Source organism: Camellia sinensis, chromosome 1 (assembly GCF_055761805.1).
Source record: "Camellia sinensis isolate YWXY chromosome 1, ASM5576180v1, whole genome shotgun sequence".
Taxonomy (NCBI): domain Eukaryota; kingdom Viridiplantae; phylum Streptophyta; class Magnoliopsida; order Ericales; family Theaceae; genus Camellia; species Camellia sinensis.
In genome coordinates, this window is record NC_138961.1 from 208,921,971 (window position 1) to 208,994,059 (window position 72,089).

A 72,089-nucleotide genomic window follows, 5' to 3' on the forward strand; every position below is an offset into this window, starting at 1 on the left:
TTAGAAACTTTCCTGACCATGTTTGATTCTAGGGTAAGTGGTGAGATTAGTTTTGAATTAAATTTCAGACTTTGTGATTTTTTAGTGTCAAGTTTAGTTTCTGAAAAAATAGAATAGTGAAATTTTGTTGTGATTTTTTATAAATGGCTTCAAGAGGTGACAACAGAAAATGTTGTTCTATCTGACAGCCTTAAGTCTCGCGAGATTCTTAAAGGAAGATCTAGAGAGATCAAGTGTGATTAGAGAAAATCATAAGATTGCATGGTAATATTTTTGAATAAATCAGAGGCAATTAGTATGTTATCCTTGTGTCAATTATAGCACGTATGATTGTTATGTAACTTTGTTTAAAAGCAAAGATGAGATAACCTGTTAGGGTGGGTAAACATATTTTTAAATTTTCAAATTCCAAATATATTCTTAAATTGGTGGCTCCTAGTGAATACAAGATCACTAATCACAGAGATAGAAAACTGGTGATTCCTAAAGGGTGTTAGACCACTAGCTACTCAGTTATGAGATTGTGGTTCCTAGTAGTAAATAGATTACTGATCATATGTTAAGACATAATGGTTTCTAGTATAGTAAAAGAGTCTACTGATTATTTTTCAAGACACGATGATTCCTAGTAATGAAATGGTCCACTGATCCATGTCAAGACATTGTGATTCCTAGTAGTAGAGTGACTATTGATCACATGTCAAAACATTGTGATTCCTAGTAGTAGAGAGTCTACTGACCACATGATGAGAAATTAGTGATTCCTAGTGATAAGACTACTAGCCATGTTATGAAGTTCCGAATAGTATACTATTAATCACTAGGTTTGTGATTCCAAATAGTAAGGCTATTGATTTCATAGTGACATGTTGGGCCAAACTTGTTTTGGTGCCTTGAATTCGAGAAAGACCTAATTTGGTTAATGACGGTCTGGGAATATGTTTTCTGTGATATGATTTTTGAGAGTTTCATAATCATTGTGACACAATGAATTGTTTAAAGCCCATGTATAAACTTTTGGAGAGGCCAGGAGGCTTTGTATAAATTCTACAAATGTGGGGGTGTCATGCAAAATGTGTCAAATGTAGGGGTGTCATGCAGAATGTGGCAATACCTAAACCTAAGCGGGTAGGATAGGCCAAAAATCCATTGACTGTATGTTCAATTGTTATGCACAATAAAGTAGTGCATATTGATTTTTTGTGTGGACAATTCTGATATTCAGATTTACACAAGAATATTATCAGGAAATTGAGGAAATGGTTTTCATGAGAAAGAGATAAGCCTAGTAGATGTTAACATGCTAGGACTTTAAAGTTCTTCTATCTAAATCTTCTTAAATCTATATGGTGGCTAGTGAGGCTAAAAGCTTCTTTGAAGCTGTGATTTCTGTAGAAAATTTAGCTTTATCTTGCATAGGTGTAGACGTCCCCGAACGTCCCGGGAGGGAATCCCGTTTCGTTCATTTGGGCTTACTACAGTTCAGGACTCAATGTCACGGTCCTGTATCTAATCTCGCAGAGTGCAATGCAAGACCGATGAATCATCAAAGAGTCCAAATCCGGCAAATCGTTTTGAAAAACAGATTTTTAGAAAGAAGTGCCAAATATGGACTGCTTTGCTAGATACAGAGTCGCCACCTAAATGTTTTACTTTTGGAAAATTTAGGAAACCCTGACTCGTTGCCTAAGGCCACATGTCCGTCATCACCAAAGTTGCCTCGGCTCGGGAACTTGGGTACGATTGGGGAAGGTTAGCTATGAGCACCCCCGCTCGCCCGATCAAAGATCGGCCACTACTAAACATGATATCTCGTTTTGAAAACATATGTGTTGTTATTCTGGTTAATTAACTAGAATTTACTATGTGATGCGCACAACACACAAGTATAGACTAGATCGCCTAATTTGGAACAAAGCATCGCATGTCTGTTTATTTTGAAAAATGGTTTGGGGTTTGCTACTCTCGAGCAGGCTAAAACACGAATTTCAATGAATTGATACAATTCAAGTAATCCAACCTTCACCCACAGGCATTCAGGCAGTTATATCACATACTCATGGTAAGCATGCTGTCATGTTAACACCTACACACATGCAAGATGCTAAAGCATAAATACTCACAGTGTACTCCGAGCCAAGACAAGGAACATGTTAGTAATCAAATGTATGATCCAAGTCCATGTTAAGATGGCTAATGTATCGCATACAAAATGCAACTAGAATAAGCTCGACTAATCTAAGGATGACATGTGAAATGCAACAACTCGATACACGTATTCAACTTGGAATTTGAAATACTATGTAGTTAGTATGATGCGCCGAGCCCGGTGCATGCAATACAGATGAATGATGCAAACATGCATAGCATAAGGATGTTGATTGAAATGTGCCCTAGAACTAACCATCATAAGCAGTTAAGTAAAAGGGAGAAAGAAATGGTGGTTGGAAGACATGCATCACACACACGCACGCTTATTACAAAATTGCCCTCTCTCGGAGGGTCCGAATAAATAATACAAATTAATTAACTAACAAGCTAATTAAATATTACAGACCCTTAATTAATTAAACAAATTAATTAAATTACTGAAAGCAGTAAAAACAGCCTCGAGAAGAGAGACGAATGCAGGCACGCTTGGCTCCGCTCGGAAATCCACCGCCATGCTCATGTTGCCTCTGTTTACATTGCTCTGTACCTCTGAGGATTGCATAAGTCTCAAGGTTACTTCTAGACTACTCCCTGAGCACTGTGGGAGGTCACCGACCAAGAAGAAACACCACCGACCAAGGAATCATGGTCATCGACCAAAAAATAGATCACCGACACTATTTTGGTAGTCGGCCGGCACTGAAAGTTGCCGACCGGCCATCTCCTCCTGCAGAACTCTGGTTGACAGCAGCAGAGGACAGACAGAGCATGGCAAAGCATTTACAATGCAATATATGCACAAACACCCTCCTTATCATGTTATGAACTCAAAGGAGTGTGGTCCTCGACCCTCGAGCCATCAATCACGCATTTCGATGCATGATGGCCGAAGAGGCCAAGTGTGCAATTTCAATGTCAAATGCAATGCACACAAACACACAATATAAGACCCTAACCTCTATCATAATTGGTCAAGAGGCAAGGGATGCAAACATGCTTAATGTTATGCAACCTAAGCATGCAATATGGGCATGTGAACAAGCACGCAAACATGCAAGTATGTAACAAGTATGCAAGCTAACAAGCATGCAAGATGCAATTTAAACATGCAAACATGCAAGACATGTAACAACATGTTAAGCAACTTAATCAAAGATGCATGCCAAATGCAATATCACTTAAATATGAAACAACATGTTAATAGTCCTATCATCTAGACATACAAACATACATAGCATACAACAACATGCAAAGGGGCCAAGTATGGGACAACAAGCAAGGCAAGCATGTAATAACATGCAAAGGATGGTCTTAAACCAATATGGGCAGCTCTCAAATAGGCCTAAATCAGCGGCCAAGATGATGTAAACAAGGCACCGAAACTCATGCAAACATGCACAATGCAATGGCCCCGAGCCTAAAGCACAAGATGCAACTCCCCAAAAGCATGGCAAAGATGAAACATGGCATACAATGGCATACATTCCAACTCTGAAATCATGTTAGAAATAGTGCCAAACCAGCTAAACAAATCAAGCAAAGCATGCAACCAAGCCCAAAACTTGAAACTAGCCAAAGGACTCAAACCAAGGCTACATGAAGCAAGCCCCAAAGGGCCAATAGGACCTAAAACAGTCCTAAGGCAAGTCCAAATGAGCCTAAAACATGCGAGGAAAGAGGCCAAAACATGCTAGAACACAACTCCCAAAACATGAGGCATGCAACCCTAACTCTTTAAAGCATTAAAGGAGTTACAAATGCAAGCATACAAGCATAACATTGAAATAGCATTACTAATGGTGCCAAACCACTGAAATGATGCAAATAGAGCATGGTAGAGGAGCCAATACTCAAAGCATACAAGCTAGGTTGCATGGAAGCTATACAAAGCAAGTCATGGATGACCCAAACAACCAAAATTAGACCTAAATCATGCCAAAACATGCATAAAAACTTCATGGAGTTAGGCCAAAACAAGTAAGCATAGTGGTCTAAATGCTAGGTGCATGTTAAGGCAAAATCAAGGGATTACAAGACAAGTATACATAGCATGTATGGAACATCTAAACCAACTTTGGACAGAGGTAAATCATGACAAAATAACACCAAATATCAACTAAGACATGGCCAACATGAACTTAAACAAGGTGCTCATACATGAGGCAAATATGACAAGTATTGAAGACAATAAGGAGAGGGGATGTCCCTCGCCTTCTTAGGACCTCAAAACACCACCCCCACCACTGAAATTCTCTTGGATTTCAGTAGTGAGAAGGCCAATACAAGGTGGTCCCGGAGCTCACAACAAAGGCACAAAAATGAGGCCAAACAAGGCCTAAGAGGGGGTAAACAACCCCAAATACCAAAGTGATCTTAAACAACTATTTTAAGCACTTAAAAATAGAACTTTTATCAGTTATAACTTAAGCTTAAAAACAGATGCAAGGTAGGTTAAAATCTTGTGCAAAAATAGGGAATAAAAGGGTAAGTTTCTCACCCTTGTAGACTTTCCTCAAGAACACCACTCCAGCACTTTTTCTGAGTTTAAAACAACCCAAGAACTCCAAAACCAACTCCTTACCACCTTAACAACTCAAGGATGGTGTAATACTAAGTGTCTTGGTGCAAAAATGTGAACAAAACACACTTTTGGTCACAAATACACACACAAATATATATAGAGAGAGATATATAGAGAGAGAGAGATATATGAACTCTAACCCTAAATTCCAGAACCCCTGAGAAGGGAGGAGGGCCTCCCCTCTTATAGAAATCCAATTTCAAAGGCTTCCAAGAGAAACTAAACAAGAGGTAAATCCCTCCATACACGTGTATGGAGGGGGGTAATTGTGGATGCCAGCTGTTCCAGCTGGCATAAAAACATTTGTAAAAGCAGATGAACAGGGTTCGGCTAGAAAAAATGGCCAATTAACCAACAAAGGTGGCCGGCCGGCTAAAAACAGTGCCGACCAACCAAATATTTGGCCGGTGGCAATAAAAGGGGGCCGATGGCTTTAAGCCTTGGCCGGTGAGGTGTGGGGATGACCAACAAGCCATTCTCTGCCCTCAGAAGCAAAAACACAAGTGTTTGGTCCATGACCAAGCACAAAACAGCCAAGTTGAGAGATCTTGAGGCAAGGCGTGCAGCCGAGACCTCCGAGAACTCAAAACGAACATGAACATGGATGATCACCGAGTGTTCAAACGGTGACGTCCAAGTCTTGAGGACGGTCAAAAATAGGGTGTCTACAATAGGTAGTAAGTCTTGGGATACAAGTGAATGAAAGCCAATGAGATAGGCTTGTTATCAAAGGTTACTCGTAAAGAGAAGGAATGGATTGCTTTGATACGTGATCACCAGTATGGTGAGTGTGATCGCAATTATGCAAAGTCTGGAGATACATCAAGATGGATGTTTAGATAACTTTCCTATATGACGATTTAGTTGAATAAATCTTTATGGAACAACCTGAAGGGTTTGTCAATTCCAGGAAGAAAGATTATAAGCTTGAGAATCATTTAATAATTTGAAATAAAAACCGAAATAATGGCATGAGAAATTTGACTACATTATGTTGTCAAGTGGGTATTGACAAATATGTTTATGTCAAAGACATTGACAATAGTATATGTTGTGGTGTGTCTGTGTGTAGGTGACATGCTCATTATTGGTAATTATGAGAAAATATTCAATACTACTAAGTGGATGCTGTACACTAAGTTTGATATGAAAGATATGGGCCTGACAGATGTGATTCTGGGTATGAAGATTACTAGAACATCTGGTAGTATTGTACTTTCTCAGTCTTATTGTGTTGATAAGATACTTGCGAAATTTAATAAATTAGATTCAAGTATGTTGAGGACACTTAGACTTGAGTTTACATTTGGCTGAGAATAATGGTGAAAGTGTATTTCAACTAGAATATTCTTGGGTCATTGGAAGTTTAAAGTATATATGAGTTATACAAGGCTAGGTATAGCCTACTCAGTTAGCAGACTTAGTAGATACACGAGTAATCCTAATGCTACTCATTAGAAGGGCATTATGCGGGTGTTAGATTATTTACACTATACCCGGGATTTTAGGTTGCATAACACTTGATATCCAGTTGTACTAGAAGGGTATAAAGGCTCCTACTGGATATCTGATACAAAGACTACGAATTCATTAGTGGATATGTTTTCTAATTAGAGTTGCAACCGTGTCTTGGAGATCTTCCAAGCAAATGTGTATCACGAGATCAATGATGGAATCAGAATTTAGTGCTTTAGATAAAGCTACTAAAGTAACTGAATGGCTTTGTCGTTTTCTTGAGGATATTCCATGTTGATCAAAACTTGTGCTAGCAATTTCGTATACTTTGTGACAACCAATCATGTATTGGTAGGGCACAGATAAAAGGTCTAGACATTTTCGTCGAAGACATAGTTCCATACGACGACTACTCTGGTGTGCTGTCACTATAGACTATATACAGTCTAAGGACGATATTACGGATCTGTTAATGAAAGGGTTAAATCAAGAGTTAGTAGAAAAATCATCAAAATGAATAAGGTTAAGACCTTTAGCGAATTTTACCGGAATGGAAAACCCAACCTAGCTGATTGGAGATCCCAAGATCTAGGTTCAAAGGAACAACCTAATTGCCTGTAATGAATGAGTCACTGTGGAGATAAATCCTTCTACCCATTCCTTTATACAGGGATACCCTATGGAGTGAAAGGTTAAGCTGATGTTTTTAACGACCTAAGTGTTGAGAATAGTCAACCGTGGTATAGTGAGCTACCTTATATAGGTTACCTATGTGAGTATGAATGGAGCCGCTTCTTTAAGAATTGACAAGGCTGAATTCTTTAAAAACACTCATTGAACCAGGCTAGTGTTCTAGAGCCAAACCAGACACACCAGTGAGAACAAGAACAATGGGTGGAGTAACTACTATGTGAGGTATGTTGTCTCGATTTACACAAATAGCAAAAAAGTTCAAGACATCACGTTTACTGGTCAGCTAGTAAATCCGATAGGCTTTTACTATGAAAGATTCAAGGCTAACAACTACCTTTTCTGATGCAGGGTTATTATATGTTCTCTCTCTTCAAGGCTTTGTTGTTCAAACATTGTCCGTTTTTCTTTATTCAGCCAATTTTATTGATGTGGGGGATTGCTGGAAAATAATAATTTTTTGACAACTTTAATTCGAAATTAAAGTGGGACTCAACCGCGGTTGAGGTGGGTCTGAGTGGTTTTGTATTCTCTTAAATGAGAAGATTGTAATACAAAAATAATGAACTGAAACCATTAAATTTTGAATAAAAATTATCTCATAAAGTGGGCATCAATAAAGTTGAGTTTAGATTTGAACTTAGTCTTGGTTTGGACTGGGTTTAAACTTGTACTTGTGTATGTGCTAGGTTTAGTCTTAGACTTGGAGTTAGACCTAGTTTTGAGCTTTGGACTGAGCTGTGCTGGCCTTAGTTTTGCATATGTTTGAGATTGGGCTTGGATCAGGTTGTGACCTAACACCCATATCCATTTTGTAACCCATCTAGCTTAATTCTCAAAACTTATGCATTATATACACATTATGATTTATATAATGGTTTTGAATTTTGAACCTTTGTAACTCTAGTCGTAATGGCTAGAGTTGATGACATTTCATGATCCCATTGATGTTAACCTTCATGGCTAAAGCTCTCCCCTACTAGTATAAATAGAGCATTTCTCTCCTAACTTAGTAGGTTGTTTTTAGAGAGGATTTGTGATGGAAAATGAGATGGTGTTTTGAGATAAAAAGTTAGAGATGATTTTTTGCACCAAAGAAAAATTTTCCTATCTTCTTTTATTAGCCTTTTCTTTGGTTCTTGTTAGAGAGAGTGCATCCATTGTCAAGTTCGCCGAAGCTATTCAGAAGGTGCTTCTGCATAAGTTGGTTTCGACCGTCGTATCCTGGGAGACAGACGCCAACTTACCTCCAGCATCGATCGGGAGGCGGTGAATCTATTTTAAAGAAACTATCTAGTGCATGCTTCGGTTTACTTCTTTTCTTATTATTTGTTCTTTTTTTTTTCAAAAATATAGTTCACAAAGATGAGTTCTAATCTTTAGTTATTTATGTTAATAATTTGTTCTATTAGTAATGTAATGTAATCTAATTCATTTATGTATTTTTAGTTATGTATTTTATTTTGTATTTCACTCTTTTAATATAAAATTATTTTGTCATTTCTATTTAATTTATTATATATATATATTTTTTATGTATTATTATAAAAAAATACCAACAGGTATAAATTTTGCTATCAGTTTAACAGTAAAGTAAGAGTTTTAGTAATTGTTGTTGGAAATTTGGTTTTTATAGGTTTATTTTGAGCCAACTTTGAGCCAAAATTTGAGTGGGGTCCACACCTCTTTTGAGGTGAGTCCAAAGAGGTGACGTGTTCCTTGCCGCATGGCAAGTCACATGGTGAAGACGGTTCGTCAAAACCATTTATGAGTGACTAGGAACTTGATGTCATTTTCAGGTTCATGGAATGGACAATTAAAGTATTAAATGTGGGTTTCCTTGTAAGGCTTGTCCCACATTGGAAACTTAAGAGAACTAATGTGTGTATATACGTTCTAGGTGGCAACACTTGGGTTGAGCCCCAAGGGGCACCCCAAGTTTGTAGAAGGGAGGAGTTATGGACAAATGGAACCTTAGCCCAAACCACCACACACTCGCACGTGCGCCGCCGTCTGTCCGTCTGACCGGCTGAGCCGTGCTGAGCACGGGTGTGGGTCAGGTCGATTCTAATGTTAATTTTTGAACAAAATTCATTTGAATTTTTTCAAAATATTCTTGCGGGAAATTAATTCAAAATTTGCACTAATTTAAATCCAAATTTTCTGTCCATAATTGTGCCTCTTCTAGTCCGAAATTCCAACAGATAAATTGCTAGAAACTGCACAGTAGTTACAGGTTCAAAACTGCTGCAGATTTGTCCAACTTTCAAATTGTATCTGTTCAAATCTGTTTTGCACATGTTCATTCAAAATCAGACCTGTTCGGGTCTGTTTAATCGCCTATAAATAGAGACCCAACAACAGTTTTAGAGATTTGAAAACATCCTGAAACACTCCAGAAAAATCTGTCCCCCTTCCCGGTTTTGCTCTTTTTTTGCATTATTCTACATTCTAGTTTTATAGGAAAAATTTCAAAGAGTTTAGAACATAGGTTTTGTTCGCCGTACAAATTGTTTGGAGTGCTACTACAATTTGTGAAGATCATTGTATCCTGGGAGATAGATGCCTTTTATCCGTAAGCACCGTAGCGGGGCGAATCTGTCTTAAGGACAGAGTGTCACACTCAACTTGATCTTTTTGTACTTTTACATTTCGGTAAAATAAATTCTGTAAGTAATTTATTTTTATTTGTTTGATTTGTTTCAAGTTATTTATTTTACACAGAAGATTGGTCCAATAATCTTAAGACAAAATCGAATAGTTACGTTTATACAAAAAATTTCGTTTGTTTCCTTTTCTCTTTCTTCTTTTTACAGAAATTATTTTCTGTGGTTTTACACAATAATATTTTGGTTGAAAAAACAAATAGTAGTAATATACTGTTTGACATATAGTAGTAATATGCTGTCTATTTTCTTTGACAGCTAGTAGTAATATATTGGTGTCATTAACAATTCAGAATATTTTTTTGTGAAATTTGTCAGAAATTAATTTTGGTTTTCAGAAATAATTTATGAGTGTTCATTAATTAAAATTTTGTTTTCAATATTTTAATTTTTGAAGTGTTATAGAAATATTTTTCTATGTGGAATTAATTTGTTTAAATAAAATTCTATTTTATTTTCAAATTAATTGGAAATAAAAGTTACAATTATTGTTTCTTTTATTTTTTACAGAATTTAATTCTGTGGTTTTGGTTTAATTTTTTTGTGTAGTATACAATTCTAATTCTAATTTTGTTTTATAATTTAGAATTTATGGCTACTGAAACTAATACTCAAACAAGTACTGGTGTGGTGGCTGCCATTGCTCCAACTCCTTCTCCAGTTATAACTGTACTAGTTAATCACGGTGAAAAGCCAGAGAAGTTCTCAAGAACTGATTTTAAAAGATGACAGTAGAAAATGTTGTTCTATCTTACTACTCTCAACCTGGCACGTTTTCTCTGTGAAAATGCTCCTACTCTAAAAGAGGATGAAACCGACCGGCAAGTGGTTGCTACTATCGATGCTTGGAAACATGTTGATTTCCTTTGCCGGAACTACATCTTGAACGGACTTGACAACACATTATACAACATCTACACTCCTATCAAAATGATAAAGGAACTTTGGGAGTCTTTGGAGAAAAAGTACAAAACAGAAGATGCTGGCTGAAAGAAATTTGTGGTTGGCAAATTCTTGGACTTTGTGATGGTTGATTCTAAGACTGTGATCAACTAAGTTCAAGATCTCCAACTCATTGTGCATGACATTCATGCATAATGCATGTCTCTCAGTGAATCCTTCCAAGTTGTTGCCTTAATTGAAAAATTACCACAATACTGGAAGAAATTCAAAAACTACCTCAAACACAAGCGCAAAAAAATGTCTTTAGAAGAATTGATTGTGTATTTGAGGATTGAAGAGGACAACCGCAATTTTGAAAAGCGGGTTGGTAAGCATCCAATGGAGTTTAAGGCAAATGTGGTAGAACATGCTCCAAAAGCAAAGAAACTGAAATTTTCTGGAAAAAGTTCCTCACAAGGCTCTAAAGGAGGAGAAACTAAGAAGTACAAATTTAATGGCAAATGCTACATCTGTGATAAAAAGGGACATCGGGCCAAAGATTGCCGAAGCAAATGCAAAGGCAAAGGAAGATCAGGCAAGAAGTCTGTTCAAGCCAATATAATCGAAGTGGACAAAATTTCCAATAGTGTAGATGACATAAATCTTTCTACAGTTGTTTCCGAAGCAAACCTTGTCAGAAATCCTAAAGAATGGTGGGTGGACACTGGTGCTACTCGTCATATCTGTGCCGACAAAAGGATGTTCACATCTTATTCGATAGTGGACAATGATGAACAACTTTTTATAGGCAACTCCTCAACTTCTAAAGTTGAAGGACAAGGAAAGATTAATCTGAAAATGACATCTGGAAAGTAACTCACTTTCAATAATGTGCTGCATGTACCGAACATTCGCAAGAACCTTGTTTCCGGATCTTTGTTGAGTAAAAATGGATTTATGCTAGTTTTTGAAAGTGACAAGTTTGTACTTATCAAAAATGGGATGTATATAGAAAAATGTTACATGTCTGATGGCCTTTTCAAAATGAATGTAATAACTGTTGTACACTCTGTTATTAATAAAAATACATATTCTTCTTACTTACTTGAGTCTTCAATTTTACAGCATGGTAAATTAGGACATGTTAATTATGGATTTTTGCGTAGATTAATTAATATAGAATGTTTACCTAAATTTGACATTGATTTAAATCATAAATGTGAAATTTACGTTGAGGCAAAATTAACTAAAACTCCTTTCCATTCAATTGAAAGAAGTAGAGAACCACTTGAATTAATTTAAAGTGACATTTGTGATTTTAAATCAATTCAAACTAGAGGTGGAAAAAAGTATTTTTTATCACTTTTATAGATGACTATACTAGATATAGTTATGTTTATTTAATTCGAACTAAGGATGAAGCTTTGAAAACTTTCATTCAATATAAGAATGAAGTTGATAATCAACTTGGTAAGGAAATTAAGAAACTTAGAAGTGATAGAGGTGCTGAATATGAATCACCTTTTGGTGAATTTTGTAAAGAACGTAGAATAATTCATCAAACCACCGCTCCTTACTCATCTTATCAAAATGGAATTGCTGAAAGGAAAAATAAGACTTTAAAAGAAATGATGAATGCCATATTAATAAGTTATGGATTACCTCAGAACTTATGGGGGGAAGCAATACTTTCTGCTAATTATATACTTAATAAAGTATCCCGAAAGAAAGTGAATCAAACACCTTATGAAATGTGACATGGGAGATTACCATCCTACAAATACTTAGAAGTGTAGGGGTGTTTGGCTAAAGTGGCTATTCCTAGTCCTAAAAAGACTAAGATAGGTCCTAAAACTATTGGTTACATTTTCATTGATTATGCCATGAATAGTAGTGCATATCGATTTTTGATTCATAAGTCAGAACATTCCGAAATGCATGTAAATACTATTATTGAATCTCGGAATGCGTCTTTCTTTGAACATTTGTTTCCAAATAAAACTAGACAATAGACTAGTACTAATAAAAGTTCTTATGATGCTATTACTAGTTATGATCAAGAACAAAAGTAAGAGATAGATCCAAATGAGGAAGAGGAATTTAGGCGTAGTAAACGTGTCAGAACCTCAATATCTTTTGGTTCCGATTTTCTAACATTTTTATTAGGAAATGAACCCTTAACTTTTAAAGAAGTTATGTCCAGTCCTGAGGCTCCTTTATGGAAAGAAGCTGTGAATAGCGAAGTTGAATCCATCCTGCAAAATCACACTTGGAAATTGACGGATCTACCACCACGTTGTAAACCTCTTAGGTACAAGTGGATTTTCAAAAGAAAAATGAAAATGGATAGATCAATCGACAAACACAAGGCAAGACTTGTGGTCAAAGGATATAGACAAAAAGAAGATCGTGATTACTTTGACACGTATTCACTAGTTACTAGAATAACATCCATTAGAATGCTAATTGCCATTGTATCTTTGTACAATCTAAAAATTCATCAAATAGATGTGAAAACCGCTTTCTTAAATGGTGAGTTAGATGAAGAAATTTACATGCAACAACCAGAAGAATTTTCTGTTCCAGGAAAAGAAAAAAAAAGTGTGTAAATTGGTTAAATCATTATATGGTTTAAAACAAGCGTCAAAACAATGGCATGAGAAATTTGACAAGGCAATGATATCAAATGGATTTAACATTAATGAGTGTGACAAATGTGTTTATATTAAAAACATGGACAAAGGTTATGTTATAGTATGTCTTTATGTGAATGATATGCTCATCATAGGTAGTAATAATGACATAATTAAAACTATCAAGAAAATGTTGAATTGAAGGACATGTGCATTGCTGATGTGATTCTTGGTATGGAAATTACCAAAACATCAGAAGGTTATGTTTTGTCACAATCTCATTACATTGAGAAAATACTTGACAAATTCAGCAAAGATGATGATCATCTTGCTAGAACACCTGTGGATGTTAATTTGTTTCTTTCTAAGAATGTACAGGAAAGTATTTCTCAATTAGAGTATGCCCAAATTATTGGAAGCTTAATGTACTTGATGGACTGCACTCGCCCAGATATAGCTTATGCAGTAAGTAAATTAAGTAGATATACAAGTAATCCAGGAGTAGAACACAGGAAAGCAATTATAAAGGTTCTAAGATATCTTTGATTTACTCATAACATTGGGCTTAATTATACTAGATATCCAGCTGTACTTGAAGGATATCATGATGCAAACTGGATATCGGATACTAGAGATTCAAAGTCCACTAATAGATATGTCTTTACTCTTGGTGGGGCGGCTGTATCTTGGAAATCTTCCAACCAGACTTGCATTGCTAGGTCTACTATAGAATTAGAATTTATAGCTTTAGATAAAGCTAGGGAACAAGTAGAATGGCTTTGATACTTCCTTGAAGATATTCCAATGTGGCCAAAATTGGTGCCTATTATGTGCATACATTGTGATCGTCAATCAGCAATAGATAGAGCACAGAATCATATGTATAACGGTAAGTCATGACACATTCGTCGTCGACATAACACCGTGAGACAACTACTCTCTAATGGAATTATTTCCATTGAATATGTGAAGTCTAAAGACAATATAACGAATCCACTAACCAAAGGGTTAGCAAGGGAGTTAGTTGAAAATTTATCGAGGGGAATGAGACTTAAGCCTATTAAATAAGAGTTACCACAATGGCAACCCAACCTAGTCAACTGGAAATCCCAAGATCTAGGTTCAAAGGGACAACTGAGTTGTGTATGACTCATAAGGATCATTGGAGAGTCAAACTCTTATCCGTTTCTATGATGAAATAGTGAAGTCCGCAGTGTTTTAGGTTAAGTAATACTTTTAATGATCCTTATATCTAGGAATACCTAGTGGAGTATGGCAGGATACTCGTCATAAGAATCACCTATGTGAGTGTGAACTGGGCTGGTTCTATGAGATTTGTAAAGGGCTAATATTCTCTAGAGCACTCATGAAAGACCAAGTTGTTCAGGGTCAAAATAAACACAATAGTAAGAACTAAACTGTGTCTGGTGATATACTGTGTGAGTTTTATTGTCATGGTTACACAAACATCTGAACAGTTTAAGACATCGTGTTCACTAGTTAGCTAGTAAATTCGATAATGTCTCACAAGGGAAGGTTCAAAACCAAAAGCTACCTATCCTTTGCAGAATGTGACAACCCTTACCACTGATTAGTGCTAATCTATGATTAAGCATGTTAAGTGATTGATTGACTGAAATTCTGACTGATTGATTGAGTGTATTAGTTTGAATGCATGTCTATCTGTTTGACTGTTAATTGATCTGTTCATGTTTTATGTCTCGAACTGTAAATTGAAGGCCTTATCGACGGCCGAATTTGAAATCGATTAGTGCGTTATGCAAAATAGAATTTATGTGATTTTATGGTATATTTAATTGAAATGTGATTTGGTATGATTAAATTAGATTTAATAATGTTAAATTACATAAGTTGGCTTATTTACCTAATTGCTATTGAGTGGGTTATGCTAGGCCACTACTTCTCTCACCTTTAGCATTGTTTAGCACCATTTCTTTAGCCTTATTCCTAGAGCAAACCGACTAGAGAGAGAGGGAGAGTAGGAGAATTGATTTCAACCAAAATTTGGCTTGGAAGCTTAGGAGATTGAAGGATTCCTTGCATATTGAGCTTCTACATTTGAAATTGGAGAGTTAAAGTTGAGAATTTACCTTCTTGTTCATATTTTGAGTTGGTTCTTGCATGGTTTAGAGGATTGTTGGAGTTTAGAGCCAAGTTATGGCTTAAATTGTTGAATTGAAGCTTGAATCATGCATGTATGTACATATTCTTGCATTTTGAAGTTGATTTTCATGAAATCTTGCATGCAAGTTTACATTTTTGTTCTAGTCCATGAGTTCATCATGGTTTTGAGTTTAATCTTGCTTTGGATCATGTTTTGAGGCATTAGAATTCACTAGAATTCATGCATGTCATATGTTCTTCATGTTCATGAAAACTTCTTTGAAATTGTGTTTAATTGAACTACCTTTGGGCTTTGATTTCTCAAATTAATCTTTGAAACATGTCATATTATGAGTTTTGAAGTGTTTTCCAGAAAATTAGTACAAAAGGATTGAATTTGTTGCTTCAAATGTTGATTTTGAGCTTGGAGGTTCAATTTGAAAATTCCAGAATTTGGACCCACGCTCGAGCGAGGAACTCCACGCTCAAGCGTACGCTTTATGTTCATGCAGTCCGCTTAAGCGAGGAAAGTGACGCTCGAGCATGAAATGCGTGTATCCAGTACCTTGCATGTGTTTACAGTCTGCTCGAGCGAGGGAATGCACACTCGAGCGAGGACTTGCGTCTCACGTTCGAGCGAGGGTCGAACGGCCGTCGAGCGTGAATTTCTTACATATAGCACTTTTGCAGTCCGCTCAAGCGTAGCTCTTTTGTCTGCATGTCCGCTCGAGCGTAGAAAGCCACACTCGAGCGAGACCCCTGTTTTTTGAAAATTCTGAAAAGTGTTTTAAAGTGCATTTTTGCATCCTTATTCCATCCTAGGCATTCCTAGGCCTAGTTTAAGGCATCTTAATGAGGATAATGCTGTAGAACCACACCGAGGCAAATTAGGGATTAAGTTATTATTTCTCAACTGTGTAGCTTAGTGTGTGTTCGTTCTGTAACTGTGTAGGGTTGGCATTCGAGGACGCTCTAGCGGCTTATAGCCCAGTGTTCTGTGAGTAACAATGTTGTAAAGATATGTTCAATCATGAATATTTTCTGAATGAACAACTGTACTGTTTTCTGAAATGATATTTCTTACTGAATGAATGTTTGTCCTATTTGTGAACTGTATTCGTGACATCCATAGCAATTTACTGTTACTGTACTGTACAAGAGATCTCTGTCGGTTTCCATGTTTGGAACCACTACTGTTTACTGATATGATGGCCATCAACTGACTGTTCAGTCTGTTAAGACCTACTGTACTGTTTTGCTGTTGGATATACCACATATGACTATTATAGTTTCTGAATGACTGTTATGGCATGAAATATGAGCCACAAACTGATTGACTGATATATTGATAAATAACTGTTTTCAATACTGAAAGGACATTCATTCTTAACCTCTTTACGCACATGTTATTCACTGGGCTTTAGCTCACTACTCATATATATATGTAGGTGTTCAGGCATCGGGCCGTTGCTAGAAGCGTCAAGTTAGGCCCTTATTTTGTCAAGCCAACCTTTGTGCCTCACTTCGAGGTTCTAGATCTGTTCAAGCTAAGGCTGCTTTTGGGGGTCTCAGATTCACCCTATCTGTCTCTGTTATGTATAGACGGAATGATATTTGTACTGTACTGTTATGGTGGGGATTTGGTCCCTAACCTGAATGCCTGTAAATGATGTATGTATATACTATTTTTGTTCTGAATGTGAATATGTATAGGAAAGTCTTTTTGCATACAGACTGTCATAGCTCATTGGACATCTTTTATTACTATTTTGGCTTCTGCCAGCCCCTATACTCTGTATTACTGTTATTACTGTTAAGCAGGCCTTCGGTAATCACGAATTACTGGCCGGTTACGGTGCTGAACCCATAGGGGCAGGTTTGGATCATGACAGAGTGGTATCAGAGCGATATTAAACCACGAGTTATACCGCACACACGTGTCCAAATGAGCTATAGGATGTCCTAGAAAAGTGAATAGGGCATTACGTGAGCATTGAAAAAGTGTGTGTGGCCATGACATGAATATACGTGTTAATGTGTTTAAGTATGCAACTACCTATGTTTATTATTGTCATAATTGCCTATAGTGAAATGGATAACGCAAGAACTGCCAATGAAATTGAATCATCTGACACCAGAATGGCAAGATTAGAAAGAACAGTGGAACTGTTGACTGAAGCCTTAAGGCAACAGCAACAATAGAACTAACAGCCCCCATCTCCTCCGGTACAGCCGAAACAGAATGTGAATGATGACATCATTGCTCTAACACAGAAGTTCAGTAAAATGAAACCACCGTCATTCCAAGGAGGCCTTGAACCATTGAAGGCTGAAGCATGGTTGCTAGAAAATGAAAAATTATTTGAAGTGTTTTCGTGTTCTGAAGCACACAAAGTGCTACTGGCTACCTTCACCTTACAATAAGAGGCCAGAAGGTGGTGGATGCTGGTCCGCGACACCAATAATGCTATGAATTGGGCTCAGTTTAAGGGAGCCTTCTTTGAGAAATACTTCCCACAGTGTGTCAGAGACCGCAAGGTAACCGAGTTTGAACAGTTGAGACAAGGTACCATGTCCGTGGCTGAGTATGAGTTAAAGTTTACTGAACTCACCAGATATGCACCGCACATGGTTGACACTGATTACAAAAAAGCCAGGAAGTTTGAAGGCGGCCTTAATGTGGAGATTCTTGACAGATCAACGTTTTGAAATTACTGAAATATGTAGATGTTCTTGATCTAGCAATAATTGCTACGTCGAACATCGAAGCATTGAAACAGACTGAAACACCAGCGTCTGAATGGCATGGTAAGAGACGGGGTTTTAAATTTAAGAAAGGCCGGAACAGTTCGTTGAACAAAAAGCAGAACACATGGTCAACAAACAGTTCTAGTCAAGGAAACCGTTCTATACCGCTCTGCTCCGAATGTGGTAAGAATCATAAGGGGTTTGTTATAAACTTTTAGGTGCTTGTTACAGGTGTGGCAAGGTGGGCCACATGGTCAAAGATTGCCCTTCTGCTCCTTAGGGCAATAGTAAAGCTGCACCAAGTGCAGCAGCATCAACTACTCCACCGAAACCCAATCCCAAAGCTACCGGAAAAGAGCCTATGAGGCAAGGCTGAGTGTTCGCACTTGTACCGGGAAATGTACAGAATACCGAGACCGTTGTGTCAGGTATACTCTCAATTTGTGCTCAAAATGCATATGTTCTGATTGATTTGGGGTCTACACATTCATATGTATTGCATGCTTTTTCGCGAAAATTAAATAGACCACTGGAACCTATGAACTATTTGTTAGCTGTATCTTCACCTGTTGGAGGATCTATGACTTGTGCTTATATGTACCCTGCATGTGAGATTATTGTTGGAGATGCGCATTTGTATATTGATTTACTGCCATTGAATATTGATCATTTTGATGTAATATTGGAAATGGACTGGTTAACAAAATGTCATGCTACCATAGACTGTGTAACAAAATAAGTTGTTTTCCGTCCACCTGGATTGCCTGAATTTGTGTTTAATGGAGTTGGAGTAGTACCTCCCCCGTATCTGATTTCATCCATGAAAGGTTTCAAACTAATTAGGAAGGGATGTAAAAGGTATCTATGTTCTGTATTGACTGTACCTACTGATGATAAAACTAATGTGGACAATATTTCTATAGTCAGAGAATTTCCAGATATTTTTCCAGATGATCTGCCAGGAGATTTGATTGATAGGGAGATTGAGTTCACCATTGATATGATTTTGGGTACATAACCAGTATTTAAAGCTCCTTACAGAATGGCACCAACTGAATTGAAAGAGTTGAAAGTTCAGCTGCAAGAACTGCTAGATAAGAAGTTCATCAGGCCCAGTACTTCACCGTGGGGCGCGCCAGTCTTATTTGTGAAAAAGAAAGACGGCTCACTAAGACTCTGCATTGACTACCGTGAACTGAACAAGGTAACAGTGAAAAATAAATATCTATTGCCTCGCATTGATGATTTATTTGACTAGTTACAGGGTGCCTAAGTGTTCTTCAAAATTGACCATAGATCTGGATACCACCAATTGAAGTCAAGATAGGAGACATTGAAAAGACTGCCTTTCGAACGAGGTATGGACATTATGAATTCTTAGTTATGCCTTTCAGAATTACTAATGCACATGCTGCATTTATGGACCTTATGAACAGAATTTTCAAATCGTACCTTGATGAATTTGTAGTTGTTTTCATAGATGACATTTTGATTTCTTCCAAAAGCACGGAAGAACATGAACGTCATTTGAACATTGCCTTACAGACCCTAAGAGAACAGAAACTCTATGCAAAACTAACTAAATGTGAATTTTGGCTAGACAGTGTGATGTTTTTGGGACATGTGATCAGTAAAGAAGGTATTACAGTTGACCCACAGAAAATTGAAGCAGTAGTGAACTGGCTTAGACTGACAAATGTTACCGAAGTCCGAAGTTTTCTAGGCTTAGCCGGGTATTACAGAAGGTTTGTCAAATATTTCTCCAAAATTGCCCTACCACTGACATAGCTGACTCAGAAGGGGACATCATTTGACTGGACCGATCAGAGGGAATCAGCTTTTCAATAGTTGAAAACCCGACTAGTGACTGCACCGATTCTCACCTTACCCTTAGGTACAGATGGTTATACTGTATATAGCGATGCTTCTTATAAGGGTTTGGGATGTGTTTTAATGCAGAATGGTAAAGTTATTGCATATGCTTCCCGACAACTGAGACCGCATGAAAAGAATTACCCGACCCATGATTTAGAACTTGCTGCAGTAGTGTTTGCACTGAAAATTTGGCATCATTACCTTTATGGGGCAACATGTGAGGTGTATACAGACCACAAGAGTTTGAAATACTTCGCCACACAAAAAGAACTGAACATGAGGCAGCGGAGATGGTTAGAACTGATAAAAGACTATGACCTACAAATTTTGTACCATCCAGGAAAAGCTAACACCGTTGCTGATGCACTGAGTCGGAAATCGATTGGAAACTTAGCCTGTTTACTCACCGAACAAAAAGAGTTACTGTGTGACCTTGAAAAATTTGAAGTTAAGATTGTTTTGCATGAACAAGGTGGAACAATAGTCACTATTTCTTCTTAACTGGCACTTATTGAAGAAATTAAAGAGAAACAGCAACATGATGACTTCTTGAAGAAGATCATCGATGAACGGGAATCTAAACTGAGGTCGGGTTTTAAATTTGAAAATAATGTACTGAAATTTCAAGGAAAGTTATGTATACTGAGTGATTCTGAACTGAAAAGAAGAATTCTCCAAGAGGGCCACAATTCAAAATTGTCTATCCATCCAGGAAATACAAAAATGTATCAAGACTTGAAACTGAATTTCTGGTGGCCGGGAATGAAGAAAGAAATTGCTGACTTTGTATCGAAATGTCTTCATTGCCAACAAGTCAAAGCCGAACATCAATGACCCATAGGTTTACTGCAACCCTTACCGATACCGGAGTGGAAATGGGAACATATTACTATGTGTTTCATTGTTGGTTTACCTCGTTCCAGTAAAGGTATGGATTCAATTTGGGTTATTGTTGATAGACTGACTAAATCTGCTCACTTCTTACCTGTCAAAACAATTTATAATGCGGACAAATTGGCTATACTCTATATTGATGAGATTGTTAGATTGCATGGAGTGCTTGTGTCTATTGTTTCTGATAGGGACTCGAAGTTTACATTGAAATTTTGGCAATGCCTACAGACAGCATTGGGTACTGAACTGAGACTGAGTAGTGCATACCATCCTCAGACAGATGGACAGTCAGAAAGAACCATCCAAACTCTGGAGAATTTACTGAGAATGTGTGTCCTTGATTTTCAGGGAAATTGGGAAAGCTACTTACCATTGGCTGAATTCGCCTACAACAACAGTTTTCATTCAAGCATTGGTATAGCGCCTTTCGAGGCTTTATATGGCAGGAAATGTCGATCTCCTATCTGCTGGGCAGAAGTTGGAGATGGGCCTTTGCTTGGGCCCAAGATTGTACAGGAAACCACATAAAAAGTGAAATTGATTCAATAGAGATTGAAAACCGCACAAAACCGACAGAAAAGTTATGCGGATGTCCGAAGGCGAGACAGAGAATATGAAGTAGGTGATCACGTTTTTGTTAAGGTAACACCAATGAAAGGGCAGACCCGTTTTGGGGTTAAAGGCAAGTTAGCGTCAAGATATGTCGGATCGTACGAGATTATTGAAAAGATTAATCCGGTAGCATATCAAGTAGTGCTTCCTCCTAAAATGGAGCATATGCATAACGTGTTCTATATTTCAATGTTGAGGGATTACCTCCGGGATCCCTTCCATGTAATTGAGCCTACCCGTGTAGTGCTAAGTGATGACTACACTTATGAGGAATGGCCTATTCATATTATAAATAGATGGATCAAGAAGTTGAGGAATAAAGAGATTCCGTTAGTGAAAGTTGATTGGCAAAAATATGGTGGCGTATATGCCACTTGGGAAAGGGAAGACGATATGATCAAGAGATATCCTGAACTGTTCCCACTGAATCCTGTTTTCTTCCAGAATGAAGGTAACTCGAGTTTGGAGGACTAAACTCTTTATAAGGAGGGGAAACTATAACAACCTTCACCACTGATTAGTGCTAATCTATGATTTAGCATGTTAAGTGATTGATTGACTGAAATTCTAACTGATTGATTGAGTGTATTAGTTTGAATGCATGTCTATCTGTTTGACTGTTAATTGATCTGTTCATGTTTTATGTTTCGAACTGTAAATTAAAGGCCTTATCGGCGGCCGAATTTGAAATCGATTAGTGCTTTATGCTAAATAGAATTTATGTGATTTTATGGTATATTTAATTGAAATGTGATTTGGTATGATTAAATTAGATTTAATAATGTTAAATTACATAAGTTGGCTTATTTACCTAATTGCCATTGAGTGGGTTATGCTAGGCCACTACTTCTCTCACCTTTAGCATTGTTTAGCACCATTTCTTCAGCCTTATTCCTAGAGCAAACCGACTAGAGAGAGAGGGAGAGTAGAAGAATTGATTTCAACCAAAATTTGGCTTGGAGGCTTAGGAGATTGAAGGATTCTTGCATATTGAGCTTCTACATTTGAAATTGGAGACTTAAGGTTGAGAATTTACCTTCTTGTTCATATTTTGAGTTGGTTCTTGCATGGTTTAGAGGATTGTTGGAGTTTAGAGCCAAGTTATGGCTTAAATTGCTGAATTGAAGCTTGAATCATGCATGCATGTACATATTCTTGCATTTTGAAGTTGATTTTCATGAAATCTTGCATGCAAGTTTACATTTTTGTTCTAGTCCACGAGTTCATCATGGTTTTGAGTTTAATCTTGCTTTGGATCATGTTTTGAGGCATTAGAATTCACTAGAATTCATGCATGTCATATGTTCTTCATGTTCATGAAAACTTCTTTGAAATTGTGTTTAATTGAACTACCTTTGGGCTTTGATTTCTCAAATTGATCTTCGAAACATGTCATATTATGAGTTTTGAAGTGTTTTCCAAAAAATTAGCGCAAAAGGATCGAATTTGTTGCTTCAAATGTTGATTTTGAGTTTAGAGGTTCAATTTGGAAATTTCAGAATTTGAACCCACGCTCGAGCGAGGAACTCTACGCTCGAGCATACGCTTTGTGTTCATGTTGTCTGCTCGAGCGAGGAAAGTGACGCTCGAGCGTGAAATGCGTGTATCCAGTACCTTGCATGTGTTTACAGTCCGCTTAAGCGAGGGAATGCACGCTCGAGCGAGGACTTGTGTCTCACGCTCGAGCGAGGGTCGAGCGCCCGTCAAGCGTGAATTTCTTACATCCAATACTTTTGCAGTTTGCTCGAGCGAGGAAAGTCACGCTCGAGCGTAGCTCTTTTGTCTGCATGTCTGCTCGAGCGTAGAAAGCCACGCTCGAGCGAGACCTCTGTTTTCTGAAAATTCTGAAAAGTGTTTTAAAGTGCATTTTTGCATCCTCATTCCATTCTAGGCATTCCTAGGCCTAGTTTAAGGCATCTTAATGAGGATAATGCTGTAAAACCACACTGAGGCAAATTAGGGATTAAGTTATTATTTCCCAACTGTGTAGCTTAGTGTGTGTTCGTTCTGTAACTGTGTAGGGTTGGCATTCGAGGACGCTCTAGCTGTTTATAGCCCAGTGCTCTGTGAGTAACAATGTTGTAAAGATATGTTCAATCATGAATATTTTTTGAATGAACAACTACACTGCTTTCTGAAATGATATTTCTTACTGAATGAATGTTTGTCCTATTTGTGAACTGTATTCGTGGCATCCATAGCAATTTACTGTTACTGTACTGTACAAGAGATCTCTGTCGGTTCCCATGTTTGGAACCACTACTGTTTACTGATATGATGGCCATCAACTGACTGTTCGGTTTGTTAAGGCCTACTGTACTATTTTGCTATTGGATGTACCACATATGAATAATATAGTTTCTGAATGACTGTTATGGCATGAAATATGAGCCACAAACTGATTGGCTGATATATTGATAAATGACTGTTTTCAATACTGAAAGGACATTCATTCTTAACCTCTTTACGCATATGTTATTCACTGGGCTTTAGCTCACTGCTCATATATATATGTAGGTGTTCAAGCACCGGACCGTTGCTAGAAGCGTTAGGCTAGGCCCTTATTTTGTCAAGCCAACCTTTGTGCCTCACTTCGAGGTTCCAGATCTGTTCAAGCTAAGGCTGCTTTTGGGGGTCTCAGATTCACCCTATCTGTCTTTGTTATGTATAGACGGAATGATATTTGTACTGTATTGTTATGGTGGGGATTTGGTCCCTAACCCGAATGCTTGTAAATGATGTATATATATACTGTTTTTGGTCTGAATGTGAATATGTATAGGAAAGTCTTTTTGCATACAGACTGCCACAGCTCATTGGACATCTTTTATTACTGTTTTGGCTTCCGCCAGCCCCTGTAATCTGTATTACTATTATTACTGTTAAGCAGGCCTTCGGTAATCACGAATTACTGGCCGGTTACGGTGCTGAACCCATAGGAGAAGGTTTGGGTCGTGACACAGAATATTTCTAATTTTTGTACTCTCTGTAATTAGATCATGTTGTTACATTTTCTCTTAGTCAAATTTCATTCATGTGGGGGATTGTTGGAAATTTGGTTTTTATAGGCTTATTTTGGGCCAACTTTGAGCCCAAATTTGAGTGGGATCCACACGTTTTTTGAGGTGGGTCCAAAGAGATGACGTGTTCCTTGCCGCATGACAAGTCACACGATGAAGATGGTTCGTCAAAACCATTTATGAGTGAATAGGAACTTGAAGTCGTTTTCGGGTTCATGGAATGGACAATTAAAGTATTAAATGTGGATTTTCTTGTAAGGCTTGTCCCTCATTGGAAACTTAAGAGAACTTATGTGTGTATATACGTTCTAGGTGGCAACACTTGGGTTAAGCCCCAATGGGCACCACAAGTTTGTAGAAGAGAGGAGTTATGCACAAATGGAACCTTAGCCCAAACCACCACACACGCGCGCGCGTGCGCGCCGTCGTCGCAGTCCGTCTGACCTGTCGAGCCATACTGGGCGTGTGTGTGGGTCGGGTCGGTTCTAATGATAATTTTTGAACAAAATTCATTTGAATTTTTTCAAAATATTCTTGCGGGAAATTAATTCAAAATTTGCACCAACTTTGAATCCAAATTTTCTGTCCATAATTGTGCCTTTTCCAGTCCGAAATTTCAACAGATAAACTGCCAGAAACTGCCCAGCAGTTACAGGTTCAAAATTGCTGCAGATCTGTTTAGTTTTTAAACTGTATCTGTTCAAATCTATTTTGCACCCATTCGTTCAAAATCAGACCTGTTCGTGTCTGTCTAATTGTCTATAAATATAAACCCAATTCCAACAGTTTTAGAGATCTGAAAACATCCTGAAAAACTCCAGAAAATCTGTCCCCTTCCTAGTTTTGCTCTTTCTTTACATTATTTTACATACTAGTTTTATAGAAAAAATTTCAAAGAGTTTAGAACACAAATTTTGTTCGCCGTACAAATTGTTTGGAGTGCTACTATAATTTGTGAAGATCATTGTATCTTGGAAGATAGATGCCTTTTATCTGTAAACATTGTAGCGGGGTGAATCTGTCTTAAGGATAGAGTGTCACACTCGATTTGATCTTTTCGTACTTTTACATTTCGGTATAATAAATTCTGTAAATAATTTATTTTTATTTGTTTAATTTGTTTCGAGTTATTTATTTTACACGGAAGATTGATCCAACAATTGTGTACCACAGAGTTGGATTTTCATTTATTTTCGCTTAAGTTAGCATTTTAAGTTTTGCGCAACTACTAGCACGCGTTGCTCCATAAGTAGGATTGTACTTCTTGTCGAGCAACTCTCAACAAAAATTGATAAGTATTATCTCCCTAATTGTGTGCATTTCCTTTACTTTGGCTTGGTTTGGCATCTCATGAAAAAGATAAAAAGTCAAAAAGTTACTTAAAAAGTTAAAAAGTTATTACTATTTACAAAAAAAATAAAAATAAATAAACAAAATAAAATAAATCTACACATAGAAAAATACAACTTAACTTTTTGCTGAAGTGATGGGCTGTCCGCGTGCTGTACTAGTCTAGAAATGATTACCTCCTATGCGGGTAATCATTTAGACTGTGCTATTCGGCCCGTGGGGGCCACCACAGGTCACATTTTGATAATTTGAATCGTTGAATATGTAGAACTCGTTGAGTACTATATGCTTGTAAAAATCACGTTGATCGGATATCGCTAATTATATGATCAAATCAATTTTGTATAAAAAAAGGATGATGTTATAGTTAACTGGTGAACAAAAACTAATCTGATCAATGTGATTTCGATATCTGATCAATGTGATTTTTTATAGGCATATAATTCTCGACGAGTTCTACATATTAAACGATTCAGATTATCAAAATGGGACTCGTGGTGGGCCTTCCTGGCCGAACAGCACAGTCCAAATGGTTGCTTGCGAATGAGGCAATCATTTTCTTATCACCTACACTCTGCCCAGAAAAAGTGTCGTAGAGCCTATTACATTTTATTTCTTTTATAAACTTATTTATACAATTTTTTATTACACATTTTTTTATAAAAAGACAAAAAATTAACCCAAATATCCATATTTTTTCCTAATTTTTTAATTTAAAAAGACAAAAAATACATTTATATAATACATTTGAAACAAATACTGAGGGGTTGTTTAAGATGATCTAAATAAGTATACTTTTTGACTTTTTATATAATATGAGTTAGATTTGAGTTGAGTTTGAAGTTATATGTTAAAGAGATAATATAAATTAAATAAGATAATATACTTAAATAAGGTAATGACTTTTTAATTTTTTTTAAAATTTGTCAAATCAGCCCTTAATTCACAATGTGCCCCGGCCGTGGCCCCAAAACACCGTACTTGGCCTGCCATGACTGTTGGATTGGAATTTCCACTCCATCATAATTATTACAAATCGACAGTTTTGCAAGACAACAATATATGATTGTGGTGACTGCTTTTGTTTTTGTTTTTTTATTTTTTTTTAACTTTTGCCTTTAAGTCATGTTCGGAGCACAAAATCCTTGCTTTAATTGATAGCTTTTTACTTTGTAGGAAAATGTTTGGTAGTTCAAAATTTTGTGATCTAAATGGCTTAAAATTATCAAAACAACATCGTTTTACACTCAAAATCTATCAAAACGACGTCGTTTTACACTCAAAATCTGTTAAAACGACATCGTTTTAAGTGATTTGAGGCACAAAATCTTGAGTTACCTAGCATTGTTGTACTTTGTAATAGCATTTTGGAAGAGATAATAAGTTGACAATCTTAGCCTTATTATTATTATTATTTTAGAACATTATATTTAAATCATATATTTGAATAAATATTTTGAAAAAAAAAGTTAATTAAAAAAAAAAAACTTATATTTCATTAAAAAAAACTTCCCTTACTTTCTTTTTCTTTTAAAATTAGTATTAAATTTATAATTTAAACACAAATGCTCTGCCAACTAAAATTCATGCCACAATAATACAAAAGAGTATCACTTTGTCATTGAGTGGGGATTGCATTATTAATGTAAATATACAGTAACCATGGTTCATTATGAGAGCTTTTCAAATCTTGAGTGAGACTAGCAATTATTTTGATGACAAAGTGGTAAAGAGTAGGGGATTCCACGTGATTCACCAAAAAAAAAATAAAAAATAAAAGCAGAATAGGCTGTGTCGTATAACACTGATGCTGCATTATTTATTAATTTATTTATTTTTACTTGTTACGTACAATTAACAAGGCAAAGACTAAGACTGAATCAATATATATATATTTATGTTATTGAATTGGAGAGTAAATTTCTCGTAATCACGTACCATTTTAATGGGTACAAATATTTAAAAAAAAAAACATGTTTTATGAGTTGTTGGAGACAGTGACTCAGTGAGTGATCCGATATGATAGTTGAGGGAGTGTCCGAGTTGATGGACAGAATGTTACTGAAAATTATGAGTGGTGATTGTATTTGTGCCATTTTGGGAACATGGTAAAAAAACGTGGCTGCCAAAAAAGTCAAAAAAACCATTTGGCAAGAGAGAAAACTTAATTTGAAAAAAAGTATAAACATATATATATATATATATATATGTATTAAAAATTTAAAGTCAATTTTTTTAATTTTTTTTCAATAAAACCAAGACATCTTATTGACATTCCTTCTAATTTGTATAAATTTGTAAATGAGTTTAAATGAATTGTATCTTGTAACTCCAATTAAAATTGAATTTAAATAAAAACAACATATGCAATATTGTTACTACGGTCGCGACCGCTTGGACAACACAATTGTGACTATCATTGTCACAACACTTCCACATCATTGCTGTCATTATTATTGATGTTATTTCATTATTATCACCATCTCCACACTTATGGCATTAATGTTTTTTTTGAAGTAAATTGGTTGATCAAGTTCATACCCATATCCAATTTAACAAAATTAGCTGAAACTCGTTAATTAAAATATGTGTTCAAATATTATTATTACATTTTTTCTTTTTTGGACAACCAACATATTTTACCTATTGTACTTTTAATAGTAAGAGTGTTAACAAAATTAGCTTAAACTCGTTTGTTAAAATATACGATAATGCTACGCAGCTCAAATTTTGTGGCTCAAAAGTGGCTCAAATGATCAAAACGACGTCGTTTTGAGTACAGAACAACATAAAAATGGCCAAAACGACGTCGTTTTGGCCATTTGAGCCACTTTTGAGCCACAAAATTTGAGCTACGAGACATTTTCCTAAAATATATGTGTTCAAATGTTATTACTATTTTTTTTTTTTTTTTTTGAAAACCAACATATTTTACCTATTGTGCTTTTAGTAGTAAGAGTTTTATTGTCTAGAATTATTCACTTTTAATAGTAAGAGTGTTATTGTCTAGAATTATTCTTTATTAAATGAACATATATTAAATTGAACTATTTTAAATGCATAATCAATTTTGACCCAATCAAGCTTACAAGTTTGTCACCTCTAATAAAAACTAGTCACCTACTAAAATGTAATTTCAACATATAAAAGGAAGAGGCTGAGTAAAAAATAAAAATCTTACCCTTAACACACATATTAAGTAATTAAATTCAAAAGAAATTTACATATTCATTACTACATACGCATTTATGCAAAATATATATTTTAAAGATTAAAAATGCTTGGATCTCTAAAGTTAGGGATTTCTAAAATGATATAAACCAATCATGTGTTTTTATTTTTATTTTTATTTTCTTTCTTGGACCAATCACATGTCAGGTTGTTAAGGTTGTATTTTTTGAGGGTCTATAACATTGTTCCTCTAAAGATACATATTGACAAAATAAAAATACTTGAAACCTCAAAGTTAAGACTCCATAACTCTTAAAATGATAAAAATAAAACATTTAAGTTGTCACCTGACATTTTCCCACCCCAATCATCAATTAAATAATACGGTAAATTACATATACCTCTCTCGAGATTTATTTAAATTACAAATATTTCTTGAACTTTTAGAAATTATAGATACCTCCTGAGGTTTATATTTTCATAATAAATTGTTCCTTGAGATTTATATTTTTATAATAATTTGTCTCCTAATTTATTATATAAATAGTACTTTTAAGGAAATATCTGTAATTTTTTAAATCTCAAGAGATAACTATAATTTTACTAAAACTCGAGAGAGTATATGTAATTCGCCCTAAATAATAATACACAAATAATAAGCCTCACTCTTTGTACAAATTACATTTAGGAATTATTTTAGATGATTTAAATAAATATATTTTTTAACTTTTTATAAAATATGAATTAAATTTGAAATAATATGTTAAAAAGATAATATAATTTAAATTAAATAATTTAATTTAAATAAAGTAATAACTTTTTAACTTTTCCACTTCTTAAAATTTTGTCAAACTTAACCTTAATGTAACACTACATGTGGCCTCCCAATCAATCTTTTATACTACATGACAAATAGTCTACTGGCACCCAAAAACTTCTATAATAGTAGTCTTCGGAGTGTAATCATTACCTTCTTTGACGTAGTTGGTTCCGCTTAGCTGTAAATGTAACCGTCAAAAGGTCCTCTTGATCACATATACAACAAAAAAGTTGAAATGAAAATAGGCACCAGGGCCTGTAATTTCTGCTATTATGTATACTCTTTTGAAAACCTTTATCTAATGGGTTCCACTTGCGTTATTTAACTTAGGATTGGGATCTGGATTAGGGCATCCGCAGTGAAACTGTTACGGAGAATTTTAGTATTAGTTGATAAATTTTAATTAGCAAAGTGTGTTAGTGGGTGTTGCAATAGATCAGTTAGTATATGTATTAGTGGTGTGTGTTAGTCACGTGTGTTAAAAAATTTATTAACTGCAGCTAGCGTTTTAACTAGCGCTTGAAAGTGTTTTGTTTGTCTTCCTGGTTGACCGGCTAGACATCCAGTCGGTTGACCCGGTCAACCGAATTATTATTATTTTATTTTATTTTATTTTTACATGTTGGGATTTTTTTTGACTTAAAATTTAATTTTGGGCTTGAAGTTTTTGATTAAATTAAATTATTTATTTATTTTATTTATTATATACATACATATATATTTATATATTTAATACACACTTTAACACACCCCTTAATATATCCATTGCACCACCACTCACTCTCTAAAATTAACAAACTTTTAAAACATCTTAACAAACATTTTTATGCCCCACTTTTATCACCTTTTGTCATATAACACACTTTAACAAATAATTTTGGCTATCCCATTGTGGATGCCCTTAGTTTTTTCACTTTTTATTTTTTAATTATTTTATTTTAAAATTAAAAAAATCTCATTTGAGATGAGTATTTTGATCTTTTTTAACTTCTATGAAAGAAAAAAATATAATAATTAGAGTTAGATGTAATATTTTATCTTATTAAATTAAAAAATCTATTTTATTTTTTTATGATTAAAATAGTCAAAAAGCCTCAAAAAAAATTTTGCCAAACGAATTCTAAATGGTAGAGCCATTAAAGCCAGTAGAAAATAATATTTCTTTATGGGGTTAATTATCTTTTTAGTTTGTAAATATATGATTTGTATCATTTTAAACTTTAATCTTTAAATTATGTCAATTTAATCTTTATGTATAAAAATTATTTTGATTTGATCTCCATATCTAACTTTGTCAGTTGATTCCTTTAAATCTAATGGTAAATATAAAAACTAAATTAAAAAATCACTCTTTAAATTTCTAAAATACGGGATTTGTGACCTTTACTTTTTAATATTTAAATTATGCCAAGTTAATTTTAAATATAAAATAGTGTTTTAATTTGGTCCTCAATCCTAATTTCTTCATTTTCTCAATCTTAATTTCTTCGCTCTCTCTCTCTCTCACTATAAGAAAAGTGAATTTATGAGACGGAACTATTTGCGACAGCACACTTGTCGTCTCAAAAAGTTACTTTTTGCGATGGTAGAAAATGTCGTCTCAAAAAAGTAGAGTATTTGTGACGGCAGAAAATGCCGTATCAAAAAAGCAGAGTATTTGCGACGACACAATTTGTCGTCTAAAAAAATGAGAGTATTTGCGACGGCAGAAAATATCGTCGCAAATACTGTCATTTTTGAGACGGCAAATTGTGCTGTCACAAACACTCTGCTTTTTTGAGACGGCATTTTCTGCCGTCGCAAAAAGTGACTTTTGTGTTTTTTTTAGTGAATATTTTTAAAATTTTAAATATTTTTTTAAGATGCACCTTACTTAGATGTATCTAAAAAAAAATTATGATTTTTTTTTTAAAATTAATAAATACATAAAAATACAAAAGAAAATGTATTGAATTATTGTATTTTTGGTATTTAGTGAACTTTAAAAAGATTTTTTTACAATTTTTTTAATTTTTAGATGTATTTATGTTAGGTGTGTCTAAAAATTACAAAAAATACTTTAAATATTAAAAAAATTCAGTAAAAATAATATAACATGGAAACAAGAAAGTATAATTTTCTCAAAACAGTTTTTGGAAAACTCTAACCTAACATAGTGATTGTGGTTTTGAGACAGTTTCATATATATACAATCACAAAATGGTTTGAATAAATTCAACGGTATTTTTCTATCGCAAAAAAAATTTAAAAAAACAATGTCGTCTTACTCTTTTGATATAACATTTCTCTTTTCATTTATTTTTTCATCTTCTTGTCTCTCTGTCTCTATCTCTCTCTCTCTTCTCTTTATCTCTTTCACTCATCACTCTTCTTTCTCTGTCTGTTTGTTTCTCTCTCTCTATCTCTCTCGCTCATCTCTCTTCTCTCTATCTCTCTCATTTCTTTTCTCTCTCTCTCTCTTATCTTTCTATCTCTCTCGCTCATTTCTCTTCTCTCTCTGTCTCTCTCTTTTTCTGTGTCTCTCTCTCGCTCATCTTTTTTCGCTCTATTTCTCTCTTTTTTTTGTCTATCTCTCGCTCATCTCTTGTTTCTCTCTTTTTTTTTATCTCTCATTCTCTCCATCTCTCTCTCTATCTCTTTTTCTGTCTATCTCTCTCTTTCACTGTCTCTCTCTCACTCATCACTCTTCTCTTTCTCTCTCTCTCTATCTACTTGTCTATTTATCTATCTCTTCCTCACTATGTTCGCCTTACTCACTTTCTTACTCTCATATTCTCTATTTATCGAGCTCCTTCTCGATGTATCGATCCACTACAAACAATGTCGTCTTACTCTTTTGAACATTTCTCTTTTCACCCATTTTTTCATCTTCCTATCTCTCTGTCTCTCTTCTCTTTCTCTCTCTTACTCATCATTCTTCTCTGTTTGTCTCTCTCCCTTTTTCTATGTGTCTCTGTCTCTCTTCTCTCTCTCTCTCTCTCTCTCTCATCACTCTTCTCTTTCTGTCAATCTCTCTCTTTCTCTGTCTCTCTTCTCTTTCTCACTCTGACTCATCACTCTTCTCTATCTGTCTGTCTATCTCTCTCTTTTTCTCTATGTCTCTCGTCCATCTCTCTTCTCTCTATCTCTTTCATATATTTTCTCTCTCTGTCTCTCTTCTCTCTCTCTTATTTTTTTCTCTCTCACTCTCTCGCTCATCTCTTTCTGTCTGTCTTTCTCTCTTATTTATCTATTTTCGCTCTTTTTTTTCTCTCTGTCTCTGTCTCTCTCTCTTTGTCTATATCTTTTCACCCATTTTTTCCTCTTCTTCTCTCTCTTTTCTTTCTCTCTCTTATTCATCACTATTCTCTCTCTGTCTGTCTATTTGACTCTCTCTCTCTCTCTGTGTCTCTCATTCATTTATCTCTTCTTTCATCTATCTTCTCTCTTTGTCTCTTTCGCTCATCTCTCTTCTCTCTATCTCTCTCACCCATTACTACTGCCATCGTCACCACTTCACTACCACTACTACCACTACTACCACTATTGTGTAAATATTGATCCACTGTTTCTCTCTTTCTCTCTATGTGTCTGTCTGTCTGTTTGTCTCTCTCCTCAATTGTGTTCACCTTGCTCACTCTCTCCCTCATCTCTTCTTTATTTACTGAGTTATCCACTACAAGAAAATGCACTTTTAGCGACCACTTTGTCTCTCTCTCGCTCATCACTTTGTCTCTGTCTGTCTGTCTCTCTTTCTCTCTCTCTCTTCTCTATTTGTCTCTCACTCATCTCTCTTTCACCACCTATCTTCTCTACCACATTCACCACTACTACAAATGTCATTCCATTACTACCACTGTTGTCACCCCACCTCTATAACTATCATTACTACCATTATCGCTACCACTCTACTACCACCACTACTACTACCATTACCTCTCCTCTACCACTGCTATTCTATCTCCTCTACTACTACCACAACTTCACTACTTATCCTCTTCACCATCACTACCACCACCATTATCACCTCTTATCCACCAAAGGTTGTGACATTTGTCTTTCCTTTGGCCTGTAAGTAGTTTAAATTGATTAAGGTGTGAACTTAAAGAAAAATTATATATTATATGTTGCAGGACTGCCATTTTTGACATGATTTTTACTCATGTACTGTGATCATATACCATTCATAACCTGTCTTTTGTTTCTTTCAATCTAATCTTTCTATATTTCGTTCTTTTTTCCCTTTCTCATTCTTATCTCTATTTTTTTGATGGTCAGTAACCTTTCTATATTTCATACTTCACTACTCACAACTTAATGATTCTTTGTTTGCCTGCATCTTTAGATCCGGTGTATATATAGTTGTGTGATGATTAGTTTACCGTGCGGATCTATATATAGTTTTTGCATCCCCCAGCCCTTCTGTGACTGGTGGTAGAATGGTATCGTTATCACCGTCTCCCAGTGTATATGGCAGTGGAATTTCATATATTTTCTGAATATTGCTTGCTGGGCTTCAAGAATTTTGTTAATGTTTTGGCCATAGTTGGTGGAGTGAAGATTTGAAAAGGATTTAGAGAAGCATGGGCAATTGTGCCAGTTGATTTCCTGGTTAAAATGATCTTGTTGTCCACTCTTTATGGATTAGCAAGCTCTGTGAAATTCTTGGCTCTCAGTCTGCTCTGTTGCAGTTTTTAAGATTTCTGTCTTTTCAAGAACAAATTATTCATCATCAATCCATTCCCATATGTTGAATCCTCTGTGAATTTTATTGTAGGTTACTTTCTGACTAAGATTTTTCATCCAAACATTGCAACAAATGGTGAGATTTGTGTCAACACATTGAAAAAGGATTGGAATCCAAGTCTTGGGTTACGACATGTTCTGATTGTAAGTTGATGTGCAGTTTAGAGTACTAGTTTTGTTTCACTTTGATGCAGAGACCAGTAATTTGTTGAACCCGTCAATCCTCTAGAGATTTTTGCATTCACGTGGCTTGTGTGCTGGTCCGATTATCTTCTCATTAAGCTCTTATGAACATGTACAGTTTAATTATTCTTTGTAAAATATTGAATTTGATGGTTTGATCAATTTTTATTTTTATTTTCTGTTATGATGTTTTTGTGAATGGAATGTAAATAATCAGCTCTTAGAGAGTGAGAGACGGCACCACCGTCGGAAAAAAGAGAAAATTTTAATATTTTTATTAATTTTGTTATAGGTTTTACTTTTTGCGACGACATTATACTGTCACAAAAAATAGAAATTTTATTATTTAAAATAAAAATTTTATTATTTTTTAATATTTTTTGCGACGGCATTACACTGTAGCAAAAAATAGAAAATTTCATATTTTTTATACTTTCTGCGACGGCACCACACCGTCGCAAAAAATAGTGTTTTTTTTAAAAAAAAAAGACTATTAGCGACTGTATTTTTTGCCGTCTCAAATAACATTTTTAGCAACGGTAAAATAGGGCCGTCGCAAAAAAGTCAAGAAATTTCAAATTATTAGCGACTGCACGGTGCCGTCGCAAAAAGGTAAAAAATGCCGTCGCAAAACATTAGCGACGGCACTTACCATCGCAAAAACTCTTTTGCAACCCCTGCAGTTGCGACCCCCTCTTGCCGTCGCAAAAAGTCATTTTGCCGTCGCAAAAAGTATTAGCGACGGTATTTTACCATCGCAAAAAGCCAATTTTTTTGTAGTGTCTCTCTCTCTCAATTAGGGGTAAAGTTTAAAAGTTGTACATATAATCAGCGAAATATAAAAAATGAGAGCCAGCATTTTTGGAGAAAAGTATCTCTTCCACTACAAAAACATATAATTTTTTTTGTGATGGCAAGAAAAATTATCATCCCAATTTTACTTTTCGTGATGAAATGAGATTCTTGTTGTCAATGCATGATTTTACATTTCAACCTCGAAGAAGTGTGTGTTGCCATTGAATTACACTATTAGCTTTGAGTAGTTGAATCTTTCAACTACAAAATTTGCTATTGGACTTAACCAAGCTAAAAATAAGGTGTGGTTTGAGAAGGGTGACTAAATTAGTTATTAAAAGGATAAAATAGATTAAAAAATTAATAAGATAAAATGTCATATTAAAATCATAATTATTTTATATTTTCTCTCACAGAGCTATAAAAAAAAAGTCAAAAATTTTTTCCAAACAAAACTCTTTTAACCAAGTCAAAATAGTAAAAAAGTCCAGCCCAATTTTTTTTCTTTTCCCCGAAAGCTAAAAATGATAGACTCATTGCCCACATCGCAAAAATGACCCATAAGGATATAATAGTCATTTTCCTTTAACATACACCCTGTTTGTTTTGTTGATTAGAGGAGTTTGAGTGATTAATAAACATATGGAACTATATTTATTTGTTTTGTTGTCTTTGCCACGGATTTGAATTAGTAGTAAACATAATACAAATACTCTAATAGATAATCTCGTTCATAGTTCAGGGTATTACTTGAATCTTGAATCCATATTATATTTATCCAACGCTGGGGGGTCGACCCCCAGTGACGTGGCGGGTCTCCATTGGCCAGTTTTCTGTTTTTTTTTTTTTTTCTTCCAATCCTGCAGTGCCACGTGGCACTAGGGGTCGGTGGGGGTGGGGTTTACTGGGGGTCCGGCGCATTTTTGATATTTATCCCACAAAAGTAGGGGTGCACATCGGCTCACCCCGGTCCAGTTTTATATTTTTAAAGTTTGAAAATATTATTTTAGTTTATAGAATTGGATTGGATTAATATTTTCAGTCCAATATATTAATGGGACGAGTTTAAAATTTATATTATCAACTTAATCTGGCCTGGTCCACTATTAAATTAATTAATTATAATATATTAAAATATGTATTTTTTGTTGAGATGTAAACTTTATCTTTATTGATTTTATTAAAATTTACATTTTTTGTGATGCGTGATTGAATTTATTTAAAAAATTCTTTGATTTATATACAAAATCTTTCAATTTATAAATATGTTAATATATTTATTTTAAAAATATATTATGTGATTAAATTTAATTATAAAATATTTAATTTTTTTAACATATAACTTGATAGATGGATTTAAAATTTATAATTATTTTTTTATCAAATTTAGACAAATATAAAAGTTGGATATTAAGACCGGATGAAGTTAAATAGACACAAATTTTTTTAATTAAGAGCATCTCCAACGGTTCATTACTTTTTTCACTAAATTTGAGTAAAAAATAGCTGATTTTCTTAATCTGATACGGCTAACTTCAACGGTGTGCACCAAAAGGGAAGGGGTCGTCTGGTTGGTCGACCGGTGGGTCGACCGGTAAGGCTTATGAATTTTTTTATTTTATTTTTTCCCTCTTGATTACTCCTGTCAAAACCTTTTATTTGAGTGTAACATTTGATTTGCATTCTATCTTGATTTTGATTTTTCAGAAACAACCCACACGAGTATTGAAAGGATCAGAATTACAGGCTCAATTGAGTCTTGTTCAAGAAGATCTTAAGAAGGCACAGGAGAAATTGGTTTTGGTTGAGAAAGAAAAAGCTCAGGTAAATGAAGAATTAAAAGAAGTCTAGAGATTGGTGGAGGAAGCAAATGAGAAACTGAGGGAGGCTTTGGTGGTTCAAAAACGAGCCGAAGAAAATTCTGAGATTGAAAAGTTCTGGGCTGTTGAAATGGAACAAGCCAGAATTGAGGCATCTCAGAAGAAGGAAGAGGAGTGGCAGAAAGAGGTTGAGTCTATGAGGCACCAACATGAAAGATTGGCAGAGAGAGTGAGAGAGTTGTTGGTTGCTGTTGATGGCTAGCAAAGAGGATGAGAGATTAGAGGAGGGATTGCTCTTGGAAGATGGATTTCCATAGGTACTTTTGACGCTTTGATTCAAATTTCGAGATTGAGGGTCATCCGGGGGGTCGACCCTGGGATTGATCGGGTGGTCGACCTCCTAGTGTAAAATGTATACAAAATTTTGTGAAAATTGGTCATTCGGTCGGTCATTTGGTGGGTCGTTCGGTTGGTCATCCGGTAGTGAAAATACAACGGTAATGAATAGTGTTTTAGTGAAAGACCCAGCGCATTCTCATTTTGGTGAAACTTTTGGTGAATTCTCATTTTGATATCCATTTGGTGAAACCATTGGAGTGAGAAAAAGTGACTTTTTCATCAAATTTCAAATCTGATGCAGGGTTTGATGCACTGTTGGAGATGGCCTATGTAGCATCAGCTCGGCCTGCATATGGCTGCCTCTACCAAAAAAAAAAATAAAATGTTGAGAAATGAAGCCAAAATGCATTGATTAGGAGGTAATTATTTATTAATCTTCTAGTACCAATGAGACGCTGTTTGTGTGGTAGATTTAATAAAGTAATACAATATTGAATCATCTTTATTAATAATTGAGAGGGTAATTTGTAAACAAATTGGGCCGAGCTAGGAAAAGTCTTCTTTGGAAGTTGGGCCGCGCAATGGGCCGAGATAAGGGCTGGTATAGCTCGGTCTTAGGCCAAGAAGACATCTCATATTTTGGATTTGGGCCGAACTATGGGCCGAGGTGTTCGGGCTTTGCAAGTTGGACCTCGTCCTTGTTAGTTCGGTCGGAGACTGCTGCAGTTAGCTTGGTCTAAACAGACAAAACCAAGGTAATATCAATGGCGAGGGCCGAGTTGTGTATAGCTCGGTAGGGTGGCATTCGATAGATCGGCTTTCGATCATACGGTCCGAATGGCAGGGGACCGAGATAAGGCAGTTCGGTCAGGAATGTATAACCAAGGTAAAGGGTTCAGCCATCTCACTTAGCTTGTAGTGATGAGACTCCTATGAGGACTCTGCTAAGGAGAGTAGAGTCCTACTGGGATTGTGCAAATCATCTCACTTGGTTAGTAGTGAGTAGGAGTATGACTCCTAGGAGGACTGTAACAACCCTTACCACTGATTAGTGCTAATCTATGATTAAGCATGTTAACTGACTGATTGACTGAAATTCTGAACTGATTGATTGAGTGTATTAGTTTAAATACATGTCTATCTGTTTGACTGCTAAATCATATGTTCGTGTATTATGTTTAAACTACAAATTGAAGGCCTTATCGGCGGCCGAATCCGGAACTAATTATTGTTTTGTGTTAATTAGAATTTATATGATTTTATGGTATGTTTAATTGAAATTTGATTTTGTATGATTAAATTAGATTAAATAATGCTGTATTGCATTAGTTAGACTCATTTACCAAAATGCCATGTTAGTGGGCCATCTCATAAAACATTTGAGACTTAATTCATATCTCTTCCTCATCCATTCCTTGACCTAAAACCAACTACAGAAAGAGACTTGGAAGAAAATTGAGTTCAACTAAAAACCGTGCTTGAATTTAGAAGACTTGAAGAGGAGATTGCAAAATTAGACTCCCATACTGGAAATTGAAGACCTAAGGTAGGATATTCATCCTTTGGTTTATGAATTTAAGTTGTGACTTGCATGGTCCATGCTAATTTTGAAGTCTAGAGCCAAGATATGGCTTAAATTGTTGAATTGAAGCTTGTATCATGTATGTATGTTCATATTGTTGAGTTTTGAAGTTGTTTCATGAGGATTTCTTCATGCATGTTCATATTTTTGGTCTTGATCCATGAACTTACCATGTTTTGAAGTTAAACCTTGCATTTGATCTTGTTTTGTAGCATTGGAGTCCCTAGGACCCATGCATGTGTTGAATTTGCATTGTTCTTCATGTTCATGAAAACTTCTTTGAAATTTGTGTTCAATTGAACTACCTTTGGGTTTTGATTTCTCAAATTGATCTTTGAAACATGTCATATTATGAGTTTACAAGAGTTTTCCAGAAAATTAGCCCAAAAGGATCGAATTTGATGCTTTAAAGTTAAGTTTTGAGCTTGGAGGTTCAATCTAGAAATTCCAGAATTTAGACCCACGCTCGAGCGAGGAACTCCTTGCTTGAGCGTACGCTTTGTGTTCATGCAGTCCGCTCGAGCGTGAAATGCGTGTATCCAGTACATTGCATGTGTTTACAGTTCGCTTGAGCGAGGGAATGCACGCTCGAGCGAGGACTTGTGTCTCACGCTCAAGCGAGGGTCGGGCGCCCGTCGAGCATGAATTTCATACATCCAGTACTTTTGCAGTCCGCTCGAGCGAGGAAAGTCATGCTCGAGCGGAGCTCTTTTGTCTGCATGTCCGCTCGAGCGTAGAAAGCCACGCTCGAGCGAGACCCCTGTTTTTTGAAAATTCTGAAAAGTGTTTTAAAGTATATTTTTGCATCCTCGTTCCATTCAAGGCATTCCTAGGCCTAGTTTAAGGCATCTTAATGAGGATAATGATGTAGAACCACGCCGAGGCAAATTAGGATTGAGTTATTATTTCCCAATTAAGTAGCTTAGTGTGTGTTCGTTCTGTAACTGTGTAGGGTTTGCATCCGAGGACGCTCACTAGCCTATCTGTAGCCCAGAACTCTGTGAGTAACAATGTTGTAAAGATATATTCAATCACGAACATTTTCTGAATGATCAACTGTACTGCTTTCTGAAATGTTATTTCTTACTGAATGAATGCTTGTCCTAGTTGCGAACTGTATTCGTGGCATCCATAGCAATTTACTGTTACTATACCGTACTGCTACTTTCACAAAGATCTCTGTCGGTCCCCATGTTGGGAACCACTACTGTTTACTGATATGATGGTCATCAACTGACTGTTCGGTCTGTTAAGACCTACTGTACTGTTTTGCTATTGGATGTACCACATATGACTATTATAGTTTCTGAATGATTGTTATGGCATGAAATATGAGCCACAAACTGAATGACTGATATATTGATAAATGACTGTTTTCAATACTGAAAGGACATTCATTCTTAACCTCTTTACGCATATGTTATTCATTGGGCTTAGCTCACTGCTCATATATATATGTAGGTGTTCAGGCACCAGACCGTTGTTAGAAGCGTTAGGCTAGGCCCTTGTTTTGTCAAGCCAACCTTTGTGCCTCACTTCGAGGTTCTAGATCTGTTCAAGCTAAGGATGCTTTTGGGGTGTCTCAGATTCACCCTATCTGTCTCTGTTATGTATAGACTATATGATATTTGTACTGTACTGTTATGGTGGGGATTTTGTCCCTAACCTGAATACCTGTAAATGATGTATGTGTATACTATTTTTGTTCTGAATGTGAAAATGTTATGAAAAGTCTTTTGCATATAGGCTGTCACAGGTCATTGGACATCTTTTAATTACTGTTTTGGCTTCCGCCAGCCCCTATACTCTGTATTACTGTTTTACTGTTAAGCAGGCCTTCGGTAATCTCAGATTACTGGCCAATTACGGTGCTAAACCCATAGGGGCGGGTTTGAGTTGTGACAAGGACTCTGCTAAGGAGAGTACAGTCCTATTAGGATTATGCAAACCATCTTACTTGGTTGGTAGTGAGTAGGATGTGTGATTCCTATGAGGACTCTTATAAGGAGAGTTTGAATCCTACTAGGATTGTGCCAAGCAGAGTCTATAAAGCTCATGACCAGACCTTTGTACAGGTATCCCAATTTCTACTCTACCCCTTCCATTTTGGAGACTTTAAAACAACGTTTTAGCCACTGAAAAAGCTCTGAAATTCAGTAGTAAAAAGCTCAAAAACAGTTGACAAAGAGGTGGGAAACACAAGGGTAAAGGTCTTGGAAGCTAGGTGGAAGGAATGGTGAGCCACCCCTCCACCCTTATTGGCCTTAAACCACAAGTTTCAGTCCAAAATTTCAGAGTATAAAAGGCCCAAAAACTGCCCAAAATAGTAGGCAAAATAGCAATTAAAGCAAAACAATAAACCAAGACTTATTTCTCTTGAAGAGGAGAACACTTTCCAAGCAACAAATCAACACTTAACACCCTTAAGAGCGCAAAGTAAGCCCAAAAGTACCTCAGCTCCAATACCACAAGGTTTGGTTCAGAGTGTATAGGCAAAAGTTTAGAAATTTGCAAGAGAGAGAGAGAGAGAGAGAGAGAGAGAGAGAGAGAGAGAGAGAGAGAATTTTGCTCCAAAATCTTCAACCTTAAAAAATGGAAGGGAGGTCTCCTATATATAGAAAAACATCAAACTCCCTTAGAAATATCAATACATACATGTGTAAGCAAGTGCATACATCTGTGACAATAGGTGGCACAGCTGGCAAAAATATCTGCCAAAACACAATTGTGGCCAGTAGGCCACACAAGTGGTCGACAGCCAAGATCAGTGGCCGGCAGGTCCCAAGGTTTTTCAGGCTTGAAGAACTATGGTTGTGGTCCAAAACAAGGCAAGAAAGGCTCAAAGCTATGGCATTCTGTTGAGGACTCCGAGCACTTGACAAGCATATACACATTCATCATTGGGTGTGCAAGTGGTGACGTCCAAGTTGTAAGGGCAGTCAAAAATGGGGTGTCTACAGTTGCCCCTCTTTGACAGAACTCGAAGTCATGAAATGACGTGAGTGAATGTTAAAGCCCGAAGACGACCCATTTTGACAAGGCCATAAGACTTGGGCAAACAAACAAAATGCAGATGCAGTTGGTTGAAGTCGAGGGTTGCTTACGTATCCCATTGCAAGGAATCAAACCAGCGTAGTTCAGGGGCAAGATGCAAATGATATGCATGAGAAAAAAAAAAACTTTGAAAGTTAGACTCACACGCTTCGCGAAGCTGGCTATCTTGAAAACTCATGATCATGCAAGATGATGCAATAAGTAATAACAACATAATAACATAACAATGCATGAATGAGCAGCATCAAGCTTAAAACCAACACAGGTTTTATGCAAAAAGATCTAAAACAACCCCAACCATGCCAAAACATGAGACGAGGAGAGAAAACACCGTTTAGGATCGCGTTTCACGTACCTTGAGAAATTGAGAAATGAAAGCAACTCAAGGTCATGTTTCACACATCCTGAGATGAAAGCAGCTCAAGGCTGCATTTCACGTATCCTGAGATAGGAGAAAAATCACTCGGGGCTGCGCTTTACGCGTTCCGAGATAAAAGGAAAACTACTCAGGCTTGCGTTTCACACATCTTGAGATAAAAGAAAAATAGCTCGGGCTCACGTTTCATGCATCTTGAGATAAAGCTCACTCAGTGCCGCACTTCACACGTCCTGAGATAAAAGAAAAAATGCTTGGGCTCGCATTTCATGCGTCCCGAGATAAAAGAAAAATCGTTCAGACTCGCGTTTCACGCGTCCCACGATAAAACCCGCTCAGAGCCGTGCTTCACGCGTCCTAAGATACTCTAATCATGCTAAAATCCTGAGAAGAGGAGAAAAATCACTCAGAGCCTCACTTCACACATCCCAAGGTAAAACCTACCCAGGGTTGCGCTTCGCGCGCCCTAAGATAGAAGAAAAATCAATCAGACTTGCGTTTCACGCGTCCTAAGATAAAACAAGCCCAGGGCCATGCTTCACGCATCCTGAGACAAAGACAAAACCGCTCAGGGTCGTGTTCCATACGTTTTGAGATAAGAGAAAAACCGCTCGGGGTCGCATTTCATGCGTCTCGAGATAAAAGCAAAACCGCTTGGGCTCACGTTTTATACATCTTGAGATAAAAGAAAAACTACTCGGGCTCATGTTTCACGCGTCCTGAGATAAAACCCGCTCAGGGCCGCGATTCACATGTCCTGAGATAGAAGAAAAATAGCTTGGGCTCGTGTGTTATGCTTTCCAAGATAAAAAAAAAATCACTCAAGATTGCATTTTACGCGCCTCGAGATAAAACCCGCTTAGGGCTGCGTTTCACGCATCTTGAGATACTCTAATCACGCTAAAATCGTAAGAAAAGGAGAAAAACCACTTGGAGCCGCGCTTCACGTGTCTCAAAATAAAACCTGTCCAGGGCCATGCTTCACGCGTGCTGAGATAGAAGAAAAATCGCTTGGACTCGTGTTTCGCCTCTTGAGATAAAAACACACCCAGGGCAACGCTTCACACGTCCTGAGACAAAGACAAAATCACTCAGGGTCGCATTTCACGCGTCTTGAGATAGGAGAAAAACCACTCGGGTCTCGCTTCACGTGTCCTAAGATAAAAGGAAAATCGCTCAGGCTCTCGTTTCATGCGTCCTAAGATAAAAGAAAAGCTACTTGGGCTCATGTTTCACGCGTCCCGAGATAAAACTCGCTCAGGGCCGTGCTTCACGCGTCCTGAGATAGAAAAATAATCGTTCAGACTCGCGTTTCACGCTTCCTGAGATAAAACACGCCCAGGGTTGCGTTTCATGCATCTTGAGATAGAAAAAAATAGCTCGAACTCGCGTTTCACCTATCTCGAGACTCGTCCAGGGCTGTGCTTCACGCGTCTTGAGATCAAAGCAAAGGTATGAGACCATACCATAAATACACAATATAGTAAGTGTGCAATAGATGTGAACAAGTGTGATAGATGCACAAAGTATGATGAGTTTGTGCGATAGATGCACATGATATGTGATGAGGTTGTGCAATAGATGCATAGGAAATGCAGTAGACAAACAAAGCGGCACTTTAGAAAGTACCTCATGGGGTGAGTGGCGATGAACCACTCAACTCTGATGGAAATCTCCCTTTTGTGTTCTTTGAACTCTTGCCTTCAACTCATAGTTCAAAGGCCCTCAAATGATGACAAGAGATAACTGTAGACACCCCATTTTTGACCGTTCTAAAGACTTGGACGCCATCGATTGAGTGCTCGATGATTGCGCATGTTTGCGCTCGTTTGGAGTCCCCGGGGTTGTCAACTGCGCGCCTTGCCTCTGATTCTTTGAACTTTCTTGGTTTTGTGCTTGTTCTAAGCTAACCCTTGGTCCCCCCTTTTGCCTGGAGGGAGAAGTAGGGGTGTAGACAACTTTTCTCCCCTGCCAGCTAGTTTTCTCCCCTGTAGACCACTTGTCTTCCCTGTAGACCACTTTTGGTGGTCGGTCAGCTAGGGTGGGTGGTCGGTCGACTAGCCTAAGTGGTCTACAGCCTGCCACTGCCTTCTCCTCTCTTTGTAGACCCTTTTTCTCCCCTGCCAGCTAGTTTTTTCCCTTGTCGACCACCTGAGGTGGTCGGTCGACTAGGGGGGGTGGTCGGTCGACCACTTTAAGTGGTCTACGGCCTTTTTTCTGCTTTTGTAGATATTTTTGGTGCCAGCTGTGCCAGCTGTTAGGCACAAAATGCATCCTGTAGGGAGGGATCAATACAAGATTGAAGCATGTCAAGCAAGCTTGTGCTTGCATATTCTATATAAGGGGAGCTCTCTCCCCCTTCCAAAAGGTTCAGAAAATTGAGAAGCAAAATATCCCTCTCTCGAGATTTCTCTCTCTCTCTCTCTCTCTCTCTCTATATTGTGCTTGAAATTGTGTTTTCTTCACATATTTGCAAACCACCTCTTAGCCAAACACCACCATCATTGAGCTGAGGTTCTTGGAGGTGATATTTGGGTTCTAAAAGCTGGTTTTGGGCTGAAGAAGTTGTTGTTTTGCTGTGGTTCTTTAAGGGTGAGCTTCTCCCTCTTTTAAGCTTATTTTTGTACACAATCTTGGCCACCTTTGCATACTTTTTTTGGCCTAAGTTTCAACTACAAAAAGTTCTACCTTTAAGTGTTTAAAATGTTTGATTAAGGCCTTGTTTGAGTTAGGGGTGGTTTACCCCTTTGGTGGCTTGTTTTGCTTTGTTTTGTGCCATCTCTTAAGGTCTTTGAGACCATCTCTTTTTGGCCTTCTCACCACTGAAACTCAGAGGAATTTCAGTGGTGGAAAAGTAGTTTTGAGGTCCCAAATGGGTGGGGGTTGTCCCCTCTCTTCTTCTCTTGTTTGCTTGTGTTGATGGCCCATCAAAAGAGCATGTATTTCTATCTTCTTGAGGCTTTGTTTGAGCACTTTTTTGTGACTTTTTAGACCTGCCATGAATCTATTTTTGGCTATCTTGGTTATCTCTTGCATGCTTCTTGTACTTGTAGTGTAATCCTACTTGTAGCCTTGCAAAGTAGCATGTCTTTCTAGCATGTTTTGGCTCCATTTTAGCATGTTTTTAGCCATTATTTTCCATGTCATAACTCTGTTTTGGGTTGGTTTGGTTGCCTCTTGCATGCTTCACACACTTGTAGTGCAATCTTGCATGCTAGCTTAGCTCACTTAATGTTTTGGCCTATCACTTTAACATGTTTTGGCTCTGCTCCAGCAAACTTTTACTCATGTTTCTCCATGATTAAGCTCTATTTTAAGTGGTTTTGGTCATGCATGCCTTGCTTTGTATAGCCATAGTGCAATCTTGCTCACTAGCTTTGAGTTTCAAAGTCTCTAGCATGCTTTGCTCGAGTTGTTTGCATGCTTTGGCCTCATCTCTCACATGATTTTAGTGCATGTAGTGTAGATATACTCTCACATGTTTCACTCTTTCAATGCCTTTGGAGAGTTGTGCCGTATATCTTGATCATGGGCTAATTTGTATGCATGCTTGCCTAAGCTTTTGGGCTACCATCTCGGCGTGTTTTTGACCTTACTTTGCCATGTTATAACTCTGATTTTTGTTGGTGAAGTCACCTCATGCTTGGTTTTGATATGTGTAGTGCAATCCCACTCATTGGCCTTGCATGCGTCATGTTTTATGCCTCCCATTCTAGCATGTGTTAGCTCTATGCCATGCATGTTTTGGCATTGTTTTGACCTACCTTGAGACTATTTTGAGTCATCTTGGCCCTTTGGGGCTTGCTTGATATGGCCATGGTGCAAGCACCTTACCTAGTCTTGAGTTTTGAGCACCATAGCATGCTATACTTGTGATGTTTGCATGCCTTGGCATCATTTGGCATATGATTTCAGAGCATATAACCTTGTCATACCTTCATGTTTATCACTCTTTAATTGTATTTAAGAGTTACGCCTTTATGCCTTGCCTGTGAGCCATAAGTTGAACATGCATTCCTTGCTTTTTGTGCCTAAGTTTTGTTGAGTTTTGGCCACTGTTTTGGCATGCATAAGCTCTGTTTTGGGGCTGGTTTGGGTGCTTGTGTAAAGTATTGCATAGTCCTAGTGTTGTGTACCTCTCTAGCTTTAATGATTGAGTCCTCTAGCATGCTATGCTTGTGTTGTTTGTGTGATATAACATCATTTGATATGTGATTTCAATGCCCACATCTCTGCCATACTCTCTTATTTATCACTTCTTCATTGTGTTTGAGAGTTGTGTTTAATGTATGGCTTGCCAGCCAATGCATGAACATGTTGTTGTAGCTTTTGGTGCCTCATTTCTAGCATGATTCTACCATTGTTGTGGAATGAGGTAGGTTTGACCATTTGAGCATTGTAGTCCATGCTTCATGTGTGATACATTTCACTTGCCTTGATGCCTTACCACGCATGCATTGCTTACATGATAGAGTCTTGTGCATGTCACTCTAGTATTGAAGGCTGATCATCTTGTTTGCGTTGCATGTGATTGGATTGGACGTTAATCCAAACATGAGGAATGTCGCACGTTTCATACTCAAAGTGATAAAACGTGTAGCATTTCTTGGTCACCGACCCTCTTGATCAAGCATGATAGAGGTGGAGGCCCTTATGTGTTATTTGTGCATTCATCGACATTGACTTGTGCAAACTTGGCTTCTCGGCCATCGTGCATTGCGATGCTCAGTTGGTGGCCCGAGAGTCGAGTACCGCACTCCCTTGAGCTTGAGAAATGATAGGGAGGGTGGTTGTGCACACATATCTTGCAAATACACTGCTATGCCCCTTGTTGTTCTCTGTTGCAGCAAAATTGGAGTTTGGCAAATTTTCTGGTCGGCCGACCAGTAAAGGTGGTCGACCGACCACTTTTTCTAGTCTACAGTCCCCTTTTCTGGTCGGCAGCCCACCAGGAGGTCCCTGTGTTGGAGAAAAAGCATTCTGGAGATTGGCACAATTTTCAGAGGTCAAGGCAAGTGCAAACAGAGGCAATTCTGGGCATAGCAATGGATTTCCGAGCGAAGCTGATTGAGCATGCATATCCCCCTCGCTTCCCGAGGCCATTTGTTTAAATTGCTTAGCTAAACTAGTTCATTAGCTTAGTTATTTTGTAATTAATTAGTTAAGTGTTTAATTAATTAATTTGGTTTGTAATTACGTATCTTAGATTAGCTAGTTGCTCAATTTGTGTTGTAATAATTAATTAGCTAAGTTAGTTAATTAGTTGATTTGTAATAAGTAGCTTAGCTTAGCGTAGCTAGCTTAGCTTATTCATTCGGACCCTCCGTCGAGAGGGAAAATGTTGTAATAAGTGTGCGTGTGTGTGCGAATGTCTTCCAACCCCACATCTTTCTCTCTTTTATTTACCCGCTTTCAGTGGTTAGATTAGGGCATATTTCGATTAGTATACCTTATGCTTGAATGTTTGCATAATTCATTTTGTCTTGCAAGCATCGAGCTCGGCGCATCATTCAAACTGCATCATATTTCAATACTTATTTGAATACGTGTATCAAATTGTTGCATTCACATGCCATCTGAGATAGCCGAGCCGATTAAATGCATCTTGCATGTGTTGCATTAGGCATTATTAACATAGCTAGGATCATGCAATGATTTCTAACTAGCTTTCTGTTTTGGCTCGGATACACTGTGATTGTTTACGCTTTAGCATCCTTGCATATGTGTAAGTGTTGCCATGTCAGCATGCTTGCTATGAGGCTTTTGCTTAAATGATTAACTGCATGAATGCCTGTGGATGAAGGTTTCATTGCTTGAATTGGAACAATTCATCAAAATGTGCGTTTTAAGCCCACTTGAAGTGGCAAATCATCATGTTTTAAGCCCACCTTGTTTGGTGGCAAATCCGCGCTTTAGCTTACTTGCGAGTAGCAATTCCAAACAATTTTCGAAAAGTAGACATGAGATGTTTTGTTCCAAATTGAGTGATTTAGTCTATACTTGTATGCTGCACGCATCACATAGTAAGTTAGCTAATAATCAAAACAAGAACACATGTGTTTATAAAAACAACATATCATGTTAGTAGAGGCCGATCATTTGATCGGGCGAGTGGGGGTGCTCATTTCAGGACCTTCCCCTCTCGTACCCAAGTTCCTGAGCCGAGGCAACTTTGGTGATGACGGACACGTGGCCTTAGGCATGAGTCAGGGTTTCTTAAATTTTCCAAAATAAAATATTTAGGTGGCGACTCTGAAATTTGGTAAAGTAGTCCATGTTTGGCGCTTTTCGATTCAAAATTGATTTTTCAAAACCAATTGCCGGATTTGGACTCTTTGGTGATTTATTAGTCTTACATTGCACTTTGTGAGATTAGATTCAAAACCGTGACAGGAGTCCGAACTGTAGTAGCTAGAACTACAATTCGCGCCCTCGCGCGCAGAGCGGAGTTCGGGGCGGTCTACAATAACACCTGCATGTAGAAGCCACGGATGCCGCTTTTCTTCCTAATCACATTTAGAACTTTCCTTATTCTCCAACGGGGTGACAAATTAGGTTGGTTCAGTATCCAGAATTGAGGCGCATACAAGCTACCTCAACCTATGGGGCTGCCATACAGATTTCAAGCTAGGGATACACCCCTAGGTATTTAAACTAGACATTAGTCTTGGAAATTCCGAACCTTTGCATTCTAGGCCTCGACCATTCGAACTCTAGTTTCCACCGTCTCAGTTGATTTCCTAGGAACTCATTGCAAACATAGCCAAGACGCCTTTGGCAAGGAATTGTGTTTGGGGATAGCATTTTGATCGCCATTCTGGCTTGAAGTAGGCTTGAGCTTGAGGTCGAGGTACATTCATACTTTGAAGAAATGACAAGGCCTGAGAAGGTGCATCTGGAATGCAATCTCAGAAATTGCTAAAGTTGAAACAAACTCAGATGCTCCAATTTTCCCTCTTTTCTTTTGCTTTACAGTCCGGAACTTATGTAGCTTCAGATAGGTCCTTGTTCTAATGCTCTCTCTTTTGACCGGGGTTAGACCCTACAGTTTATGAAAGAAATAACTTGGTTTTGCACACCATGTTGGGAATGACACAGCACTCTGAGCACAAAATGATTTATTTTTGAAATTGAAACCAAGAATGAATTCTTAACCAGGTATTGAGCCTACAATTGACCACAGTACACCACGATTCAACAAAGGAAAAAACAAAGTAAAAACAACCTAAACACAACTATTTACACTCAAAACGACTCAAAACAAGAATCGAGACAAACAAAAACAACAAACACAACACTTAGATGTTTTCCACCAATGGGAGACCTTTTAGTTCACAAGGAGCTCGTTGCTTCTCTAGGTATTGTTTGCTACCCTTTCTCATTTGTGATTCTTACACCACTTTGACACTCAATCTTTATTTTATCTGAAAAGCCCTTTCCACACTTTTTCTCTCAGCGCACATCTCTCTATTATTTAATCTCTCTTTTTTTTTATCCCTTCTAGGTGTGGTTAATGGATAAGTTAGAAGTTGTGGACCTTATGAGGGGGGTGAATATCCTGCTCCATTTCCAGTTCGTGCTTCACACTTGGTTCGATACCTCACTGCCTGGAGGATGAGAGAGTTTTTTGGCCTCTGCTATTAGTTTCAGTTGTGCCCTTTCTGGTGAATACATTGATAATGGGGAAAAAACAGAAAACCTGACTCGACTGTGCCCCTAGTTCATCATTTTGACCATTTTTTGTTTTTGGTTTTCTGGTAAAACAATTTTAACCAACATGAGAGTTAGATTAACATGCTTATTCAACTTTCTGCTTTGAAATCATGTAAATCAGGCTATGAGCACTGGAAATTTTCCTTTTTTAGATCCAAGAAATGGTCCAGTTTTGGAAAAATGGAATAGTTTTCGAGAAAATTAGTTAACCTCATTAAAAATCCTTGAAATTGTTTTTGCAAATGGCCACTACTCAACCAATGTGGAATTAACTTCTGAGATGCACAACCTTTGATCTGAACTTGATTTGTCTTTTAGCTGAATCTTTTAATGGAATAAGACAATCGATTTTGAAAGAAGATGAGCACGAAGATGAGCCAATGAACATGAATAGATGCCGAGTTCGAATAAAGATAAGCCAACCAACATGGATGAGACAAGCATGTTGAAAATGGTTAGGGCCGAACTTCAAGATGAAGTTGCCTACGTATCCCAAAGATGGGAATCAGGTCTTATGTAGTTTTGGGTTAAGGTGCACTTGGATATTAATACTCTCATTTTGTGCTCTAACTTTTGCCAAGGCCGCCCTTTCGGGTTTTTAACCTTGCGAGCTCTATTTTTCTTTTTCATTTTTCTATTTTTCATTTCTTTTTTTTTCTTTTCTTTTTTTCATTCATTTTTCATTCATTTTTCTTCTTTTTCTTGCTCTAAGTTTTGCCTGGGTCACCCTTCCTGGTTGTCAGCCCAGCGAGCCTGTCAAGTATAGAAAAGTTTAACTTGTCCATGTCAATTGGCCGTAGGATCTCTGAGCCATCTGAATCCGCGAGAATGGCTGTTGTTCCTGATTAAATAGTCTTGATGATGTAATAGCCCATCCAATTGGGGTCTAAATTTGCCCCTAGTGTCATAGATAGGAACCCGAGTGTCCTTTAGTGAAACAAAAATTTCTTCTCTTAGATTGTGGGATTTGGCTTTCTTGTCAATCTCCATTGATTTGAGCAATGACCTAGTTTTGAATCTTTAAGCATACCTGATCTTTTTGCCCCTAGTTCAAGGGTTACTTCTAATCCAGCTATGTAAGCTTCCGTTGATGACATCTAACCTTCTTGTCCCTAGTTCAAAGGCTATTTCAAATCCAGCCATGTAAGCCTCGTATTTTGGTTGATCGTTGAACATTATGAATCAAGGTTCAAGGTTTGAAAGCAAAGGGGTTGAGTCTTGAGGCCGAGAGTGATCCTATGCTGTACAATCTCAAGATCAAATCCAGGCATGTCTTCATAGGACCACGTAAAACATTTTTTGAAATCGTTTAATAAAGCGATTAGTTGCTCGTGCTCTTCGGAAGACAATGTAGAACCAATCTGGATCAAGCCAGGATCCTACTCAATACACAGATTAACAGACATGATCTCATTCATTAAGGGCTTAGCACGCCTCTCTTCTTCTTAGTTGATCAAATTTTTACAAATCTTGAGGAATTCCTTCATCTTTGTTTTCACCACAGTTTTAGAAACAGTTTTGAAAAACTTTGGTCAATGCAATGATTTAAAGGCACAGAGAAGTAGATGAAAATAACTGTAATTCATTCAGATCTGTTGGCTCAACTGGCTTTATGATAGAAACAGATACAAAAGAAAGAGTGAAAAGACAAACAAAAACAAACAGGGAAGTGATGTCCGAGTTAACACCCCCGAAATCACTAACCTCCGGCACAACAAGACTGACTCGATACAACAAAACTGACTCAATACAACACAAAAAGACTGACTCAATACCCAAGTCTGAAAGTACAATAAAAAACATTTTCAAAATGCTAAAACAGTGTGTGCCATCCACCACATCTGGAGTAAAATGAGCACCTTCAGCAGGTGGTTCTTCCCTGATCACATAGTCACATTATCCCCCAAGTTCATCGATCCAGCACCGATAGACTTTGTAGGACTTGGTGGAGTGATGACCTTATTGTCAATCAGGTTTTGAACTTCATGGCGAAGATGAAAACAACCGTCAGTGTCATGGCCGGTTTGTTGATGGAAGGCACAGAACTTGGCAACTTTATACCTGGCTGGAAGGGGATTAGGGAGAGGCCAAGGGTCAAGGGGTTTAAGATGGCCTTGCCTTATGAGGATTTGGAGAGCTTTGGACAAGGCCATGTAAAGGGGATTGAAAGTGCAGTTACCAGTCCTGACAGGATTGACAGAGGGGTAAGCAGGTGCTAACCAGGTTTGATGATCTCTTACGGGTGTAGGATTGGAGCTGAAAGGGGTTTTTCTGGTACGACAGCCCTTTTCATGGTTTATCCTTGGATTCAAAATGCCCCCAACCTGAACGACAAAAACGTCATCCACAATCTTTGCAACAATTGCAAACACTTGTTGTTTGTTCAACCCTTTGACCTTCAAAGCCTTAATAGCCCATTGAAGTTGTTCATAAGGATCAATACTTGCCTTGGCCTTGTTCTTGCGACTTGCTTTAGTTTTGCCAAGGGATTGGGTGACTATATTGAGGCGAGGCCCAATTATTGTTGACATGTCATCACCTAGACTTGAAACGGCTTTAGGTTGGCCCTTTTCAATTGCAGCTCACCCCAAGATTGGGAAGCCTTTTGGCGTGAAATTTCTGGCATGTGATATGGTCGATAATGGAGCCAAAATCCCAAAGGCTAAATCTGCTACAATTCTCTACACACCTTCAATCATGCTCATTAGCTCAGAAGTAGTGGGTTCATGGGTTTGAGATGATTGGGGTTCAAGTGTATAAATCATACACAAGTGCGTGCTTTTTGGAATGAACATCTAAGACTTGGGTAAATGGACTGGGGTGATGTATATGCTGGGGTTTGTAGGTGGATGGTAGTGTATAGATTAGGTTGAGGTGTGAAGATAATGATTAGTGGTGGCCTGAGGTCCTTTTGGTGGAGCTATGATCTCATCGCCAATAAGATCCTGAATCTTATGGTGGAGGCGAATGCAACGGTTTGTATCATGACCATGTTGTTGATGATAGACACAGTATTTAGCAGGGTCATGTCTTGGTGGAAGAGGATTTGGAAGGGGTCGGGGTTCTAGGAGCTCTAGGTACCCTTTTTCTAGCAGCGTTTTCAAGGCTTGAGAGAGACTCATGTAAAGAGGATAGAAATTTTGGGCTTGGGGTCGAGTTGAAGTGGTTGGTTTTTGGCTATTGATGGGAATGGTGACAGTGTTTATTTCTGAACATTTCGTAGCTGTGCTACCACTAGTAGTAACATTGGAACTGCGAACAACATTCTTATTCAAAGGCTCATTATCTTCCATAATGATCCCTTATCTAATGGCATCGTCGATTTGAACCCCCATTTCATGAAGCTCTGTAAAGGTAAATAGAGGTAGAACAATCATTTTCTGCAGCAACCTGCCATGCAGATTCTGAACAATCATTCTTATTTGATCTTTCTTGGAAGGTCTCGTGGTCATCATCGAGGCTTCGACCCTCTATGTAGTCACAAACTCAGAGAAACCCTCATTCAGTTCTTGACGGGTTGCCTCAAGATCACGAGTTGTGACCTCAATCTGTGTATTGTAAGAGTACTGAGCAACGAAGGCCTCAGCCATCTCTTCCTAATTCTATTTGACAGAATCTTCCAACTTAGCATACTGTAGCTCACCTTTTTCGGGCCTATTTTTGGAAGGTTTGAAAGAAGCCTTATAGTTCGGACTCTCGTGGTTCTGAATCTAATCTCACAAGTGCAATGTGAAACTGATAATCACTAAAGAGTCCAAATCCGGCAAATCTTTTGGAAAAATGATTTTAGGATAAAAAATGCCAAAATTGGACTGTTTTTCCAGATACAGAATTGCCACCTAAATATTTTATTTTGGAAAAATTTAGAAAACTTATGACTTGTGCCAAAGGCCACGTGCCCATCATCACCAAAGTTGCCTCGACTCGGGAACTTAGGTACGAGAGGGGAAGGTCATGAATTGAGCACCCCTGCTCGCCGATCAAAGATCGACCTCTACTAATCATAATATGATTTTTTATAAACATTATGTGTTCTTGTTCCGGTTATTAAGCTAGCTTTACTACGTGATGTGCACAATCAAGTATAGATTAGTTTGCCTAAATTGGAACAATTCAACTCATGTTTGTTTTTTTGCAAAAATGGTTTGAATTTGCCACCTCAAGTGGGCTTAAAGTTTCGGATTTGCCACCAAACATCGTGGACTTCAAACATGATTTGCCACTCAACAAAGTGGGCTTAAAACATACATTTGTTGAATCATTCCAATTCAAACAACGAGCCTTCATCTACAAGCATTCAAGCAGTTTAGCATTTAAGCACAGCCTCATGGCAAGCATGCTAATCAGGGCAACATTCACACTTATGCAAGTATGCTAAAGCATAAAAACTCACCTAGTACTCCAAGCTAAAAGAGAAACTAGTTATAAAAATGCATGATCCTAACTATACAACATGTCTAATGCAACACATACGAAGAATGTAATTAATAGGCTCGGCTACTAATATGACATATGGATCAATTTGATACATGCGGTTAAACACGTATTCAAAGAAGTATTGAAATGGCAATGCAGTTTGAATGATGCGCCGAGCCTCAGTGCATGCAATACGACTAAATGGATGCAAGCATAAGGTATGCTAATTGAAACATGTTTCTAATCTAACCATCAAAAGCGATTAAATAAAAGGAAGAAAGACGTGGGGTTGGAAAACATACACACACGCACGCACACTTATTACAACATTACGCCCTCGCGAAGGAGGGTCCGAATGAATAAAATCTAACTAGCTAACTAGGCTAATTAAGCTAACTAATACAAAAATTAAAACTAATTAACTAGCTATACTACTTAACTAATTATTACAAACCGAATCAATTAACTATTCTAGTTAACTACTTACAAAACGCAATTGAATAACTAGTTAAACTAACTAATTATTTACAACACTTAATTAGATACAACTATTTAATTGCAACACATTTGATCTATTGCTAATTAAACTAATTAGCTAATCCCGAGAGGCGAGGGAGGTCCATGCATGCTCGGTTTTTCACCCAAAAGGCTACTGCCTTGCTGCTGAATGCCTCTGTTTGCACATTGAACACCAACAATTCTGCCTACCTCTAGAACACCTCTGCTCCATCTTACCAACACACTGTGCAAATTTCACTAATGGTTGACAAGGGGCCAGTCGGCTACCAATGGTGGCCGGTCGGCTACTGGTGGTAGTTGTCGACCAATGATAACTTGGACTTCCTTGCTCTTGAAGTAAGCAATAGTTTGGCCAACACTCCAAGTCACACACACATTCTAAAGCTCAAAACAAGTCTCAAGCTACCTCAGCCCAAAGACTAGCAACTCTTGTTAAGGATTGATAGACAAAAGTGGAGTGTATCCAAGCAACTATGCACAAAATTGCTAGAGAGAGAGAGAATTTTGTTCCAAAATTACTAACCCTCAAAAATGGGGGAGGAACCCCCCTATATATAGAAAAACAAGCCTTGAGCTTAGAAACATCCTATCATACACGTGTAGGAAGATGAAGCTCAGTGTGCTAACAGCTGGCACAACTGTCAACAAATATCTGAAAAAAGACACTGGTGGCCGACCAATTACCACTGATGGTCAACTGGCCACACCAATGGCTGACAACCATGAGCCATGGCCGACACCCTATGGTGGTGGCCAACAGGTCACCACAAGTTCCAGGCTTGAAACAACAGGGTTTTGGTCCAAAACAAATCACAAAATGGACAAGCTTTAAAGACTCAAAGACAGGACGTTCCACCGAGGACTTCGGGCACTCAAAGCGAACAAATGCAATCGTAATCATTGAGTGCACAAGTGATGATGTCTAAGTCTTAAGGTCGGTCAAAAATAGGGTGTCTATAGTTGCCCCTCTTTGACAGAACTCGGAAGTCATGAAATGATAGGAGCGAATGTCAAAGCCCAGAGACAACCTATTTTTGACAAGGTTGAAGACTCGGACAAAGAAAGAAAGAAAGAAAAAAAATGGTCACGCCCGCATGTTGCCAACGTATCCCTTTACAAGGAATCAAACTAGCGTAGTTCTGGGGCAAGATGCAAGTGATATGCACGATGCAAGAACATAACCTATGATCATGCAATGAGGCCATAATGAAACATTTAAATGCAAATACAATGCAATGAAAATGCCACATTCAAACAAACCGAAACAAGGTACGACATCCCAAACATGAAAAGAAATAAGTAAATGAACATGCCACGTATGAGAACCAAGATCCAAACCACATTTCATGAAGAAAGGATGTAAAAAAATTATGCAAGCTTAACTACGCGACGCACAGGAAAGGCGAAAAACAACATAACCATCAGGCTCACCCAAGGTTTCAACCAAGATCCTAACGCGTCTCACACGAGAGGAGAAAGTGATGTAAACATCGGGCGCACTCGAATGTTTTTTTTAACCAAGCAAACAATCCTAACGCGTCTCACGCGAGAGGAGAAAGGTGAACAAATCCAAACATGTCTTACGTGAGAGGAGAAAGTGTATAAATCCAAACGCGTCTCACGAGAGAAGATAAAGTGAATACGTCCAAACGCGTCTGTAGACACCCCATTTTTGACCGTCCTCAAGACTTGGACGTCACCGCTTGAACACTCAGTGATCATCCATGTTTGTGTTCGTCTTGAGTTCCCGGAGGCCTCGGCTACGCGCCTCGACCGTTTTGTGTCTGGTTTTGCACCAAACACTTGTTTTTTTTGCTTTGGAGGGCAAGGAATGGCTTTTGGGACATCCCTACACTCCACCGGCCGTGGCTTGAGGCCACCGGCTGTGTCTTGTTGCCATCGGCCAAATGTGATGGCCGGCCGGCCAATTTGACTGCCGATCGACCACTTTGATGGCCGGCCGGCCAATTGTGGTTTTCAACAGATATTTCTGTAGACAGCTGGCAGCTGTCATTCCAAGCCATACCCCAGCCCATGCCTGGACGTGGGACTTCTGAGGGGGTTGCAGATTGATATATCTATATCAATCAAGCTCTCTCAAAATAGAGAGATACAAGAGGAAGAGGAGGAGATATACAACCTAAGGAGCAAAAATCTCCCTCTCTCTCTACATTTTTCTGCCTCTCTCTCTAAGGTTTAGGGCTTGTTTGTGCTCAAAAGTGCATTTGCTTTGCACTTTTGCATACAAACACCTAGTTCTCTACTCCCTTTATTGAGCTGAGGTCCTTGAAGGTGATTTTTGGGGTGATTTGAAGCCTTTTCTTGGTCCAAAAGTTGCTGATTTGCTGCTGTGCTTCAAGGGTGAGCTTTTACCTCTTTTAAGCCTTGTTTTCATAGCTTGTTTTGCCATATTTGCAACTATTTTTGAGCTTAACATATAACATAGAAAAGTCTTGTTTTTGAGTGCTCTAAATAGTTTGTTAAGGGTGTTTTAAGCTTTGGGGTTGTTTGACCCCTCTTAAGGCTTGTTTGGCCTTTGTTTTGTGCCATTTCGGTTGAGCTCCGGGACCATTGTGTTTGGGCCTCCTCACCACTGAAATCTTGAGGGATTTCAGTGATAAGGATGGTGCCTTGAGGTCCTAGGAAGGAGAGGGTCATCCCCTCTCCTTGTTGTCCTTGAAAAGGGCCATTTTTAGCCTTTTGAGGGAGCATATAGCTTGAGTGTGTATTGACCATGCCTTGACTAATTTTCATGCTTATTATGTCATAATATAGCATTGTTGTATGTTGGTTTTGGTACACCATGCTTGCTTAGCATACATGCCTTGTAATGCCTTGTTTTAGGCTTAACATGTCCTATGCTTTGAGCCCTTATTCAAGCATGTTTAGGCCTAGCTTTGTGAAGCTTTTATGTTTGTCTTGCCATGCTTAAGGTCTGTCCTTGGCTATTTTGGTCGACCGAGACATGCATTGCATAGTCCCTTTGCATTTTGGATTGTTAGCCTCAAGTGTGTGAGTGTGTAGTGTGCGTTGCTTGCATCATTTTCAGTGGTTTGGAACCACTTACCATGCTATTTCAGCTCTCATAACATGCTTGCATGCATGCCTTTGATGCCTTAAAAGCTTGTGTTGTATGCTCCATGTTTAGCCTCTTTTGCATGCTTCCATGTTTAAGCCACTTGGATACCATCTAGGTGTTCCCTTTGCATGGTCTAGGCCTACCTTGAACTTGTTTTAAGCCCTCTTGGCCTTGTGAGGCTTGGTTGGCTTGGCCATGGTTCAAGTCTCCTTGACTAGCTTCAAGTACTTGGACCAATTGTACGCTATGTTTGTCTTGGTTAAGTTGGTTTGGCACCATCATTAGCATGGTTTTCAAAGCTTATATTGCATGCCCTTAGTCCATGTTTAGTCTCTTCCAAGCGTGTTTGAGAGTTGCCTTTTGATGTTTAAGTGTTGGCCATTAACATGTGCATGTGCGTGTGTGTGTTGGCCCTCATGTTTGAGCACTTCGGCCACTAATTTTGGCATGCTTGAGAACCATCCTAAATTAGTTTAAGTCCATCCCCTTTGCTTGATTGTGTGCTCACCCTGTATGTTTGCTTGCATACTTGCATATTCGCATTGCATTGCCATGTTGTATGCTAGTTCACATACTTAGGTTGCATTGCATTTGCATGCATGCTTCACCTCTTGATCAAGCCATGATAGAGGTTGAAAGCCCCTTGATTTGTTTATGTGCATTGCATTTCATTTGAAATCAAAATGCACACTTGATGCTTTGGGCCATCATGCATGGAAATACGCGATTGGTGGTCCGAGAATCGAGAATCATATCCCTTTGAGTCATGAATATGATAAGGGGTGTGATTGGTGCATACATTGCTTGAAATACATTGCCATGTCAAGTTCTGTCCTCTGCTGCTGTCAAAACAGATTCAGCAGGAAGAATTGGCCGGCCGGCAGTGTTGAGTGCCGATCGGCAAAGAATGTTTGGCCGAGAGTTGAATTTATGGTCGATGACCACTTCAAAATGGCCGGTGATGATCCCACTCAGCCGGTGGTGTTCTAAAACACTCAGAGAAGTAACCTTGGGAGTTGTGCAATTTTCAGAGAAGCAGAACAGTCAAAGCAGAGGAAAACTTATGCATGGTGTTGGATTTCCAAGCAAACCTGAGCACGCGCGCATTGGATCCTCTTCCCGAGGCCTTTACTGCTTTCTTAGCTTAGTTAATTTGCTTAATTAATTAGGTGGTCTGTAATAATTAATTAGCTTGTAGGTTAATTAATTTGTGTTATTCTTTTGGTCCCTCCGAGCGAAGGTGAATTTGTAATAAGTGTGGGTGCGTGTGTGCTTGTCTTCCAACCCCCACTTCTTTCTCCTTTTTACTTACTTGCTTTGATGGTTAGTACTAGGACATGTTTACTTTAGCATACCTTATGCTATGCATGCATGCATCATTCATTAGTCTTGCATGCACCAGGCTCGGCGCATCATACTAACTGCATAAGTATTTCAAATCTAACTTGAATACGTGCTACTTGTGCATTTTCACATGTCATTTATAGACTAGCCGAGCCTACTCTGGTGACATTCCGTATGCGTTGCATTAGGCATTTAAACATGGACTTGGATCATGCATGATTGCTAACATGTTCTTGTTTTGGCTTGGAGTACTTGGTAAGCATTTATGCTTTAGCATACCGCATGCGTGTGAGTGTTGTCATAACAGCATGATTACCATGAGGCTAGCTGCTTATGTGATATAACAGCTTGAATGCCTGTGGATGGAGGTTGAATTACCTAAATTGGAATAATGCATTAAAACTGTGAGTTTTAAGCCCACTAGATAGTGGTAAAACCATCTTTTCTAAAAGCCCACTCGAGGGTGGCAAAACCTGCATTTTAGCCTACTTGCGAGTAGCAAACCATCTTCAAAACGAACATGCAATGTTTTGTTCCAATTTAGGCGATTTGGTCTATACTTGTTTGCTGCGCGCATAACATAGTAATTCTAGGCTAATAAATGGAATAAGAACACATAACGTTTTCAAAACTGGATATCATGGTTAGTAGAGGTCGATTTTCGGATCGGGCGAGAGGGGGTGCTCACAGCTGACCTTCTCCAATCGTATCCAAGTTCTCGAGCCGAGGCAACTTTGGTGATGACGGACACGTGGCCTTTGGCACCGAGTCAGGGTTTCCTAAATTCCCCCAAAATAAAATATTTAGGTGGCAACTCTGTATCTGTAAAAGCAGTCCATGTTTGGCACTTCTTTTCAAAAATCTATTTCTCAAAGCGCATTTGCCGGATTTGGACTCTTTGGTCCAGATTAAAGACCGTGACACAAATTGAGTCCGAACTGTAGTGAGGCCCACGGGCGCGTCTACAGTTTCTGGCGACTCCGCTAGAGATTTAGAGAGCTTGACTCGAACTCGTGATATCCTGTTTTGATTTCATTTATGTGTCTCTTTGCATTGCATGTGCATTGGTGCGCCTAGGACACCGTGTTTGCCATCTGCCATTCCTGAACGGTTTGCCGAAGGCTTGACTTTGTCAAAGCATGCCATAAGGCTGACCGGTTGTGGGCTCTGACAGTATGGGAACACAAACCCCGGTTTTACCGGGGCACCCTTTTCGACCATTCGACCTAGTGCATATCGAAATCCATAGTGACCATTCCAAACTAGGACAGGTTGCTTACCCGATGTTAGGTTGTTTGAAAACTGCTGCGTGCATAGTAAAACCCTAGCTCCTGACAAAATAGGACAGGGAAACCCTACCCCTCCATAGGGTGTTTTGGCTCTCTTTACTTGCTATGTGTTTTTAGAGTGAATCTATGCAAGGGAACACACATATCAGTTCACAAGTTTGAGTATCAGACCTGAGGGCATCAGTGTCAGTTTATGAGAATCAGTTATATCTGTGGGTATCCGATTCAGTATTTTGGGGGTAGTGATTTCGAGCAAAAGTGATCAGTAGTAGAGTATAGTTATTCAGCTATACTAGCGTCCGTTCTGATTGGTCCGAAATGTTGCATGTTTTCTCTTTCAAGGTTCAGAGAGTTGATACAGAATAGCTAGTGTTCCTCCTTGCTGAGACACGACAGATATCTGATTCGTCAGTCACTGTTCAGTACAGCGAACTTATCATGACGCAGAATTCAGAGGAGATTGTGGTTATGACGGCCGCATCAGACCAAGGAATCACTCTGCAAAGTGAGACCAATGTCGATGTACTGCATCCACCCAGGTCGCCTGTCACGCACCCGATCTGGACCCCCCAGTTGTATCAAGCTTGTGAGCCCACCACGTTTGAATTGATGGGAATGATAGGCGACCTCCAGAGATCCGTGGCCGATTTGGCCTATGGAATGTCGGCTTTGCCACCAGCGGCACCGTATGCCGGGAATTTCATACCACAGGAGCCCCCGCTACTGGGGAGGATTGTGATCGAGCTCAGCCAACCAGAGGTTGCCTCCAGCTACAGCAACGACGTGTCAGCAACAACCGGGCTTCGCTCTGATGTAGTAACCCAAACCCCCGATCAGGCTGAGGCCAGAGACAAGAACAAAATGAAGGCAGATGCCGATCCCATTGAACAACTGCTATAGGCAGCCGAGGCTTTGAAAGCCAGGGGGATGAATAAGCAACAAGTATTTGCAGTCATGACTAAAGTTGTGGATGATGCTTTTCCCGCTTCAATCGAAGGCGGTTTGAGCCGGGCGGAAAATCGGGATGGGCCCCATCATGCCAAGACAGTCCCTGTCATCCCTAACCCTGTACCAAGAAAAGATCAGAAAGCCAAGGCAGTGCCTGCTGACCTTTTCGCTAGTGCGTCTAGCAAGAACCCTCAGACTTCAAAGTACCTGCCTCGAGGGCGCAGAGCCTTTCATGCCCTCTACATGCCTCTGTCTAGGGCATTTCAAATATTGGCTAAAAAGGGGCATCTTAAACCCCTCGAGCCTCAGCCCCTTCCGAAGAATCTCCCTCTCTCGCATGATGCTACCTTGTACTGTGCGTACCACCAACAGTCCGGTCACAGTACCGATGGTTGTTTCCGCCTTCGTCATGAAGTGCAAGATTTGATCGACAATGAGGTCATCCTCCCGCCTACCTCAACAAAGTCTGTTACCACTAAGCTATTGGACTTCGAGGATACTGCAAATTTGTGATCAGGGGTTGGACCACCTGCGGGCAGCACTTGGTGTATTTTGGATGTGGTGTCTGGCTCACATTTTTGGAGCATCTGCGAATGCTAGTTTTGTAAATCCTGGCTTGTGTGTCGAGTCAGTCTTTTGTTTTGTTTTGAGTCTGTCTCATTGTCTTGAGTCAGTCCTTTTGCTTATGGGTCGGTCTTGTTGTAGCGAGTCAGTCCCCTTTGTATAGAATGTTGGGTGATTCCGGAACTGTTGCCTCGAACACCGTTTTGTTTTGTAATTATCCTTTTGCTTTTCTTTTTAGTCTGTCTCTATCGTGGAGCCAGTTGCAACCAGTGAATCTGAATGAAACAGCTGCGGCTATCATGTTTCCATGCTTACTACTATTCTGAATTGGTTGTGCTAGGGGACTTGAATGGAATAGCAGTACATTCCACCTGTTCTCTTGTGCCCTGAAAATCATTGCATTGACCTAAGTTTTTTCAAAACTTTTTGAACACTGCGGTGAAAACAAAGAGGAAGGAATTCCTCGGGTTTTGCAAACTTTGATCAAATTGAGAGAAAGAGAGGCGTGCTAAGCCCTTAATGATTGAAATCATGCTTGTCAGCGTGAGTACTGAGAAGGACCCTAGCTTGATCCAGACTGGTTCCACACTATCTTCAGCGCGAGCGATTCATCGCTTCTTTAAAAAACTTTCAGAAACAAAATGTTTTGCGCGATCTTGCGAAGACCTGTGTGGAATCGCTGTTGAGATTGTGCAGCTTAGGATCACTCTCAGCCTCAAGACTTAAGCCCTTGCTTTAAAACCTTGAACCACAATTCGAAGTGTTCAACGATCGACCATCAAGAGAGGCCTATGTGGCCAGATTGGAAGCAGCCCTCGAACAAGAGGCACCAAAGCCAGATCAAGAAGATTAGATCTCATCAAAAGAAGCCTGTAAAGCTAGAACAGAAGCACCTCTCCAAACTAGGGGCAAAAATGTCCAATTTGCTCGAAGAGCCGAAGATGGGTCCTTCAGTAAGTCAATGCAACAGCCACTCTCCTGGATACGGATGGCTTCAAAACCCTAAAACCATTTGGCATGGACTTGTTACAATTTTACCCTTGGAGAGGCTCGCTGGGCCGAAAACCCAGAAGGGCGACCCAGGCAAAAGTTAGAGCAAGAAAGAGAAGAAAAAGAACAAAAAAAAGAAAAAAAGAAAAATGCAAAAAATGAAGAAAATAAAAAGAAAAGATGAAAAAGAAAAAAGAAAATACAAAAGAAATAAAAAAGAAAAGAAAAATAGAGCTTGCAAGGTTGAAAACCAGGAAGGGCGGCCTTGGCAAAAGTTAGAGCGCAAAAAGAGAGGTTAATACCTGAGTGTACCTTAACCCCGAACTACGTAAGGCTTGATTCCCATGTTTGGGATACGTAGGCAACTTCATCCTGAAGTCCAGCCACCAACACTTTCAAAGTGACTGTGTCCATATATTGGTTTTGACCATCTTCGTCTTCTCTGTATCCGAGAGTTCAGTTGCGATCATCACTAATGAGGACTGACTACAGTATGCTGCGGTGTTATCCAGACAAGGGGCAACTTTCCGTTGCCATGAGTCGCCATTCAAACCAGGGGCAACTTTCCGTTGCTATGTAGCATCCTTCGAACAAGGGGCAATTTTCCATTTTCCTTCGGATCCGAGGTTGTGCATCTCAAGTGTAGGTTCCGTGCTCGTTGAGCATTGGCCATTTGCAAAAATAAATAGTTTTTGAGAATTTTTACTGAGGATGACTTGTGAGACCCCTAACTTTTGTAAACCTTATTAGATCCCAAAATTTTGAGTTACTATAACAAAGCCCTTAATTCGTTGATTGCTCGCAAATTAAACCCTAGAGTCGAAAACGCATCACGGACGAAACCATACAAACCCTAATTGACCCTGGAAGCTTAAAAATCATTTATAACACTCTAATATTAATTATTTAACTCTCAAATTTTAGATTAATTGCTCTAAACCCTAACTTCCGATTTTTACAGTCTTCATTCAGTTATTTACCTTTAAATTCAAAGTAAGATAATACAAACCGAATTATTTTTCCTAAACACTAATTTATTAACTCTTTACTTGAAATAGATATTTTAATTGAGCCCAAGCCCTCACATTTTTATTAAATCACAAATTGACCTCAAACAAGTACCATTATATATTTATATATACACTTGTACCCTAAAATCTTTTTTTAACATTATGTTTTACAATTTCCAAGATTTGTAAACAAAATAAATAGGGAAATCTCCCCAAATCTCGAGGACATGACTAGCCATCATCATTATACTTTAGTACAAACAAATCCCTTGAATCTTGGAGCAATAATGACTTTGGTACCAATAAAGATTTGCTATGAGTATTTAAATTAGCCTTAAACCTAACTAGATCATAATTAAATACATAAATAAGGTTCCAATACATGAGTTTAATTCCAAGCCCTCATTTCTTTTCTTAAAAATTACCCAAAAAATAGTACATGTACCCTAATACTATTAGTACCATCAATCAATTGAAATCTATATATATGCATACATTGAGAACTGTGCCCCTAATACCTAAAATCATTAAAATAATAGCCCCTTCACCCTTCCCTATGGCCAGCCTTCCTAGGAGAAAGTGAGAAACCAATTTCCAAGAACCACCATCATGAAATTCTAGAAAGAAACACCACCTAGTACCCTAGACCTAGGATGCTAATTCCTAAACTAGTTCTATTTTAACTAAATCTTGCCAAATCCTTGAGTAAGCCTCCCAAACCATCCCTTTTCCTTTAACACTTCAAACAAATCCTAAACTTTCCATCCATTTTCAACTAGTGGGCTTTGAGGACATTTTACCTCATGAATTGTCTATAAATATCAACCTCCCCTAGCTTGGCAAAGCACAAACACCACACCCACATACACACATTAGGTTAGAGAGAGGGAGGAGAGCAAGAAAGAGAAGTCTAGAAGAGAAGAAGGAGGAAGAAGAGAGCTTCTTGTGCAAAGCTTTGTAGGTAAGCCACAACACAACCTTCTCTTTCATTTTCCTTTTTCAAATACATGTTTCTAAGGGGTTCTAAATAATGTTTTTAGATCTGTTATTGATGAGTTACTTTTGTTAAAAATGCTAAAAGTTGAGCATTGATTCCATCTCTCTTGTATTTTCCCCATTTTGGCACAAAACCATCTTCTCTTTGTACCAATCTCTCAACTTTTCAAGAACACTCTTTCAACCAAATTTTCTGAGTCAAACATGTGATAGTCAGCATATTTTCTTCACAAAAGAAATGAAACTTTCCCTGGATGGAACCCCTTTTTCATAAATCTTCTTGTTTTGGGCAAAGCACCTTAGAATCTGTTTTTTTCAGCCCACTTCCAGAAATTCTAGAAACATGTACAAAATTATTCTGGACCTCTATTTTATATCAAAACCTTCCTTAAGATGTTATCTTTCAAATAAAATTAGTTTCATCGAAAAAGATCAAGTGGTTTGCAAGAAAATCAAATTTTCGTAACGGTCGACGGATCTGGACAGATTCTGGACAGCGCTGGAGTATTTTCTAAATAACTTAAAATCTGGAAAAGCAATCCCATTTCCGAAAAATGTTCTAGAAACTAGATCAAATTCTCTACGAACTATAGGAAGACCGAGTCCGGTGGAAGATCTAAAATAGTCCTTTCATTTTAATCTTTATGTGATGTTGAATCTGGAAACTGTGTTATGCATGGATGTTTATTGCCCTTGAATTCATGAAATTGCCTACTTACTTATGAGCATATCTTGGCATGATATTATATGTGTTATGGTTATGTTATTTATCTTCCTCGTCTTAAGGATGCATGCTTATGTGGATATTATTGTCTTATCAATTAGACTAACCTTGATGTAAAACATTTAACTTCAACGGGAAACCTAATTGGGAGGGTATTGGGTTTTCGAGCACTTGAGTAATGAAAAGATGAGAAAATGTGATGGTTTGTTGGGATGCGTTCCCTATTTGAAAGCTAAAGTCTTGCGCAAGCAGTTGTCGCGTAAACCCTGGAATGGAACGGACGTATTCGGACTCCTTGCGACGGTTTGAATGGTGAGATAAGGTTGGGTCCGGATGGGACATTCAGGATGATAAAACTTTTTCTGGAAGGATGAGGTTGGATTCAGGAGATAAAACTTTTTCTTTTCGCTATCCCTTTTGAGGCCCTGCGGTTGGCGCTACGCGGTATATAACCGTTGGTAGGCATCCGAGGTTAGTTCTGCAACAAAGCAGCAAAATGGTAGTTCCGAATAGTCTGGTGTCCAATTCTTGTGGTTGGGAGGATGAAATCTCTTTGGGGGATTTCTAGTTTACTAACATCTAACTTGTAACCCTTTGTTTATTTGGTTGAGTATCATGCTTTACTATTTGATGTTATATTTGTGATTGCGTATTGGACTGGGAAAAAGGGACGGGGTGTGTGTGTGTTTACTGGGCATTCAAAGCTCACGGCGTGTCATGCCAGGTGCCGAAGAGGAGCTTATAGCTGGAGACGACGAGCCTGAAACCTTCAAAGACTTTTGGCCATCTTAGGAAAGTTAGAAATCCCTTTTGATATTTTGTAAGGCTCATGTGAAGATTTAAATTTTCCTTTTGGGATGTAATGTAATGGAACAAGCCTTTGGAATTAAGAATATTCGAGGTTGTTATGTACTTATGTTCTATATATTTATATGTATGAACCTTATCGTTGCTTATGAGACCTTGTGTCAATACCTTTTAAGATCTGTCAAAAGGGTAGTGCGCTGCCTAAGAAAGCCGGACTTAGAAGGGAGGTTAATTTGACTCCTCCGGCGATCTGGGATCTTACTTGGTTATTGACCATAGGACTCACTAGTGACTCTCCCTTGACTGTAACCAATAGTGTAGATTCGGGGCGTCACATGACTAGTTTTCATGAAAATTGTTTTATTTTTCAAAACTGGACCATTTTCTAGGACCCAAAAAAGGAAAAATTTCAGTGCTCGTAGCCTGACTTGCTTGGTTTTTAGATCAAAAATCGAACAAGCGTGTTAATCTAACTCTCACATTGGTCAAAATTGTTTTAATAGAAAACCAAAACAAAAATGGTCATAATGATGAACTAAGGGCACAGTTGAGTCAGGCTTCCTGTCTTTCCCCCATCGCCAACATACTTGCCAAGAAGGGCACAACTCAAGCTGTTATTGAAGGGCTGAAAGCTCTCTCAACCTCCGAGCAACGAGGTATCGAACCAAGTGCGAAGCACGAATTAGAATGGATCAAGATACTTCATTCCCCATCCGGGGCATCGACCAAGCGTCACCAGAAGGAATAGCCGCGAGCTGATACGGTTGAGCGTGAACCCATAACTTCCTATTCATCCATTAAACACCCCGGGGAGGGATAAAAATGAGAGAATAAAGAATAAAGAGGTGTAAGTTGAGAGAAAAAGCGAGCCGAAGGATTTTGAGAAAAAAAACGAGCTTGAGTGCTAGAGGGATGTGAGAATCAAAAATAAGAAAGGGCGGGAAACACTACCCGGAGAAACTGGCTCCTCGCGAACTGAGAGGTCTCTTGTCTTTATAACACGTCTGTGTGTCGTGTCTTTTGTTTTGTTTACCTCAACTTTTGTTTTGAGTCTTTTTCAAGTGTTACTTGATGTGTTTAGGTCGTGTACCTTTTGTTGAGTCATAGTATGCTGTGTTCAGTTGTAGGCTCAATACCCGGTTGAGAACCCTTTTCTCATTTTCAAAAAAAATCGTTTTGTGCTCAGAATGCTGTGCCATTCTGCACATTTGTGCAAAAACATGATTTGGTTTTTTCATACAACTGCAGGGTCCACCCCCGATATGTGTGAACAGGAAAACACTGGGCCTCTTTGAAGCTTCTGGGTTTCAGATCGCATCTGAGTGTGCTTCAACTTCAATAGATTCAACCTTCATGGTCCGTCTTGTCAAATTTGGGCGGTTTGTTCAGGATCCGTTGTGTGCAAAATGAACCAAGCGCTGTGTTATGAGCTATATGCAGATTAATCCCCAGTAGAGTATGAGCTGAGTGTTCATAATGTGCAGTGGTTGGTATGGTTTGTTTTTGCTGTTGACTGGTTCGTTATCTGATTATTACAATGCAAGTGTTCAATTTTCAGACAACAGATCAATTTTATTTCGTTTGAGATGTAACATGATGCAATGCGATGCAATATATGAAATGTACAAATGCAACACTTTTTCAGACAAAACGTTTGTTTCATTTCATCATCTTTTTCAAGTACATGGTTTTGGAAATAAAAATCTGTCTGCGGCAATACAAGGTACTCTAGTTACCAGCAAAAGGTACAAAAGAAAAAGAAAAGAAAAAGAAAAGAAAAAAAAAATAGTAAAAGTCTGGATCAATGACAAAAGGCCGTGGGTCTAGGGGTCCGTCCTCGTCCTCTTCCTGGACGAAGGTCCAGGAGCATCATCAGCGCTGTCGTCTGAGTCCGAGTCCGAGCCGTCTCCGGTCTCCTTCGACGACGACTCTGCCTCTGCCTCTGTCTCCGCCTCAGACTCGTCATCGCCTGGAACTAGCGCCCGTGAGCTACTTCCGACATGGGTGCGTCCTGCCTTGGTGCTGGGGTATACTCTCCCATCGCCTCCGGTAGGAACAGAAGGTCCAACTGGGGCACCTCCTATGGTAGGGATCTGGAAGGGATGCTGAAAAGTACAAAAAGCGAATGCATCAGTGTACTGTGAACAGAATATCAGTGCAGAATGCAGTGTATGAGTACAGTATGTGAACACTGTGAATAGAGTATCAGTGCAAAATGCAGTGTATGAGTACAATGTGTGAACAATGTGAACAGAGTATCAGTGCAGAATGCAGTGTATGAGTACAGTGTGTGAATACTGTGAACAGAATATCAGTGCAGAATGCAGTGTATGAGTACAGTGTGTGAATGCCATGAGCAGTTTATCAGTACAGAATACAATGCATCAGATGCTGTGAGGGCAGTATGTCAGGTGTCGTTTTGTGTGTCAGAGTATGTGAAACAGTTTATATATGGCTCGAGACTGTGGTCAGAAGGACATACCGGAATGCTATAAATAGATAGAAGGTCGAGGCTCTGCTAGAGCATCCCCATCACTGAAGCGGTCAGCTCCAAGGACTGGCGAGTGTACTCAGAAGAGGCCTTCAAAAGAATTAAGAAGCATCAATATTCTGCGGAATATCAAATCAAATGAAATCAACTAACTATGCAGAATGCAATATGTAGTAGTACATACCGGAGGTAGGTCGTAGAAATCTACCAACTCGTGATCAGGCGGAGGGGGAGCAATAGGGATCTGGTAGGTCGCCTCGTTACGCCCTCTGCATGTCATCGCCGTGGGCAGAGCAGGCCAACCAGCCCCCCGCCCTCTCTGAACTCCACTCCTGCTGCGGACCCGAGCCTTCCTCGATTCTCCTGCCCCAGCCCTCCGCTCCTGCCCTAGCTACCGGCACTGCGAGTCTCTCTCTCTCAACTCGACGGTCACCGCTCAGAGGCCGCATAATGTAGGTCTGGATGTACTCTCTGTAGTCGCCCTCGCCCCTAAAGCCCTCCGCGTCCCAGCCGATCGTGTAATCGACCATCTCTTGGGCGGTGAACCTCTTGGTGTCCCTCATGTGGGTAGGAGGCGGACCCGGAACTATCTGCTCTGGCAAGCCCAGGGTCTGGCGTAGGAAATGCTCACCAAAGTACCAAGCCCAACAGACCGGGCCCTCCAGCAGGATTCGGAAACGTGCAGTCTCCTCTGCCCCGGCAAATCGATCTCGAATCGTCGCAGGCAATGGAGCCCAAGGCTGCCAAGTGATCTGTAAATGACATGTAGTTTGTTATCTACTGATATTGACAATACAATGTAAAGCGAAGCTTAAATGAACCGCAAGTAAAACATACCTCTGCCAGGGTAATAGTGTCAAAGTAGCGGCGGAAAAAGATGAATGTCTCCCGCGGCCTTCGCACACACCTTACGTCAAAACGACGCGAAAATGGGACGACGAGAGGGGTCTCTACGTCTGGCACTAGGGCGAGTCTCGGAAAGTAGGCGTAGACCCACAACTGCAGAGCAAATACCAGAAGGGTTATCAGATAAAGCAGAACACAAAATAAAGTAGAAATTACAGGACCGTGTACTGTGCAGTGTGTTGAGCAGAGTGTACGGTGTATGCAATGTACAGTCAGTGTAAAGCAGGGTATATGTGTGTGCCGTGTGTGCAGTATACGATCAGCATGAAACAGAAAGTACAGTGTGTGCAGTGTACAGAGTACATAAAATGTAAAGCAGAAAAAGGAAAATGTACCTTCCAAACGCGCCAATAGCCTCCGAGCAACTGCCCACTGCCACGGGAAGCTGAGCTCATGTACCCATAGAGAGTGGCCAGAGCGGCGCCGCCCCAGTCGTAGTGCAGGATCTGCCTGACATCCACCAGTGCACTAAGCAGGCAGAGAGGCACAGTGTTCGCCCAGTCGGCGAAAATGGTAGTCCCAAACAGAAACATGAGAAAGCCGCGTGCGTATCTCTCCACAACCTCCTGAGTCATCGGAGCCTCCTCGGTCAAAGTTGGCTGGACCTTAAACTGGACCTCGAACCAGGAATATCGAACGAAGCGGGGACGCGCAAGAGGTGGCACCTCGCCGAGCAGATAGATCTGAGTAGCTGTCCACTCATCCATATCAATATCAAAGGGGATCGGATCACCCCCTACCTCGATGCCTGTGAGCATCGAGAAATCGTAGGGAGTCATTGTCATGTCTCCCATGGCAGAAAGGTGGAACGAGTCGGTGGTGTCCCACCACCTCTCTCTGCTAGAGCGGCAAGGAGAGGCCTGCTCATCGTCAGTCTGGAAAGCCTTCTGCAAAATGCGCCGAAGCCGGCCTGGTCCACGCTGTGGCGAACCGCGTCGGGTAACTTTGCATACCAATCCCGAGCAGCAATATTCCCATACCCCCGGACGGTATGGGAATCCCCCTGTTTTCAAGCAGACAATGGCGAAGAAACGCTAAAGTACAGTTTTGAAAAGCATTCAGATTTGGTAGTGAACTACAACATGTGATGTGTTAGTGTGTTTGCATGTTTTGTTGTAGATACAGCATGTGTGCACATTTTCCATATTCAAATAGATATCGGGTGCCGGTGTGCTTGTAGTGAACTACAGTAACTGATGTGTCAGTGTATTTGAGTGGTTCAGGGCGAGTGCAGTGTGTGTGCACGCGTTCAGATTCAAACAGATAACGGTTGCAAGTGTGTTCACGGTTGATTACAGTGTACAGTGCCTCAGTGCATTTGGGCTAAGCAGTTAAGGAGCATAATCAGTTATGGCAGCTAAGTGTTCTACATTGCGAAAATTAAAGCAGAGGGAAGAATGTTACCTCGGAAGCGCCGAAGGACAAATGAGATGTAGGCTCGCGCAAGAGAAACTCTGGAGGCACGCCCCTCTCGAAGCTCCTAAACTGGCGCAGTCCATCAGGAGGCAGGATGTGAATCGCCGGTCGGTAGGTCGCTGGGTCGAACGGGCGGACGCTCAAGGGGAGGAGCTCGACCTCTGGATCCATCTCATGCTTTGGGGGAGTCTCGCCCCGTGGAATATCACCCGCCATGTCAAAAGTGGTGCGAAACTGGCCAAAAGAGTGAAAATCAGGCAAGAATATGAAAAGTCAACTGAAAAGTCAACCCCGGGAGGGTGAAAAATGGCCGGAAAGGTCGTGGTGCAGA